Source organism: Meleagris gallopavo, chromosome 10, assembly GCF_905368555.1.
Source record: "Meleagris gallopavo chromosome 10, MGAL_WU_HG_1.1, whole genome shotgun sequence".
Classification (NCBI taxonomy): Eukaryota; Metazoa; Chordata; class Aves; order Galliformes; family Phasianidae; genus Meleagris; species Meleagris gallopavo.
Window position 1 is genome coordinate 5,528,859 of NC_139413.1, and position 60,948 is coordinate 5,589,806.

At 45.6% G+C, this 60,948-nt stretch overlaps 1 protein-coding gene across 1 annotated transcript; it reads left to right on the plus strand.

The window, feature by feature from the left end:
• Positions 1–37,200: 37,200 nt before the first annotated feature.
• GORAB (golgin, RAB6 interacting) lies at positions 37,201–46,042 on the plus strand. The gene is made up of 5 exons (XM_031554969.2): positions 37,201–37,276; positions 37,799–38,144; positions 40,219–40,320; positions 41,803–41,943; positions 44,313–46,042. Exons 1-5 carry the CDS (start codon positions 37,216–37,218, stop codon positions 44,779–44,781), a joined length of 1,119 nt encoding a protein of 372 aa, XP_031410829.2. The 5' UTR covers positions 37,201–37,215; the 3' UTR covers positions 44,782–46,042.
• Positions 46,043–60,948: the final 14,906 nt, after the last annotated feature.

Sequence of the window (60,948 nt, forward strand, 5' to 3'; positions counted from 1 at the left end):
AAAGTATTTTTCCCCGAACAACTTTGCAATAACCAGTGGATTTGCAAACTCCTCACTCTGACACATTGAAACAATTTGGGACTTTCATTCCATTTTGCTTTAATTGGACTTACGCTACATCTGAGTCTTCCTAAGTGAGTTGCTCTGCCTAAAATATGTGCAGGCATGTTTGCATTCTCTGAGGGAACGTGGAGGTTAAACTAGAAGGCGAGGTTATGTTAGCAAGGATATTTTCTTTTTATTCTGCTTCCAAAGGCAACCCTGTTCTGGGCTCGCCACTCTGGCTTGACCGCTCTGTGCCTCTCCATACCAAATCATGCTGGGATTTGATGATAAAGCACATCCTCTTTCCAGGAGCCAAGCCAACCCCTACATCCTAACTCACTGGTGTTCTGGTACCTTAGGCACTTTGTGGTCACAAGGCAGACTGCAAATGCGGGTATGAGCCGTGGTGATGCTGGAATGTCCAAACCCTTTGTAGGAAGTTTCTTACAGAGCCGCTGTTGCACATTTGATTGCCAGTTCCTTTGTTTTTATGTTTCTCCAATGGTGCCAGCTGAGACAGCTCTGAGCTGGATCCCAGTGCCTGCAGGGCTTGATTTGGTTCATGTCTTCCATAAAAGTTTTCCATCTCTGACCAAGGAATTTCAGATCAGGGTAAAAATATGAGTAAATCAGAGCTGGCATCTATCCCAGACATATCAATTCCCTTAAATTCCCTTTTTCCTGTGGCTTTGGGACAATCAAAATAGGGAATGTTTCCATTGCTATACCTTTATGAAAGTACAAGATGTGAATGCTATATCCTGAGTGCATCTAGTGTGTTTCCTTACCTTGGTTGTTACCAACTGCACAGCTTTCTCTGGCAATTATGTGAAATGGAGCACTGCAATAGAGTAAATCTTTTGACAGGGCTTGGCTCCAGGGAAGATCAAACCCTCCAACGTGACAGTTAATGAAACAAGAAAAAGAAGAGGGAAACTATCAGTCCCAGCCAGCCAACACTAACAGAGTCCTAAGGCAGCTGGAGGTGCCAAGGTATCTGCTTGCAAGACTGGGAGAGAGCTGTGGGGGTCGGATTGGGGGCTGCACCAATACTGGTTTCCCTCTGCATTGGGTGACCAGGGAGCAGTGGAGATAAGTCATCCTCTCCAAGACTTGTTATGACTGCTCTGTGCTAAAGGACATTGAATGCATGCTGTCTTTTTTAAGATACAGAGCAAGCTGGCATTATTCTCTTAGGAAGTGGTGCTTTGCCCTGGGACTGACCTGGGTGGAGAACATGGGATGGATCTGGGGGTACAAACTAAATGCACAGTAATTGCAAGGACAGGAGAGTGTGAAGTGAGTGATGTGGAGTACCTGGTCCCCAAGAAACACAGTCAGTGTCCTTCAGTGGGCATCATCAAGGAGTTAATGTGGCAGTCTGCTGTAACACAAGCCAGAAAGCAGAGTAGGGAGAAGAGCCTCCAGTACGGAGCCCATTTCTCACTAAAGCAGCATTTCCCAGAGTGTGATGCATGGCCCTTTGGTGATCTATAAAACATTCAGTGGTGGCTCATGGAACAATAGTAAACCCTCTCTCCTCCCCTCCAATGGCCACAGAAGCAAGCACACAAGTTAAATGGGAGAAAAGAAAAGCTACTATAGATCAACTTTCAAATTTTAGTCTTTTGTTTATTTGAATTAATATATGAAAAATATACAAGTTGGTCTTTGGATTTTTATTCTATTTTTTTTCTGAAAAAGGTTAATCCTTGGACTTGAGAAGATTAAGAAATGTGGCTCTGAGGGTGCTATTTTGGAGCCAATTACAACAGCATTGAAATGTTGAAAGATTCTTTTTGTTTGTTGAAAGATTAGGCTGAAGCCCTTCAGTCTATAAAAGAATAATAAACTGTAGTGGGATAAAATACTTCATTGCAGTGAAGATACAAAAGCCACCTCCGAGTGGTATGTGGCCGGGATGGAGGCATGATGCTGGCAATGAGAATTTCTGGAGTTATCTATGCCCAGAAAAGAAAGGCTGTGAGCTCTTGCTTTATTTGAGTTATAATATAACGTCACCTTCCATCTCCTGCCACGATCTAGAGCTGTGTAGGATGCGTGAGAAGCACTGCCATCTAATTTGGCAGCATATGCAAAACAATATGTGTGTGCGAAGCGTCCCCAGTTGCTCCTGGTTTCCTTCGATCTTTGTGTAATTTACTCTGAAAGGAGTCTTGTTAGAATTGAAGGATTGGCACATTCACATCTCGTGAAATCTTGGAGCGAAAATGAGCTCTGAGTGACCTTTTCTTCCATGCCAGTATTGTCATCTGGGACGACTCTGAGGGACCAGGCAGCGTGCATCTTGCAACTGTGCACTATTGGCTTTGCATTCTATTTTGCAGAGCAGAGTATCTGGGTTACTTGTGAACTGCCTTGCGGTTTGCTAGTAGTGAGGGTTACATAGCCATGTCCTGCCTCTGGTTTTGTGCTGTCTGCAGGTACAGCTCACTGGATGCATGACTGAGCTGAGGACTTTTCTCAAGGAAAGCTTTGAAGGGTTGCAGGCAGCCAAGGCACAGTGGTTACACAAGGAGATGGAGTTTTGCAGGGAAGCAAGCAGGCATGGTCTGCTTGAAGCAATGGGCTTTCAACAGTGGGAATGGTTTAAAGCACCTTGGGTGTGTGTGAGATAAAAGCAGCAGGTGCCGATGGTGTCTCGTGGTTAGGGACTGAGTGTCCCTACAACCACAGGGAACAAGAACCTCGCAGCTGCCACCCACTTTGGGTGCTGTTCTCTGGCACCACCCGGGCAAACGGGCAGCAGTGGGACTGTGCCCCACATCCCCACCCAGCCTGCTGCTTCTGGAGGTTCTGCCCAGCTCTTCCCCCTGCACTGAGCCCTGATTGCATCTCCCAGCCCCTTCTCATGGGGTACCTTCACACTGGGCTCTGAGCAGAGCCTGATGGAAATCACATGGCGCCTTTCCCCATTGTCTTTGCCAAGTTTCAGTGTGATTAATCACACCATTCCTGCCTAAACGTCCCCTTGTTCACCACGGTTTTAATTCCTTTCATTTCTTTCCTGGCCAGTGTGTTATGTTGAGCAACACTGTTCTCATCTGTTATAAGCTCTGCTCTACCCCAGAAAGTGCCCCCTCTCCATAGCAATTGAGGGGATTCCCCTGTGTCTCTTATTTTTTCCCAGGGCCATGATGAGGATTAATAAGCCAACTTCTGCAAAGCATTTTGTGACTCTCTGACTAAAGGGTTTACACAAGGGTGAAATGTTGCCCTTAATACACCTTGTGCAATGGACCAGAAGGTCAGACTACATCTCTGAGAACCTTTCAGGCTGCAAACGGGTACAGCATGTCACAAGCACAAAAGAGGAAGCTGTTCTCATTCCACAGCCTGACCCAAGCCCGAATTATCTCACATGTCCTTGGATGGAAAGCTAAGCCTGTGGCACATTCAGTTGTAGCAAACTTGTCTCATGTGGGATGCGGGGTGGAAGGAAATCTGCCCACCCTCGATGCCTTGAGTTGGACAGCAGAGCAGAGCTGGGCCTCTGGGAGTGGCTGAGGAAAGGAAAGAACTCTAAAAGACCGATTTCTACCCCATGCATCAATTCCAGCAGAAACAAAAAAGAGCCTAATCAGAAAGATCCCTGAAGCAGACAAGCCTCATACGTCTCATAGGCATAACGCTCCAGCTCACACGATGCTGTGCCTTCCCTTGGGTTTAGGTGAGTGTGACCCAGGCAGCTCTTGGCAGACTCTGAATCCTGTCTCGAGGAGCTTAGGACAGGAGTAAGAGTGGTACAGCAAGGCCTAATCCACACCTTTTGATTCGGTTGTGAAACTTGGCCTCCTCTCCACACTGAAACAGAGCTATAAAAGCAAGTGGGTCTGTGAAATCAATGAAACCAGCTTTGCTGCGTCTACCTCCTGGTGTCTAATAAAAGTGAGGTTATTTGTCTTCCCTTTGCTTGGGCCCCCGGGTTGGATCTGTCTCCCCTGCAAGGGTATTTTATTGTCATTAACTTACTGCTGCTGAGGTGCCTGCCTTTGTGACCAAATCAAAAGTGGGCAACTAGTTCAAAACCAGTAAGGGAGCAGATAGTTGTTTCCTTGGGTTGTTTCCTTGGCATTATTTCCTTGGGTTGTTCTTTGGTGTTGTCTCCTTAGGAAACTGGCTTGAAAACTGCCCCGTCCAGCCCTTCCCACTTTCCCTGTTTTGGCTTTGTTTTGGCTTCCTGGCACTGAAGCCCCTTCTCCACCATGCACAGCCACGGCAAGGTGGAAGGCGAAGGCTTCCAAATTAATTGCAGAAAGGCAGATTTCATGGAAGCAGGAGAGGGCAGTCACATTTGATAATGCTTTGGCTTCAGCTTTTCTAGGAAGCTGCAGCCCAAAAGACTTCTTTTCCCTGCCAAATGAGTGGCACCCTTCCCTCAGGCCTCTACCCTCTACAATTCAGTGATGAAGAACGATGGTACTGTTGTGTGTCACACACTAATGCTGCAGCTGCTGGAGCAGCCTTCCTGTGCTGAATCCCTGCCACCCAAACAGCAATGCTCCTGCAGCCACCACCCCAGGCATATGGAGTCAAGTGTTGAGCTCAGATCAAAGCTTGGCTCCCAAAATCCACGGCCATGCTCAAAGCAGCAGCAAAGAGAGGGACGTGCATCTCCACAGTTCATGTCTGTCCTCTAAGCTCATAGCTGCTGAGCTCTGAGCTTGCACAGAAAGGCCCCTGCCTTTCCCACCACTCTCTTTCTTTCCCCGTTGCCTGCCACGTCCTTTTTATCACTGCAGTGGGTCTGGGCTGTGCAGATCAAACTGGGAGTCTGCTCGGAATTAAAACCACCCCGTGGAGGTTGCAGCTCAGTCCCCGGCACACGCAGGCTTGCGTGGCAGTGGAGGTTGAATATATCTTATGGGGCTTCTATAGGCATGAGCAACCAGCCAGGTGTTCCTGCCAAAAGGTGGAAGATCCACCTGCCAGCATTGTTGTCCTCACAGCTCCTGCCCAGGGACTGTGAGGAGCTGGGGATGGAGGTGCCTCTCCGGCACCAGAGAAGCATCGCTTGATGCCACATGTCTTTCATTTCCTTACTCTGCCCCCTTAGGGAGCTGAAGAGTGGCCAGGGAGCTGTTATTCTGCTACCCCCAAAGGGCAGCTCTGCTTGCTGATCCTCCTGCTTCATTTTAAAAGAAGTCCCTCTCTGGGGCACTCTGGACATATGAGAATAATGTAGAGCCTACGGCGGTGGCTGAGCACTACATGACTACTGTGTGAGCCCGGTACAAACAAATTGGAGTCATTTGTGACCGCTGCCCCATGGAGAGCTACACAAAGCACCACTGCGAGCTGGCTGCCGCTGCTCACCCCGCACACTGCTCGGGAGGAGCCGGCTGACATTCATCGTGTGCCATCCATCACGCCGGAGGACAGGCAGCAATGTCATTGTGGGCATTCCTGGTGTGTCACCGCCACTGGGATTCATTCCGTGCGGCTTCTCGGGTATAGCTTGGAGCCTATTGCAAGGAGCAGTGAGGGTGGGAGCTGGCCCCAGCAATGCTTGTGACGAGTCAAGTAGGACTAGATGATCTTAGCAGTCTTTCCAACCTTAATGATTCTATGATTCTAAGTGCTGCATCCAAGCAGGGCCTCTGGCAGCTCTCCAGGCATGAGGGGGGATCAGCATCAGCTTAGAGCAGGAGCTTTGAGACCTTGTATCTCCATCAGACTCTCTTTGTGCCCTATGCCATGCTTGTCCAAGCTGTGTTGCTCTTCTTGCTTGCCTGCGGATGCCGCCAAGAAGTGAAACACAGGCTCCAAGCAGGAGCCTCCCGCAGCGCGAAAGGGTTAAGCCATGTTGTTCATTGTCACATGGTGCTGGGAATGCAGAGGCAGCGAGAGGCTGGGGAGCACATCTTGACTGCACATGTGGCCTCTACCACAAACACTTCAAAGTGCTTCCCTCAGACTGACGGAACAGCCTGACGCCGACTGTAAATGCCCTTGACACGCAGAGTGGAAAATATCAAACGCTTCGGCAGTCCCCCTGAAACACAGCCTGTTTTCACTGGGGAAGGCCTTAATGAACCTGTGCGGGAGAGGAGGAGGAGGAGGGCCAGGCGGACGGCGGTGGGACGGGTGGTTCTCATTTAGCTCGTGTACGAGTACATGCCAGCCTGGGCAACTGGACTTAATCGGGATATTTTGAGAGGGGCTGGGACGTCAACTGCAGGCGGTTCCGTGTCAGGACCCTGCTGTACTTACTCCTCCCTGCTCCGTCACCTGAACACCACTGCACAATTAGGAGCAAAGGGGCATCCAGGCTGGAGGATTTTCCCTTTCCTTCAGAAGTCTTCACCTCCTTCACCCTCAGCTGTGAAATGCCTGCCCCACCCAGGTGCTCTATGACCCCAGCATCACGTCCTGCCCCAAAGGAAGCCAGTCTGACAAGGGACGTTCCCACCTCAGGAAGGGAAGATCCATCCACCTTGGGCTCTGGAATGAGCAGGCCATGGTAGCATTGGACAGGGAAGATTTAGACTAGATAGAAGAAGGAAGTTTTTTGCAATAAGGATGGTGAGGCACTGGCACAGGTTGCCCAGGGAGGTGGTGGTGCCCAGTCTCTGCAGACAGCCAAGGTCAGGCAGGCAGGACAGGGCTCTGAACACCTGATGGAGCTTTAGGTGTCCCTGTTCACTGCAGGGAGGTTGGACCAGATGGCCTTTAATGTTTCCTTCCAACTCAAACAATTCAATAATTCTATGATTCCATGACTGGGGACACCCTTTTTGGAGAAGGTATCCCCGCTTAGTGACCCAAATCTTGTATCTCATGTGTCTGGCAGTTGGTTTTGAGTAGATTTTACCCTTGCTGCATGAAAACCTAAGTTATGGACAGAAGGCATGGGTCTGTGCTGGTGGAAGAGGTGTCAGACACCAACATGTGGCTCTTGACCACCTCTTAAGTATCAAGTATCAAGTAGTATCAAGACCACTGAAACCCTCCCCAGTGACCTATGTTGAGTTGGATTCCGATGAATGGTGGCTGACAGGGCCTCGCCTGTCACAGAGGAGGGGACAGCAAAGCAGCAGGCCTGCATGCGGTCTGCCTGGCTCTGGCAGAGCTCACATCGCCACACAGCTGAGCGGCGTTTGGCTGGCTGCAGGCAGGGATCCATCACTTATGACACATTTGGCATGAGTGAAATTGCCTCATAAAATGCTTCTCAGATCAGCAACAACTTGAGGGACCTCAGGAGGGAAGAGAAAGAGTGGAAAGTTCAGATGTTCAGCTGCGAGGTCCCGTACCTCTTGGAAGCAAAAGCAGACGGGGAGGGAGACCACCAAGGGGCAAAAGGTGTAATGAAGGGGTAAAGCAGAGGTGTTACAGCTCACAAAGCTTCATCAATGCTTTTGGAGGGAGCACAGAAGTTGGACCACCTCCATCTCCTTGGGAGAGCAATCAGTATTCCAGATAACAACGAGGTAGAGCAGTTAAGAGGGCTTTAATGGAGCATCTTTGGGGAACAATAATAAGAGGGTAAACAGAAGACGTAGGCGCCACCATAAACTGCTGACTGCTGGCAGCACGGATGTGAAAAATCAAACCTGGAAGCCTGGGCAGTAAACAACAGGAGGTAGGAATAGCCACCAGTGGAGAAAAAATAATAATAAAAACGAGTTGGTATTTCAGAAACTACGTGGGAAGGTTCAGCCTTGGCTGGATTTCCCAACACCGCTCTGTTTGGAGGAGATGCTGCTGCCTTCTTTAGGGTTACAGCTTTGGTGCTGGGGGCAGGGCTGGGGCATGGGGTCCTGGCCCGCTGACAGCTGAAGATGGATGGATGGTCGAGCTGCAGATGGATGGCTGGTGTCAGCTGGTGGCCAGCCACGCCAGCCCGGGAAGGGAAGCAGACTCCATGCCCAGTCCTTTTAAAGGCTTTTGCCTCGGGTTATGATTTATTGTTAGAAAACAAAGGATGTTTAAGAAAAAAAAAAAAAAAAAAAAAAAAAGGCAACACAAAATAAAACATCTCAATTGATGAAAGCTGTCTTCGGTCCCTAGTGGCTTTTCCCCCTCTTGTTGAGCCTGGGAGCTGAGGAGGGTTGCATCCCCCTACAAATCACAGCTTCTTCTGCCTTTTGGGCTTACATCTCTCCAGCCTGGTGATGGGCAGGGACTGCGTAACCTATCCCCAGGCTGTCAGCGTGCCAGCAAGCATGACACCATGCATGAGCTCTGACCACTACTATTTATATGCAGCAAGGGACCAGATTTTTAAAAGCACAGAGGTACCCAGCTCTAGACCCTAGCTCTGGAAAAAGAACAACTTCCCTAGGCTGGAAATAGTTAGAAGCAAAATTAGGAGTGGAAAAAATTGTTTAAACAAACAAAAAAATGTAGAACAGCTGATAATGGGGAAGCGTTTAAGGCTGTTTTGTGAGATGCTCTCAGATAACTGCTATTCTGGGAGCCTCAGCACTGCTTTACATAAACAAGTCCCAGCTAAGTGGAACAGAAGGTGGAACAGCATTACCGTAGGTTTAACATGCATATATGCTGAGATAAGTATGGGCATAAATACGTGGCACCAATGTGCATGCGTGTTCATGGTTTAATGTCAGTGGTTTAATGATAATGGCTAATAAATGTGAGAAATTTGCAGTGGGCAGAGATCAATGAGTGTATGCAGACACCTGGAAAGAGGACCCAAAGGCAGGAGTGGAAAATCTGTTGCCACTAGGGTTAATGATAATAAGAAATTATTACACTGTACTGAGAGAAGCCAAATCCTATAATGAGATCCCAGACAAGACGAGGAAAATATTCAGCCTGCGTATAGAAAAGTGATTTGTTCAACGTTTATTTTCTCTTTGGAAAGAAGTAGGATGACACACTCAAGCTTTACGGAGATAATGAAATATTCCGTAGTCTGTTGGTGACGACGCCATGTGTTAAACGGCAGTGATTAAAGTTAGATGTTCTGCAGGATCAGATATCTTGCATCAAAGGGTAAACAAATTGGCCCAAGAGCTCTCTGAACCATTAGTGTTGATTTTTAAACAAATCTGGGAACTCTGGGGATGTTCCAGGGAACTGGAAAAATATCTAACACTGAGCTAATACAGCAGTAAACAAGGTGACCCAGGGAAACAAGCTGTGTTTGGCAGGACGTGGGGTCCAGAAAGACTGATTGTAAAGGAAGTCCTTGTGGTACATATGGACTCACAGCATGGGAGTCAATCAGCTGCAGTTTGCAGAAAATACATGCTTTCACAGTTTGTGATGGGACAGCCACCTTAAGGGACAAGGTGGCACAGCCCACATAAGTTTTTGCGCAGTGCTTGGCTTACATTTGCAGGGTATTTCAATTGAGGAAAAAAAAGGGGAGGGGGAAAGTTGTCCCAGTACAAAACCAGTGCAGTTGGGATGGAATTTAATGGGTCCATTGTAAAGTTGAAAATGCTTTATGGTGGGGTTGTTCTTCAGGGGAACTTGCAGAAGGCTATAAAATGTGGGTTGGTCATTGCTGAGAAAAAGGGGAACTGGGAGAGGAATGGAACACCTCTAGGTGTCTAGCTCCTTTGAGCTGTGTGCCAGACTTTGTGTTCTGGTCCCTGAGGAGCAGAGGGAGCCATTGCAGTGCGCCAGCACACCCATCTGGGTTCCCTTTGTATGCAAACTGAGGCTCTGGGGTTGCTGGTACGTACCCAATGCAGAGCTGGGACACAGCCAAAGCATGCCTCCAGACCTAAGATTTGGGAAGCGTTCTGGGATAATCTCATCAAGACGCAGCTTGGGTCTCTTGGCCAGGATGACTCCCTTCAACAGGAACATGCTTTGACCCAGCTGCATGCAAGGTCTTCTACAGTTCGAATGTTTGGCCCCCATACACTGCTGGAAGCCTCAGAGCAGTGCAGCTCTGCAATCCTCCTGGGCTTGTGAGAAATGGGATTTCTCAGCCAGCAGAAAGGTACCTGTGATGTCGAGCATTGTGCTTGTGTCCTTCCCAGAGCTGCCCCACATACATATCAATTCATATGCAGCTGTTCCCAATCATACCCATTTACTCTTTCGTGATAATGATCATCTCAGCTTTGGGTGTGTGACATTCTGTCTGTTCCCTCCAGCCAAGTTTCCACAACAGCGGTATTTACAATCAGATGCTTGCATGGGCTGAAATGACAGGAGGAACACTCATGGAAGCTGAGACCCCAACTATCCTATGTATGCTGTTTTCTACCTACTATGCTTTCTGGAGTCCAAAATATTTTCCTTGAGTATTAGAGACCCTCCCTTTTAGAAAACCTTAATCTGTTGATAAATGCTGAGCATGTATGAACATCCTGTCCTTATTCATGGCAGGAGTACCTTGAGGCATCTTGACAAGCTGGTGGGACACAGACTACAGTTCCCTGGTTTAGAAAAGAGAATTCCTGATCCTGCAGAGCATGGAGGAGTTAAAAGAAGGCAGTAGCTCAGGCTGTGCATGATGCATCTTAGCCTGGGAGATTTCAGATGTTTGACTTTGCAGGAGATCTGCTCCAGACACGTGGAAAGTTGGGTAGGCAGATGGTGACCAATGCAGCTCTGCAGCATCTCCCCAGGAACAGCCCCTTCCCCTGAGCAATGGTTTGACCCTTAGTGGTTTCATTAGTGAGGGGGGGTAGGATGGCCATGAACGTATGGGTGTATGGTGCATCGATGGGGTCAGCAGGACGTGGCACAAAATTCCCTTTCCCTTGCAAGCTGTGTGCTCTGTCACTCAGGAATGCGAACGGCCACATGTTTGACTGAAAAATGATCGTCTTCAGGAAGGGAACAGGACTATCAGGCTAAAGGAAGGGAAAAACTCAAAGCAGGAATGACATGCAGGAATGACACCTCAGGGCTTCAAATTTGTTCCCCATCAATGAGGAGGAAGAAAATTGACCTCGACTCCATTGGGGTTGATGGATCTTAAATTTAATCTCCTCTAAAGGCAAGACATGACCCTGCTGCTGGGTGTTGTACAGCTGCAGCTGTTTTACCCATTGGCTTTTCCTACTCTCCGGCCACCTCACAACGTCTCCAGCAGAGCAGAGGCGTTTTCCTGCCTGCACACTGGCTGTCAAACACCAACTTCAGTGGGATTTCCTTTGTACAGTTGCAGCTAGGACAGTTCAGATCAACATTGGCACTAGGGAGGTGAGCACAGCCCCCAGCCCCTTTTCCTCAAAGCAGGTATTTTTCTTCCTCTTTCAGTTTTCCTGGAGTCCCAAACCAAGGTTTGTTTCTTTTTTTTTTTTTTTGGTTGCTTTCTCTGCCATTGCTGTTTTTGCCTGTTTCTTCCTCTTTGTTTGGCATCATCAGGCAATTCCAATTTGGGGCCCTGGGAATACTGGCAACCCAAACTGGTCGGAGCCTGGGCGGTCTGTAGGATGCAGGGCCTGGCTGGGGCTCCCACCCCAATTGCTTCAGGAGCTGAGGCTACCTGGATCGCACGTCTGAATAACTGTGGGGTTTTTTGTTCTACCAGTGGAGCCAAAGCACTGAAAGAAGAAAAGGTCCTGCCAAGTCAGCAGAACCCATCCATCTTCCCAGTGAGACAAACAAAAAAGGATTTCAGATTAATTGATCTACCCTAAACAAAGTGTTTTGGTTTGGCCTTCTCACTTCCCCGTCTCCTCCTCTGTTCTCCTGTTGCGACTGTTTGGATTTAGGATCTGCTGAATTCAACCCAAAGCCACAGATGGGTCCAGTCCAGTTGAGTTAGTGCTTCCCAGCACACAAAATCCATATCTGAGAACTCATGTGCAGTTTTTAGGCTCAATAATATTCCTGATCACAGATTCCCTCTGTTGACCTTGGTCCAAATGCTCGAGCTCTGTGGGACCCTTGTTTATTTGTGTAAGATGCTCTTCTCTTTCAGCACTGGTTGTTCCTCAAGGCCAGCACTATATTTAAGCTGCACTCTCTGTTTACGCAGTTGGCTGGTGCGGTGTTGTGAAACCATTGCCTGAAGCCTACTCAAAGATGGAGGGCACTCAGTGCAGATGGGCTTTTTGCTCCATCAATCTGCCAAACTCCAGCCAACCCCTGCTATTTCGGAGGCTCGTGATCTGACCGACTTTGGCTGCTGTCACAAGGATGGAGAAAGGCCCATCTCTTCACTCAGGGGACACTTCTTGCCAAGCCTCCAAGCAGCGCTGCTTCTCAGTAAAATGGTTGTAATAATGTTTTAACATGGGCATAAGAAAAAAAAAAAGACCTCCCTAAACCTTGTTCAAAGGGCTGGTGGAAATGGAGTCATGGAAATTTTTGACAAATACAAAACAAAACATGGCCAGAGGCAGAAAACCAGCGTGGAAAATTGGAGCCCGGTTAAAGTCTGGCAAAATTGTAAGTGGAGAAACATCTAGTCTATTCTCTTCTGTTCTGATCCTAAAAAGCTGCCTGATGTTTCTTCTCCTCTGGAAGAAGAGCTCTGAAGTGGATATTCACCTCAGTGCACAACTGGGAGATGTTTGCATTAGTTATGGGGATGGTGGTGCGAGAGCCAAGGTGGACAGTAGAGCATGACATGGTTATGGGGGGTCGAAGGCCTCATAGGAAAGGGAACTGAGGAAATGGTGTCCAGGCTCTGATTCAGCCTCTGATTCCATGGTGGCGAGGGAAATGTCAGACTTGACATCCTCAGTGCTTCAGGAAGGGAACATGGGGACAGAGTACCGAGTAAGGGTGGTGGCAGAGGAGCAGTGCTTAGTAAAGCAGGGGGAAATGTGTTCATGGGAGATGGAGAGACCAAGAGCCTTTTGCTGCCAGGATCTCCATTCTTGCACCCTGTCTGACATCTCAGCATGGAGCCAGATGGAAGGGACATTAGCTACAATGCTTGCCCAAGGCCAGCCTGGCCACATCCAGCTTTCTCCATTTGGGACATCCCCAGCTGATGACTCAGAGAGCCTGAGGAATGTGTGTTGGAGCCACTTCCCCTAAGCCATCTACAGAGCAGCCTCTCCCATGAATCGTCCTGCCGCAGCTTCCAGCGAGACCATGCACATGGCATCTGCCTGGGTTCTGTCCTTGCACCTGGACCTGGGCTGCTCCTCCATCCTTCTGCAAAGACACTTCACTCTCTGTCCCAAAGCTGGGCATAGGGGTCAGTCACAGATGTGTGTGTCACTTATGTGACAAGGCAATGCCATGTTCCAGACCTCAGTGCTTGAAGATAAGAAGTACTGGGATTCCAAGAAGTGTCCAGACACCATGCTGTGCTAGGGAAGGTGGGGCAGCAGGGAGGGAGTTGCTTTTTCTGATGGACACTCAGATGGGTCAGCAGGATATGCTATTGCTATAAGGGGTCAAAATGAACCCACTTAGGGTTCAGATAAAATCTAATGGGTACCTTTTCATGTACCACTTGTGTTCAGGTTTCATAGAATGGTTGGGTTGGAAGGGACCTCTAAGACCATCTAGTCCAAACCCCATGCCATGGGTTGGTTGCCACCCACCAGATCAAGCACCAGATGCTCATGTTCACATAACCTTGTGCTGGAGCCAGCACATTACCAGTTGAGCTCTGGTGTATGAAGATGGAAATGAACTCCATCTCCTGATTGTTCAAGCCTTTGCTACAACAGAAATGAAATTAGGAGCTCCTACCTGCAGCCTTGCACTGTTTTAAGGTACCAAGGCTCAGATCCAGAAAATTTTGTTGGAATCCCATCATCCATGGGAGCCTTCAAAGACTCCCTTGGTCCAGGAATAACCTGCTTGTTCATTTGCTGGTTTGAGACATCTATTTAGTGTCAAACCGGTCTCATTCTTGGTCCTTTCATGACAAAAACCAGGATTTAGGCTGAGTTCCTTGCTGGATGCTGCCTGCCTGCAGACATACCACAAAATGCTGTACCTGGGCTGGGTGGAAAGGGGACAGACCGCCAGCTCCAGCGCCGGGACGGCCGCGCCGTGCTGTGTGCGGTTAGAGCCGGCCCGATGCTTAGACAGCAATGGTATTGAATGTGCGTACAGCAGACAGACTGGTGCTAAAGCACTTACTGGGAACATTAATAAACTGTGGACCACCCTTCCTCATCATGTGATGTGGTTCTGTCTATAGGCAAGATATGTAAAAACAATTTAAAATTAATTTAGCTTTTAAACCTTCTAAAAACATATAAAAAACTCAACCTTTTCATATAGGATTGGGCTGTTTTTCCAAGTGGGAAAATGTTCACATCAGGATTGATTTAATTTTTTTTTCCCCTTTTAAATCATAAACAGTCCCGGTACAAGAAACAGTAGCTGTTATTGATTAAAAGTTCATTTGCCTTGTCTTTGCCGATGATTGATATTTGGGAAGGAGGGATAGAAGAAGAGAAGGGTGTTGTACTTTGGAGAGAAAAAGAAAACGTGTCACATGTTACCTGCATCTTAGAATAATGTTAGTTTTGGAAAGAGCGCGGCTTGCGAAAAAAAATAATTGTTTTAAGGTTCAGCAGATCCCGGTCCTTTCTGCACGTGCTTTAATGCGCTAGACGGGCCCCCTTGAAAGAGCAGAGTGGTGCAGGAGGGGAGCAAGGCAATTGCATTTCCAAATGGGATTTTTATGGCCCGTTGAAGGAAAGCAGCTACCCACTGGATAGCACCGCGCGGTTCCCAGCAGCGGTTTTTTAAATGCTTCCTTTTACCAGCACGTGTGCTGCGCTGCCGAGCCGGAGCTGCTTGCAAGTTGTGCTACATTGCCCAAGGCTTCTGGAATTATCTGGGGTCCTCAAACCCCTGCAACAAGCTGGGGGTGCAGGATACAGCCAGGGATGAGATGGGAAGTGGTGGCATTTTGTCTTTGGTGGGACATGGGCATGGTCACCCATTGCTTACTCTGCCTTTACGTTGGCAGCCTTCAGGCTTTGCAAAATGTCTGACCTCCTGGAGGGCTGTTTTCAGCTGATTGATGTGGAAACCACACTGGCATGCTGGAAGTGGGGGTTCCATAGGCTCCACAGCGTTCAAAGGAGCCAGGCTCAATGGGGCACGAAGGGCGTTTCTCAGCCAGAACGTGTTAGTGGGCATGGTAGGGATGGGTTGCTGGTTGGACTGGATGATCTTAGTGGTCTTTTCCAACCATACTGAGTTTATGATTCTGTGATTTTCTGGCTGAACAGGACGGATTCGGGGAAGGTGAAATTCTGTGAATTTTTTCCCGTTCCCCAAATTGTTGAAATGAGAACATGGTGAATAGGGAAACATTTTGCTTAGATGTTTTCAAAGTTTTTGTCTTGGCCCAGTCTTTGGCTTCAAGACCTCCTTTATTTTCAATAAGAAATAAAAATCTTTTAAAAAAATACTTAAAACATCTGTCAAAACAGAAACTTCTCAGTAGAACTGAAATCTGCTTTTTTCAAGCCTTCATAATTTGCTGAAAATATTTGTGGCAAAATTTCTTCCCAGCTCATTCCTAGTGCAAAACTCTCCTGAAATTCTGGTGAGGGAGCACGCCGGGATCTGCAGAGCTTGTGCGTGCTTCATCTCAGCTCTGCTACAGAGGTCCCTCAGCACAAGGGGAAACTGTGGCAAAAAAATCCAACAAATTTCCCAAGGAGAGAAGTTAGGATTGCTTTGCATGCATCTTTAGACTGCTTTAATAAAAGTGCATGGAACTGGTTTACATATTGGCATGATGGAAACTAACCTTATGCTGGCCCAGAGGGAGGCACCAGGTTCCCACCTAAAAGGGCGGAGTTAAGGGTATCTCAGCCTTGGGCTGGTAACCTTGACTTCAGCTGATTCATTACACGTTATCCAAAAATGATTATGTTCATAAGGCAGAGGCATCTGGCATTTTATTGCGTTTTCTGGTGTTTCAAAATGATCTGAAAAGAGGATAGAGGAAGGGAAAGGCACCAGTGTCTGACACGTGTAGCTGTTCTGTTCTGCTACCTGTGTAAGGGCAGGTGTCTTTATATCCTCCTGACTTTACTGCTGGCTTTCACATAAACAACATGCCCTGCCTACCATTCCCTTACATGAGGAACACATCTTGCTCCTCTGAAGCACTTTATCCTTGGGAGAAGCAGAATCTATAAAAGCCCCAGATCCTGAGCAGGGTCCCCCTGCCCTGTTCAGATGGTCTGAACTCACAGGGAACGGTCTCAACCCATAACCTCTCTAGCTCATTAATGTACTGTGTTTGTTATCATTAACCTTTTGCTTGACCCTTGCCTGATCCTCACTGTCTCCCACATCATAGCACCAGGGTTGCATCCACATTGCAACAACCCACCACAAGGTATAGAGGTGAGATCCCAGCAAGCAGTAGGTCTGGGTCCTGTATGGAGACGGGGGACAAAAGGACCACCTCCCTGCCAGGTGTCACCCCAGGGAGCTGGCACCAGCCCTGACCCTACAGGACTTCCCCTGTTCCAGAGGAGATGGAGTTTCAGGGCTTTGCAGCACACGCACCCATGCCAAATCCCCTCTCCAATGCAGGCGTTCCTAATCATGCATAAATATGGCAGTGGATATAGCCGTCTGTGTTGCTCCAGAGAGAGCCTTTGATCCTGGATTGAGAGCTCATGTTTCAGGTGTTTGGGCAAATCGAAAGTACAAAATAGAAACTCCAAATTGCCTTGTAATTTTTAAGAGGCAGATCAGGAAGACACTGCTGGCTGGATGGGGAACAGATGTCTCCCCATCGGCTGCACTGCTGTCCAGAGCTGAGAGGCAGCGTGGATGCTGATGGTTCGAAGAACATGTCTCGGACCTTATGGGTTCTATATGGGGAGGACAGCAACCCCTGTCCTCTGTCTATTCAAACAGCAGCTCAGAGCTAGCCCTGTCCCTCCTGCTCCTTGTCACTTGTGGACACTACCTCCATGTGGGGAGTGAAGGAAGCCCTGGCCACAGGTGGGCCAGCAACAGAACCTACCTGAGCTGATGGAGCCACCTGAGGGATATTAGGCCCCATAGAAGGGAAGGCAACAGGGTTTACCCTCTCCTCAGTACCTCCAGCAGCATGATATAGAGGAGGATAAGGAGAGGAGGAAGGGGAGCTTCCAGCTTGGGGAGCATGGAGGTTATTTCATGTTGACTTGCTTGGAGAAGTTTTGGGACACCCTTGCTGGGAAGTAGGTATGTGAAGGGGCATGACACTTGGGGTGTATATGAGGGGAGCCTGATGAGGACAGTTTGTGCTGGCTTGGTGCGTGTGATGTTCAACTCCCCTTGGGTGGATGCTTTGGCTGAAGCTCCAAACCACTTGAAAGAGGCTGGGGCTTGTTCCTGCCTCTGAGTCAGTGGAGCCTTGAGGTTAGGGTGGGGCTGTGAGTCATGGATGCTGGAGCTGCTGGATGCCAAGATGGTTTCTGATGGAACAGAGTAAAAGCTGCCCTTGGCATTGAGAGAGAACCTGAGCAGGGACAGGCCAAGAGTCTGATTCAGGGATGGAGTGGGCAGCTAGTTCTCAATCCTGAAGCTGGTGGCTCAGAGAGTTCTTGATGCCTGAATAGTCCTCAGTGCCTTGATGCTGCCATAAGGAAGGGCTCATCCTCTTCCTCACTGAGCTGCTGCCTTGGGCAGGTGCGTGAAATGGGTGTGACCGGTTGTTCCCATGCCTATGCATGTCTCCTCTGGGCAGAGAGGAGTTCTCAAGCTTGACCTGCCTGGGGAGGAGCTGCCAGGCATAGGGTGCTTCTGCCTGAGAGCCTGGACCAGCTGCCACAGAGCAGTGTGGAGGAATAGCTTTGGCACAGCCGTTGCTCCTCAGTTGGAGACCCTGGATAGGGCATAATGTGCTACTGGAAAGTCTGTTGTGAAGTCTTGATTCCAAAATATGCCTACTTAGAGGATTCCAGATAGAGGCTCCTGGGCTGGGCTAGAGGAGCTCCTTGTCCTTTGCATGATGTTCTCTGCTAGATGTTGCATCCATCTTACCAGGCCATAGCACAGCTCCTCCTCACCCTGTGCCTACCCACAACCCCCAGCCTGAACAGTGTGTTATCTCCATGGCCACACAGCAGGAGATGGAGCTGCTCATGCCTTGGCCTGCACCACCAGTGATTGATGCTGCAGCAGGAGGCTGTCAATGAGCATGGTTGGCCACCAGCCCTGGGCTGGGAGCAGAGCCTCAGCATGCAGGGCACAGCGGGTGCCAGCTTCAGCACCTCTGGTCTTCAGTGCTGTATTTCCCTAAATCTCCCCAAGCCCAGGGAGGGGTGTGGGGTGTGATAGGACAGCTGCTGTGAATTAGTCCTCACTGCTAAATTGCCTCTGTACCCTCCCCCCTCCCTGAAAAGCAAGCTGCAAACCCCTCTGAGTTTATGATCTGCGAGTTCATGCAGCCTCCATTAATTTTATGAGTAGATTTTCCTATATCTGATCTCATATATCAGCTGCAGGAGCAGGAGGTGGGGGGTGAGGGGTAGAGAGAGGTGATGTAAGCCTGGGCAAACATGCAGTGCTGCTGGCAGGGCAGGCATGTGAGTGGTTGGCCTTGGGGCCATTGCTTCCTTTGCTTATGGGGTTGCTTTGAGTCTCCTCAGGCAGCAGGGACTTGTGAAATGCCCAGGTTTGGAGCTCTGTGGTGTGGGATAATAATTGGAGAATCACAGTGATTCAGGTTGGAGAAGGGCTTAAGATCATTGGGTGAACCATCAGCTTAACACTACAAGTCTGTCACTGAGCAGTGTGTCAGTTCCACATCCACATCTCTCTAAATACCTCCAGGGACTCCATTGCTGCCTTGGGAAGCCCATTCCAATGCTTAGTCTCACTTTGCATGGAGATCTTCATGACATCTGAATGAAATAGAATCATTTTGGTTGGAAAAGACTCTTAAGATGATCAAGTAATTGTCCCATACCACCCCACCAAGAATCATCCCATTCTTCAGGATTGAAGACCAGGGAAATGTGGTCAAATTGGGATAAGAACTGGGGAAGAGGTCAAAATCACCCAAAAAGCAAAAGATGTGGTAACTCAACAAGGCTTTGAGTCCTTGGTTGTGTGCATGGAGTTGAGAGGGACCTGCTGCAGATCTGGGGATCCTTTCTCCAAGGAGGAAGGGAGCCTGGAAGTGGGGAAAGCTTTGTTAGCAGGGTGCAGGGCACCAGGCTGGAAATGCTGGCACCATCTCATGCTCATTTAATGAATGATGGCCTCAAGTTGGGCCAGAGAATGTTCAGGTTGAGTATTAGGAACATTTCTTCTCAGAAAGAGTGGTTGGGCACTTGCAGAGGCTGCCAAGGGAGGTGGTGAGGTCACTGTTCCCAGAGATGTTCAAGAAACATAGAGATGTGGCACTGAGGGATATGGGCAGTGGGCACGGTGGAGATGGGCTGGGTTGGACCTGATATTCCTAGAGGTCTTTCCAACCTCTGTGATTCTGTTCCATTTCTCCTTTCTGTTATGTGGGCTCCAGCCCAGGTGTGACTTGTCACCAAGGGATGTGGGCAGCATTGCAGAGATCCTGCCTGGAGTAAGTCCTGCTCCTTGCCCTAAAATTTGTCTGAAGCTCTCTCCTAGGGTTTATTTATTTTTCCAGCAGTGCTTTGTTTCCACTGATTACCAGGGTCGTTTTTTGATGATCTGGTCATTCCTTTTGAATTAAACCTGATGATTTTTATTTGCCTTGCCAGTGCTTTGTATTTGTTTCCCAACTGGCAGCGCTTAGGAATTTTTAAGCAGCTTTATGTTGAAATACTTTGGGGAATTTTTTTTTTTTCCCCAGGATCAATTTTGCAGTGGAAAAATCCCATTTTTCAGCTATCTCTGTGCATTGATTCCGACAGAGCACCCTGTCCCAAACCAACAGTAACCAAACCACAGAAATTGTTCTCAAAGAAGCAATCAAAAAGGAGAGAAAAAGGAACCAACAAGAATTTTTTTCTTTCTATATTCTGAGAAAGCATGTGAATTGTCCTGCTTTCAATTCTTCCCAGAACATCGTAGTGATGTTACAAATTTAGTCATAAAGCTGCGGTTGAATTATAGTTATCATTGTAAAACAATAATAACTATGCAGATACTTATTATGGTGAATTAAGTTACAATGATAGTAAATCTGTCATAATAACCATGGCAACTCTCTTAGCCACTCAGTAGGAATCCTGCGATGTTATTGATAAAATCTGCTGAACTCTGCTGTCTTACCCTCCGCAGAGCCGCTGCAGCGTTTTATTGTAAATGGTGATTAAATGATGCAAACCATATCTCCCTCAGCAGTCATTTGTTCTCTTCCTTTGCATGAAGGCCTGAGTCAGACCCATTAAATGCTCTGTGATTTAGCAGGCGGGACTGGGGACTGCAGGTGGGATGTCCTAGGGGAAGTGGGCTCAGCTAAAGGAAGGGCTTGGTTGGTGTATTGAGATGGTTGGTGTTGGGTTGGTCTAGAAATGGGGAGTCCTGGGTTTTGTTGGTGTACTGGGATGGCTGGCGTTGGGTTGGACTGCACATGGAGAGTACCCCCAAAATGTTTGGTACTGGGGATGCTGAACCCTCTTTAGGGCTGAAGATGGTTGGGGGGATTGAGGCTGGAGCTGGTTGGTGACCACAGTGTGGTGATACTCTGTCCTTTATGGCCCCACATCACTCACCTCTGGCCCCACTAATGGCAGGATAACCCACAAAAAAAAGCCATTCCCGTGAATTTCCCAAACCTGTTCTCAGGGTGAGGGAAGATTATACTTCTCCAGATGCCTCAAGGAGCCAAACCACAGCAGCTCCTTCCTAGTTTCCACTAACCTCATGGATGTGCGACCTTACATGTGGATGGAGCAATGCTGGGGAAGGTGTCATATTGCCCAGGCAGGGACGCACTTAGAAGCATCCTGTCCCACCTCCATGAGCTGTGATAGCTTGGGGACCTCCACTTATGGCCTCCATCCCATTACAGAGTAGGGCAATCTTGTCATCTCAGGCAGGTTTCAGCCTTAGCCTGGGGGATGCTAAGCAGTGATAGCAGCCAGCTGAGAAGCCCCGGGGCTTTGTGGCTGAGGCAGGCTCCGGCTCCATCATACCCGTCCTCCTCCCTGCCAGAGTTGCCAAAAATGGGTATGTTTCTCCTTTTGTCATTTTTCCATTGTAATGCTTTCACGCTGCTTCAGGAAAAAAGGCTAATAATTTATCACCATAATGAGGATTTTCTGGCTGAAGAAAAGCCCATTAATGTCTCGCTGAGTATAGGAACCAAAGTTCTGTTGTGAGTGTTTATATTTTCTAATTAATCACAGATGACTTCAATTGTGTCAGTGTGCAGCTGGATATTAAACTGTGAGCACTCACTGTTTTATGCCCCATTTGTTTACTGGCTACTCCACTCCAGCCTACCAAGCTCAGGAAGGAAGTCCAAGTTTTTGGAAAGTAGAGGTGCTGAGAAATGCCAGGCTGCCCAGGTGCCTCCTGCAGGATGCTTTGGTGTTGCTCCATCCACAGCCCAGCAAGGGGCTTTGAAGGTCAGCTGCTGCCCCAAAGCATGCTTGGTGTAGGCTGGGAAGGTTGCAGTGGAGCCAGAGGGGAACCTCATCTCTCACCATGTGGCTTCACCCATTTGAGTGCTGCTTTTTAAATAATGCAATGTTTTAATGAGTGAAGAATCTGTATATTTCTCACATTCGAGGGCATTTTGGAATCTAATGAGGTTCAACAAGGCCAAATGCAAGGAACTAAGCTTGTGTCAGGGCAATCGTAGGTATACATATAGACTGGGAGATGGGCTTGGAGGTCCTGGTGGATGAAAAGCTGGACATGAGCCAGTAGTGTGCTCTTGCAGCCTGGAAGGCCAGCAGTATCCTGGGTTGCATCAACAGAGGGTGGCAGCAGGGAGGGGGCTGGGGAAGGATGGAGCCTCTTTGTTCTACCCGTCAGTGCCATGCTGCTCTTCCTGCTCACGAAGACGCTCTGCAAATTGTTCTCTAAATAGATGACTTTTTAAGTTTTGTGTAAGGCTTTGTGGACAGACATTATTCACTGCTGATTGGAAACTTATCAGTGTAATTACACAAACATGTTTTATAGGTTATGTATTAGCACTATTAAATGGCAATCTGGTATTTACTTTAAGTTATATTAACTGTTACTGATTACTGTTACAACAAATGCAGACAATTATTGAATGAAGCCCATTTTTAACTGCAATCTCCCTGTATAAGCTACTGTGCAGTGCTTTTCTCTCTGACTTAACTGAGCAAAGGGTCTCCAAGTACCAGACTCTTTGATGCACTGATATGGCTAAAAGCACCGTGGGTTTCATATGGAGTCACTGTCCTTGGGGGTGTTCAAGAACAGTGGAGATGCGGCACTGAGGGACGTGGTCAGTGAGGATAGATTAGAAATGATCCAACCTTAATGACTCCATGGTTCTATATTGCAAAATGTGACCTCTTATTTAATAACTGGATTCCTCCTGATTTCTGCTCCTGCTCAGTGCCTTTCTTCTTACTTATCTTGGGCACCAAGAAACCCCAATATCCAGCAAACCACCCGAACTTACCCAATACTGTATGGTTTGGGAGTGGTTTTTTTTTTTGTTTGTTTGTTTTTCCCAAGGCTGCAGATACTGAAAGCCTATGGGCAGGGAGATGTCCTCATTCTGCTGTCCCTGTGGCATTGTCCAAAAAGTGGCACTTGGATTGCCCCTAAGGGGCTGCTAGGTTCAGTGTCACTTCTGCTGTTCTGCGTGGGGGTTGGTGGAGGATTGCACCCTGAGAGCACTCTCATTTGGGAGCTTGTTGAATCAGGGAAGAATGTTGGCTTCATGAAAAGGAGCTCGAAAGGACTCAGGATGCAATATAAGTTCTGTTTCCAATTGAGTAGATTGAGTTACACTTCAGGTTGTGGAGGGAGTAAAATCTTGTGCCACTGGTCTAGATGTATGTCCACGCAGGGGATGGGCCTGCCTTCTGCCTATGGATAAGCTGTGGTGCTGGAGCTCTTTGGTCTCTGTTCCACTCTCTCATGGGATGGCAGTGGTGCAGTCCTCAGGGAGCAATGTGCTTTGGATATAGAGCACCTGGGAACACTAAAGGATGACTTACATTGGGCTCTATAAAAGTAAAGACTCATTTTGTCTTGGATATGGTTCAACAAATGGAAGCGATCATCTCCTAGTTCTCTGGGGGGATGAGAAACAGGGGCTTCACCCCAACATGTGATTTCAGATCTGACTTATGTGCATCGGGATCAGCAGAGGGGCTTGAGGCAGCCCAAACCTTCCCTGTGCTTGTTTCAGTGGGGATGCAAATCCAGGATCAGGGGAAGAACCAGGAGGGCCAGCAGGGTTGGAGCTCACCTGGCATGTGGTGACACTAGGAAGGAGATGGCCCCCAAGCAAGGCACAACTCATGGCCTGGAGGGTGGCAAGATGCTGAGCTCTGTTTCTGGCTTCCCTCTGGGTGGATTTATTTTTAGTGTAGGGCAGTGCTTGGTGACAGTGTGGCACGGGGCCATCCCATATACCTGTTTGATCTCCTGGCGCAAAGACGCGTGTGCTGTGAGCGTGCGATCAAGTTGCTGTGATAACATGGTGACAATGCAACAGCTCCCAGCCCTGCTCTGGGATGCAGATGTTGACTGTACAAGGGATGCTCCCGGCAGTGCCTGTGGGAATATTGGGGGAGTTGGTTTCTTTCCAATGGGAAATGGCATTGGTGAGACTCTCTCTGAAGGGAATTGGAGCATGGGAGCTGGGTTGTTGCAGCACAGCATCCATGGTCCTGCACAGCATCCCATCCATAGGAGCTGAGATGACAACAGGCAGGTTCCTGCTGCTGGAGGAGCAGAACCTTTGCAGGCTGAGGGCTTTCCTTCAAGCACTATCTCTGTTACACTGCAGAGGATGGGGACACCACTGCGCTGGGCAGTGCTGCCAGGCAGCCAGAGCTGTCCTCGCTCATCACCAGCCTGATGGCATTTCCACTCCTAATAAGTTAATCTGATGGGCTTTGTCATGAGCGAAACAAGAAATCACATTTTTAATAATAATAATAAAAAGGGTCCTGCATCTTGTTAACATCTGGAGTTCAATCATTTCTGTGCTCAAAACTGTGGAATGCTTCAGCACGACATAAATCTTGCCACTTGCTGTACATGTGCTCCAGATGGGGAGGCAGCGGCCGTGCTCGCCTGCAGCCTGCATGGTGCTGCTGGGCAGGGCAGCTGGCACCCCCAGGGCTGCTGCTTTCACCCAAATAATGGGGAACTACCTTAAACCCTGGAGGCGAGCTGGGGATGCCTGGCTATTGGGTTCCAGTCACTGCTGGTCCTGCCTGTCCTCACATCTGCTGCTCGATTCCCTTCGTGGTCCCTGGAGCTCGGCTTGATGGAAATCGGAGTGTGGTTGTTGTTAGCAAAAGCAAGAGTTGGTTCTCTGAGTTTTCGTTAATCTTTGTCTTAAACCTGAAAATCATTTATTTATTATCATTTATTTGAACCCAAGATTTTGCAGCTGGAGACTGAAATTTGAGCATTTTTTTCATTTTTGACGGTCAACACAAGCCAGGCAGATTTTCATAAATAGGTTTTCTGATTTTATTTTTGTTATTTATTATTGGAAGTTGCTTTGGACTGAGAAATCATTGGGTCTGAACTGCTATTTCCACCTCCTGAAGGCAGGGCATTGCTGTGAGACACTCCATAGCTGATGTGTGGAGATGGGAGATTTTGATTGGGAGCAGTTTGTTGGCATGATAGGTTTGACTTCCATGGATTTTAGGCACTGTTGGTTAAATATCTCTGGCTGATCCTAGGTGGGAGACTGGGGGTGTGCTCAAGGAATATCTTTCCCATTCAAACTCTTGTGAGCACAAGTATAAGCTCTGGTATCAGCTGGCGGCTAGGGCTTATCTCCAGGCATTCAGATGGCTTTAAACCAAGGAGCAAATATTCTCTTCCCAATGCATTCAAAGAGAGCTATGGATGGGCCTGTCCATGTTCCTCGATAGTGATGCTGGAGTGATGCTTCGGTATGCCTGTGACTGACGATGGGCTGCCCCAGTGCCCCATCTCCAACTTCCAGAGCTGCCGTGTTTATGGGGAAATGTGGGTTCGAGGAATAAGAAAATCACTTTTCACCACTATGGATTTGGCTAGAGAAGTCAGCCTGCTGCTACAGGAGCTCAGTACTGCTCACAGCAGTGCATGGGCAGCAGCAGCGGCACCAAGCGAGGACTTGCAAATTCCTTTTTCCTCCCCAAAATGCTTGGCTTGTGCTGAATAAATTTCCATATAGAGTGTCTCTCATCTTCTTGGAGAACTGTTTTTAACTGGAAAGCAAAAAGGAGCCATACTGGAAGTTAAAAGATTTGGGCTGCAAAGCGTTAGATTGCCAAAAATTAAACAAAATCAGTAAAAACAGTTTTGTTTTCTATTCCCATCTTTTTTTCCTCTGGAATCCCATCTATCTGTGGCTCTACAGAGGAAGGGAGAGACAGACAAAATAAACACAATGTAAACTGATCTGAGGGGAGTATTCCTTCCTGGCCCTAAAACCTGATATTTGTGGTTGGGCACACCTCAGTGGGTGCTGGAGCTCTCCTAGGATGCAGCAGGGAGAGGATGGTTGGACGTCTTCCTGTGTTTGAGTACCCACTGGGGCTAAGCAGGCACTAGGGTTTGCCCTTGGCTCTCCCAGCCTGGGTTTGCCGTCACTGACCAGCAATGGGGAGGAGAGTTCATGTCTTCTTCCTTGCGTCTTGCAGATGAGGTGCTGGATGCTCGGTGCATTCCCCTTGCCTATGGCTGAATGTCGGCCGATGCTGTTTGCTAAACAAGAGTGCCGGTGGCAGAGGAATTAGAAGAAATCCCTTCTTAATTGGAAACAGTGAGTTTGTGTATTTTTTCAGTTGTCTATTTTGGGCCTTGTAAAATTAAAGTTATTAACTGTAATGCAGCGGTTTCCAGATTCCCACAGCCCTTTACAATAGCGGGGAAATTCATCCCAGGTCATTGGGAGCCTTTAATGAATACATTAAGACTTATTATTAAAATAAAGTACTTGCAGCTTTATGAGAGACATCTGGCAAGGATGCGCGTCTCCTGCAGGCAGCACAGCTCTGGGTGTCTCCTCCCGGCGTGCCCTGCGGTGCCATGGGCTCACTGCCTCTGTGCACATGTGGGCTGGGGACAATGAGGAGATGTCAGGAGGTGATGGAAAGCATCAGGGCTGGGTCATGGAATCGTTAAGGTTGGAAAAAGACCGCTGAGATCATCTAGTCCAGTTATCAACCCATCGCCATCATGTCCTCTAGCTGTGTCCCTTAGGTCCTGTGCCTGTAGGATGCTTGGCACAGAGGATGCTGTTGACCAACATGTTTGTGGGGTAGGCTTGGGCTGAGTGCAGGAGCTGCCCTGGTTGCAGGCAGGTAGGTGTTCAGCCAGATGTTGGCCCAGTGGTGCTGAGGTTTTGTGGAGCTCGGGGCAATAGGGACCCTGCAGTCCCAGCATGCCCATAGGACAGGCTCAGCTTGCATCTCCCACGGGCAGCGTGGTCGGCAGCAGCAGGCAGTCTTATCACTGCTTTATCTCTATCCAGGCTTGATCTGTGCAGAAAGCAGAGCCACGTGGCGGTAATTGCATTAGGAAAACAAACTAATCTCTGAAGGGACAGAGAACAGCTGTTGGGCTATCGGGGGACATGGAAGTGGCCTGCCAGCCTGCAGAGCTGGGGGAATAAAGTGGATTTTGGGCACAGGGTTGATAGAATCGGGGAGAGCCAGGCTTGACTCACTGGTCTGAATTTCTTTGGTTGCATTGATTTGGGGCACAAAGCACCAGGAGGTGGACACCCTGAAATGGGGACCACCAAGCCCTGGCTGTGAGCACCTTCGGCCAATGGAAATAAGAAGGTCAGGATTGCACCAGCCAGGAAGACTGAATCCAGAGCTGAGTGCCTGGCCAGATCCCAAAGCAAACATTGCTGTTGTTTCTGGATTATGTAGTTTAACAGAAAAGAAAATCCTATCGCTAATACCACGAGATACACGCTTGTGTCTTGTATTCACTCTGTCCTATGAACTTTATTAAGGCTCATGTAGAGAGGGATTATAAAAAAGAAATAAGGCCAGAATTATGCAGCTCCCAAAAGTTTTCCTAAAAATAAATTTTTGCCGTGTTCTTCCACAGCAGTTAATTATGGCTTCTATTAAATGCTGACAGGCACTTGATAATGTTATATATTGCAGCAGGCTCTGTTCAGAGCGTTAAAATGATGGCAGTAAAACAGTTTCCATTAGAGCTGTTTTCATAAGCTAATAACTTTTGCAAACATTCACGTCTCAGGTTGAAAGTTCTGCATGCCTGGTCCTTGCCTGGTGGCAAACTTCTTGGAAGCATTCAGAAAAATCCATCTCATCCTTTGAGTTATGGAAGTGAGGGGGAGAAAGAAATGAACGGTTTCTTTTCAGTGGTAGATGGATGACAGAGGCGTGTGATGGCAGAAACTGGCTTCAGAAACCGGTGAGGCAGTTGTAGAATCATAGCATCATCAAGGCTGGAAAAGATCTCCAAGATCATCCCATCCAACCGTCCACCTATCACCAATATTCCTCACTAAACCTTGTCCATCAGTACAACATCTAAATGTGTCCTGAACACAAACTTCAGAGATGCTCTCAGCTCTTACCTGTCTGTAACAACTGCTGTTCTGACTCTGTTATTATAGAGCTAGGGAATGTCCCACCCGCTAAAATCCTCTCTGGCTTCAAAGTGTTGATAAACTCAATGGCAGAGCCTCAAGGGAGTCCAGCTACCATCTATGAGACATGACTGGTGATCTCAGGTTAAAAATAGATGTTGGTAATTAACTTTTTCCTTCTGTCGGCATGTTTGAGATACTGACAGTATTTCTCTCACGGAGATGAAGAGTCCCGAAAAATGTACAAACCAAAAAACCTAAGGGTAAGAAATTTCTAGGTCAATGGAAATATTTTTCTTTGATAATTTCAAGCTTCCTGTTTTTTTTTTTTCTTTTTGTTTTTTTTTCTTTTTCCTTACAAGCAGCCTAACCATGCAGAGAAAAGACCTTTTCAATTAGAAACTTTGAGATGTGTCAGTGATGGAAATACAGAAGCCAAATGTTTGGACAATTTGGATCCATGTGCCAACTTTTTCCAAGATGAAACAAGTGTTTGAGCTCCCCTTGCCTGCAAGAAGCATTTTCCCACCAGCCCACTGCACTGGCAGCTATTCAGCTGGATCCCATTGGCAAGCTGTGGCCAAGAGGCAAATGAACCATGCTGATCTCTCACTGTGCTCTTCTATGTTGTTCCAGGGACAAATCCAGTCAAGCAGGTGCTGAGCCAGTAATAGCATGGGACAAGCTCCCCTTCCTTGGGCACTGTCAAAATTCAGCATCCTTCACAGCCTCCAACAATGAGGTCCTACAGGTATGACTTTGCTTTGTGTGGGTCTCTGAAGTTAAAGATGCTAATGAATCTCTACTGCAAAGTCCAACATCATCCAGAATGACAGCAGATCTTTCCCAAAGGCTTCCCAGGCCAGGAAGATGGTAATTGAAGAGGCAAAGCAGGAGGAAGCAAGAAGGATGCTTGCCCTGTGCCCTACTCAACTAACTTCTCTGGAGTGGCTTCGAGGGGCCCCAGAGGTGGAAGGGATGGACATCCAGCTCCAGGTGGCAGTCCTGATGTGCATGTCCACTCTTTGGAGCTCCCAAGCACCTCCTCAGGCAGTTGACTTGATCACAGGTAGTGGGGTACCGAGCCACATTGGAGCCTTACTTGTTATTGTAGCTGCAGCATGCTCTGGAGAGAAAAATAAGAAAGGGAGAGGCTCATATCTTCTTGGAAAAAACTGGGGTGTGCATTTGGCTCTGCGTATTCTTGTTTTGTCTCTGAACCGCCCCCTCCTCAAGCATTCCTGCACAAACCCCCTTTGTTTGCTGCCCTCAGCCAGCATCCAGGCAGTAACAGCAGCCCAGATGTTCCCTATCAAACTCAGAGCCATGCCAACAAACTTTGGCACACATGAAAGTGTGCTGAGGAATGGGCCTCTGCAAATACCTTTTTTTTCTTTTTCTTTTTTTTTTTTTCCCCATTCCTGCAAGTATTTTTAAATGTTAATGGCTTTCATGCTGCAACAGCCCATGGGGGAGGCTGTGAATTAGTGGTGAGGGACAAATCTGTCCTGACTTTGAAACTCTGCCCCTCGTTCTCTGGTGTGGTTTTCCCATGGGTGATGGTGCTTGGAGGAAGCTCAGGTTGCAGAGGGGAAATCTCAGTAAAACTGGATGACTGCATGAGTCCAATGGATAGTCTCTGCCCTTCTGTGCTGATGTTCCTTTCCCACCTCCCCAAAGAGACAGGCTAAGGAGGAGATGAATGAGGGTGATGAACCCCTCTCCCTTGATCAGAGATGATCTCCTTGAGGAATGCATCCAGGAACAGGACCCTTCTCTTTTTGCATATGAAGGGATGGTACAAGTCATAGGTCCATGTCTCAGACATGGGCTTGGAGATAAATGGAATCTTAGAGAAAACATGAAGGTAAAGAGGCAAGAAAAAAAAAAAATGGCTTGAGCTGATGAAAGCTGCTTTCTTGCTCTGGGGAGGTGAGGTTATGGTTATTCACAATACGTTTGCAGGGACTGCTTCTAGAAAGCAGAAGCTGAGCACCAGCCCTTGGTTCCTTTCATTAAGGAGGGAAGGCAGCACACTAAATTTGCCAATAAAATCGTAATAATAATAATAAAAACATAGTCCTTAAACTATTCCTGTTTAAAAATAATAAAAATTAAGAGGTACTTGCCATTTCACATGTCGTCTGGTTTAGCTGCAGGAGCAACGTGGCCCCTGAGAGCTAACCTGCTGGAGCAGATCCCCACTGTGTTCAAAGGCAGTGGGGAGACCTGAGTTTGCTTTCAGGCTGGGGCTGCTGAGGGTTTTGAAGCCTTGAGCAAGTTTTCAGATCTTTTTTTCTTTTTTTCTTTTTTTTTTTTTTCTGTGGCTGAGCAGTCTGGGGGAAAATATATTGCTGAATTGGCATGAAGGGAGGATCCAGATGCTCCCTGGGTTACATTGCAGCTTCTGCAGAAATGCTGCAATCTTGGGGGCTTTCTATAAAACCTGGAGGACGAAGGTCCTGTCTGTGAGCACAGACAGTCTACTTCTCTAAATGAGGCTGATTCCAACAGTTGATCTTCATTTAATGCTCCCTAGCCAGATGAAAAAATGCAGACTGAATCTCAACATGTGTATGTAAGGGGGTTTCTAGTTGCTGGTGCACAGGTGTTGCTACAGATATGATGTGGAAGTACCCTGATGCATGCTGGCTAAATAATCCTGCTTTTCTAAGCTAATCATGCTGGATTAAAAGGTAATGCTGGCTTGGTCTCAGCTGCAAAGCTCAGGGTATCAGTTTGTCCTCTTCAACTCATCTTCAGTCTGTTTGGGAGTGCATTGCTACACTGAGCACGCAGACAGGAATTGCGGAGCCTTTCCTCCTGCTAGGAGAGGAATCTGGAAACTATTACAAGCTGCTCATGCTTAATCATTGGGTGAATCTTAAATGCCTGGCTTAATATTTTGCAGGACTGAAGATGGCATCTGAATTTTTGTGGTGTGCAGGTTACATGGCAGAGCATGTGGGCTTGGATGGTTTTGCTGTGTGTGTTTGAGGGGGGGGGGGAGGAAATTGAACTGTTTTGCCTGGTATTTGTGCAAACTGGCAGCTCAACCATGTTCTCATAGCCTTACTGAGTCTGGCCATTCGTACTTCAAACTGAATTAGAAGAGAGCGCTACACGAGTTTAAAAAACGAAGTCTCCTGGGAAAAGGAAGGCAACCAAAATAACCCCCAACTCTGGACTGGAGTCAGTCAATGAGGAGGCAAAACAATAGGCGTCCTTTCCTCCCTTAAATATCAAAAATGCTTCACATCAGCATTCTCAGACTGAAGATGTTTGCTTTACTGAAGATCGCTGAGTTTAAAGACAGGCTTTCTTCATTTTTTCAGATGGACCTTAATTTAAAAGAAGTTGTTGTGGGTTTTAGTTTGACTTTTTTAAAAGATTAAATAGTCTCCAAGCAAACCAGAGTATTTTGTTACTGGTCAGGCAGAATATTTCTCCTTGATCCAAAATGAAAAGAGATTTTCTGATTGTATTAAAAATACTTCATCTTCACCTTGGCTCCAAAACTAGGATTTTCCACCAATGCTTTTACTTTGGTGACCAGAAGAAACCCATCATCCTTGTTTTCACCTTACAGCTGCAGTAGTAAAGGGTCTAATTTTGGTTGCCCCTATTTTTAATTGGAGCATTCCTTACTGAACCAATAATTTATTGCTAGCTGAGATCTGTGACATCCATGTTCACAGCCAGGGCGTGGTACAGATCTCCCTCCAGAGATCTTGGATTCCTCATGAAAGAGCTGCTAAGCTTCCCTGGCCTTCAGCCTGCTTATTTACATTCTTTATAGCTGAGGCTCAGAACTTGCAGTTGATGCTAGCTAATGAAGATTTGGAAATCTTCCTTCATTAACATATGTGGCCCTGGTAAGCCTTCAGGGTGTCAGTCAGGCCTGCAGTTGTGCCAGAACTTAACTAAAGAAAACACTTCCTTTGGAGAAACTGCTATAAAGCAGCTTCTATCAGAACATTTTGGAAGGTCCTCCTACTTGGAGGGATGATTTTCCAAAGTCATAAAAGGAAGTTACCTGCTAGAGCCTTGGTAAGAACCAAGCTCTCTGCAGTTCTTCAGTCCTTTAAAGACCTCCTCCAAACTCCCATCTCAGTAAATGGCAGTTCCTCACTGAAGATCATGAGCTCCTTTTTTCTGTTGTTTTTTGCTTTTGTTGTTGTTGTTGTTGTTGTTGTTGTTTTGGTGGTGGTTTTTTTGTTGTTGTTTTGGTGGTGGTTTTTTTGTTGTTGTTTTGGTGGTGGTTTTTTTGTTGTTGTTTTGGTGGTGGTTTTTTTGTTGTTGTTGTTTGTTTTTTTAGCTTGCTGTGGAGAAACCATCAAGGTTTGGCATTGGGCATGTAATCTTAGCTGGCATCCTCAATCCTTTTGGTAGCTGGCTACCCAAACCATGGATGGAGCTGTTCATTTGAGTGTTTTTTTCAGCCCCACAGGCCAAAAATGAGCCAAAGCAGTGCAAGCTGATTAATTGCTACATCTATGTACACCAGTATCTTGGGGGGGGGTACAGCAGGATGGGAGCAGCATCCCACATTGCTCCCTGAGGGCTACCACCACATTACCTGCAAGTGGGAGTTGTGTAACCCCAGGTTGCTGAGTTGTGATGGTGTCAAGTTAGGAGAGGTGAGGAGACAGCATCTCCAGCACATGTAACTGGAAGGAGATATGTGAAGTGGCCCTACCTCATTTTGGACTTGTTGGTCATGAGTGGGCATTCTGCAAGTAGTCAGAGGGCACTGAGTTCTATTTGGAGTGGTTTTCACATCATATAAGGCTGGCTCTGGGTTTGGCAAACATCCATCCTTCTGTCTTCCTCACTAGAAGAGGATGATTTCCCATGCTGACTGTTGCAAAGCTGGCTGCCACAAGGGATGGCACAGCCGTGTCTGTGAGTGGAGTGATGACATTGTGACAGCTGAAGGAGGAGGTGGGAATGGTGTGGGAAGCATCCTGGTCATGGGAACAAGACAAATTTCCAACGGGCTGGCAACAGTCATTCAACATAGAGAGGTCAAAATTCTTGTACAGCACCCTGGATGCCTGGACCCATGGGGCATCTATGGATCTGCATCTTTAGAGCTTGTGTGGGGATCCACACATCTGAAACCACTGAAAACCACATCTCGTTATCCCAGGACTGCACTGACCTCTGCTCTGTCTTGTTCGACAGATGTTTATTCTTAAAAATATCTGGTGGTGGAGACCCTGTGCTTTTCTGAAGCTGATTCTCAACATTTTGCTGCCCTAAGTGCTGGGAAGAGCTTCCTCACATCCAGCTTTCTTCTCCACTTATCCACCCCAGGCTTCTTTACAGCTGCATTTTATGTATTTAAAAGCTGCTATCGTGTCTTCTTCCCTGTAACTGTCTCCCATTAAGACTAAACAACCGCAATTTGTTCACTTGGGCATGTAACAACAATCAGTTTGTTTGATGGAATTCAATTTTCTTAGTGTAGCGGTTCTAATAACTCATTCTAGGCCAAAACTAACAAACATTTCACAATTTTCTCTTCAAATCTCTAGTTTTATCAATTGTCTTGACAATTAAGATTACAATTTTTAACACAAGTGGTTAAAATTAAAGCAATTGCTTTCTAATTTTTCTATACAAGTGTTTGAATTATGACATCCATTGAACAATACAGTTAGGAAAATTAAAGAAACATCATGAAATATTTAACATGGTTTTTAAAAAGTATTCACTTAGAGACATTAAGAGATAATTAGATACTTTAAAAAAGTTATTAGCTGCAAAAATATTTCTTCAGCAGTATGAAAATATGTAGCAATAATTGCTATAGTGTTCCACTTGTTTCACTACTCAGCTTTGGCTTTGCAATCCAAAGTGGTACATTTATAATCTTTGGTAAATCTATGTTCAGGATGAATTTTAATTTACCAAGAAGTATATGTAGGAATTTGTAAAACATATTGCATACTATGCTTTCTTTCAGTTCAGATTTTATTTTTTGAAAATAGGACTTTTCTTAAGGAGAAAAACAAAGGCTAAAACTAAAATGCATTGGGGACTTCTACATCCCCATGCCATCTTCATGTCCCATGCCCCTGGCTGCTCCAGTACTTTCTTTTGGTCTAGAGCTGCTCTCCCCATAGCCGTGCAGCGTCCTGCAAGGAGAGGAGAAACCTGAGAGTACCTGCCCCCTCTTTGCTGAGATTTGAGAAGTAAAACTTGGCCCTCATAAAGTAAAATAGCTGTGGTTTCAAGCAGTAGGGGTCACAGGATTGCCCCCAAGGGCTCTGTGAATGGTGGTTCAGAGGAGACAAGGTCACAGCCTTAAATTTCCTATGTAAAAGCGTACTTCTTCACAACAAAATGCATATAGATCTACAAATCAAATAATGTTGAAAACCACTGGTTTCTATGGTTTAAGAAGCAGTCTTCCAGTGTAGTTTTTTCACCTGTTAGCTCTTTAGATAAGTGGGTTTCTGTTTCCCTCTAAGAAATTCCAAAAAACCAAGACTGCTGTAGTGCCAGAAATGATGGTGCTCATTTGATTCCAGTGTAGGAGAACAGATGCTGGAAAGATGAGGCCAAGGCAGAACAGGGCGCACAGCACCTCTGTTAGCCTATCCCAGAGCTGAGATCCTATAATATAATGATTATCCTGCCAGGTGCTGAGCTCCAAGTTCCCAATGCTGGATTAGGGTACGTTGGTGCTGAGCCAGGCGTCTTGGCACTGCCCTGGTGAGGCTTGGTTAAAGGCTGTGGCTCAAGCACATGGCTGAGGTTAAGCACAGGCTTGCGTGCTGGTTTGGATCAGGGCCTCGGGCTCAGCGAGACTGATTTCCACCTTGGTTTCTGAGTCTGGTGTTCCTTAATGGAGAGTCCTTGGGGGTATTTAGCCAGGAAAAAAAAAAAAAAGCTGAATGTAGAGATCAGCGTTGATGCTATGCTCTCAGCGATCTAATCCACAGTCTGTTGGAGCATGGGAAAATCCTAGCTGCCTTCCCCAGGCTGCAGAGGAGGAGGGCCTCAATTGCACTCTTGTTTTCAGTGCCTGCTGAGAAGTTAATTACTTGAATTAATTATTTATCTCCGGTTCAGAACCTTCCTGGATAGTATGGCTGAAATCAGCAAAAGAAATTTCCATAGCATGAATGTGAAAAGCATCCTTTAAAGGAGAAATTAATTCTCAAAAGGCTGGGCTTGCTCCTTGCTCACACATTAATCTGGTTTGGCTGGACATGGTGATTTGGCTCTGAAAAATAAAAATGCAGTTTTAGTAAGATCCTGGTACAAATTGTGACCATCCTGAGCTGAAGTGTCAGCTGAGGACTGACCCTGAGGTCTGACCCTGAGGTCTGCCCTAGAGAGTCAAAGTTGCTGGTCTGTGATGACAAGTCCATCATGATCTGGGAATCTCAGAAGAAAAAAAAATGTGATCTCACGTTACTTGCTGCTTCAGGAGACAGCAGGCTAAATAGGCAATAGAAAACAGACACAGAAGGCACGAACATAACCAGATCTGCCTATGAGGTAGCAGCTCTTGAATCACAAAATGATACAAAAGTCTAATCTGGCCCCAGATGTAAAAGGAAGTTTTAGGTTATTGCTTTTTTCAGTATGGTTTGGGTTGTCCATCATCTCTATCCCAAAGTGGGAATGGAAAATAAGGTTTCTATTTTCTCTTCATTCAGCCTTGTCCAACCTGTGTTTGCTTAGAAAATACTCTTTCATAGGTGTCAAACATTAGTTTCATGTTAAGCTCACAGGCCTTTAATCAGCCACGGAACACGAACAGCCTCCATTTTCTGAATCTGCTGCTGGTAAATGCCGTGTGAAGTGACTTCACTAGGTTATAATTGTTCCTGGAGAAGGCTGGCCCAACTGCTGGTAATTAAACCTTTGGCTGATGGAAACTGTTAAAGCGGATTGCTGCTTTGCCTATAGCATTGTAGTTAACAACTCAAAAGTCTTTATACTTTTTCTATAAAACACATGGGAGTTTTATGCCTGGAATATCTGCTGCAATAAAGAGAATATGGTGCTTCATTTTTGTTTGCAGCATTAAAACTTGGAAGAGAAGAAAGAACTAAGGTTCAGGAATGAGGTCTGGAGTTAGTGCTTCACGAGGCTCGTTCAGTTGGTACCTGTGGTTTCGGCACAGCCTATGGCAGGGATTTAGGTATCAAGACAGATTTAGATTCCTGATTCCAGTACAGGCATCTACAAGGGAATTAAGTGTCCTACGAGACTGGCCAACTCTGATGCATCGTAAAATTCCAGTTGACACCTGGTTCTGCTATCTGGGCTTCCTGGATTTTGAGAGCATATGAGTCAAGGCAAGATTACGGTTCTCATTCGATCTCTTCTGTGCTTGGTAAAGTTTCCCAGAGCAAGCTGTAATCCAGCCCAAGGGGCCATCCTGCAACCTCAAGCCCCTGGTTGGTGATGACCGTGAACAGACCCCGTGATGTCTATGACAGAATGGAGATAAACGTGCTCTGCATCTTCTCCACTGGATGTCTGCCATGTCTCTGTTTCACCCTGGCCCAAAACCAAGCTGCTGGTGAAAAATAGTGATGTGTCTGCTCCCCAAAGGCCAAATTCCAGCAGAAATGTTTGAAACCTGCCTGCAAGTGACAGCCCAGGACTCCATCTCCTCTGAGTAGGATTGGTATTTATGGGATGTGTTAGTCATGCAGGAGCAGTTAGAAGTGCTGCCGCAATAAATTGTGAACTCATGCGTGGCCATCAGATAATGAATTTGTTCTAGGAGACAGCAATTCTTCAGAGCTTGACTAATCCCTCGCAGATTGGAAACCACAAGGGATGTTGTTAGGCACTGAAAAACATCCCCCTTTTATTGCCGATGATGTATTTAAGCCTCCAGCCCACTGGACTGCTTCAGCTAAACCTGAGGCGTGTGTGTTCTACCTGATGTTTTCCCAAAGGCAGGTAGGTTCATCTGCAAGACCTATGGTAGGCTTCAAGCAGCAGCCAGAGTTTGGGCTGGCTGGAAAACATGCACACTTCCAGGGCTAGAGAGAGAATGTTGCTACATCAGGAGCCCATCCCTCCCAGAAAGGGATGCCTGACTTTGTTAGCACTGACATAATCATTTGTCACGTTTAATCTCACATTTCTTTATTACTTTGTGTAGGTTGGGTCTCCGCAACTATTTGGCAGAGAACACATGCCCTGGGCTCACATCTCCCTTACTGCACAGGGCCCAGGGATGTGCTTTCTGTGCCCCTTAAAACACAATTCTGAGATGCTGCAGAGAAAAATACCTCACTAAAACTGCCAAACTACGATCTATAAATGGCCGGGGCGTCGTGGCGTTGCTGCTTTAACGCTGCTTTATTAAGGAGTCCCGCAGATGAGGCCCTGGCCCTGCCCTCCGCGGCCTGCTTCTCGCATCCTTTCAGGCCGCCATCTTGCCCCACCGCGTCGCCATGGAAACGCGAAGCCCCCACCGCGTCGCCATGGAAGCCCCGAGCTGTCTGTCGGGGTTGTCCGCGGCGTTCGCCTGCTCCGAGCGGTGCGGCGGCGGCGGGGCAGCCTCGGGGCTTGCGTGGCGCGGTGCCCCGTGAGCGGAAGGAGGAAGCGCCATGGCCGGTGCCGAGGGCTGGGCTGGTTTCACGCAGGAGGAGCTGCGGCGCCTGCAGCGAGGTACGGAGTGCGGCCGGGGAGCGGCGGGGCCGGGCGCGGTGCGGTGCAGCCAGCAGGCCCTTGGCGCTCCTAGCTGTCCCTCAGCCCGATCTCTTGTGCCTACGCCAGCCTGTCCTCTGGCCCGCTCGTGCATCTCTCTGCCCGTCTTCGCCGTGTTCTTCACTATCCCTCACTTTATAAAGCCCGAGTTGCCGGACCTCCCGTGGCCTTACGTCTGGCTCTCCCCTGGGCTCACCTCTGCTCCTCCCCGAAGTTCTTCCTTCAGTCCCCCACTGCAAATCCCGTTTTCCTCCCTCCCCTCGTTTCGGATGCTCTCATCCCCTAAAACCCCCGATTCCTAGACCAACAGAACATTTCCAGGCTCTTGGATTTTCCTCGGGATGCTTTCCCTTGACACTCAGACATGTCTTATCCTTAGGTTGGTTTTGCCCCAGTTTGTTTACTCAGTGTAACCAATTTACAGTCTGTGTTTGTTTTTAAGGCCTGCTTTTAATTCTCTTTTTCCCCCTCATCCATTGATAGATTTATCTGAGCCCCCAGAGCAGCCGCGTCGTCCCCACCCTGTGAATAAGAATTGGAAGCAACTGCAGCGAGAAAAAGCTCTCCAGCAGCAATGCCAGAAGCTGGGACTGCAGGGTGGAGCCGCCTCTGTTCCTCCTGAGCAGTTGCTGTCTGCACCAAAACATAAACCTTGTAATCCTCAGCAGCCCGTGCCAGCACCACATCGTTCTTCAGCAGATCAAAGGCAACATGACGGCAAAGATCAGCAGAAGGAGGCGAGGCCAGCAGGTCCTTGTGATGGCAGTGACAGTGCCCGGAACCTCACTCCAAAGACGAGCAGCAAAGTGGAGAAAAAGAAAGTGGAATTGTTAGTAAGTTGGTAAAATTGGGGATTGGTTTTATTCTGTATGGATTTATTGTTTTGTTTTACCGTAAAGTGAAATTGAATGTTGAACCTTCCTTTATTCTAATAGGGAAGTTTGAGTGAGAATGTTTTCTTCCTCTGCTTTGAGCCTTTGCTTTTCATCTCTAGGCATTTGGGTTAGACCTGATTCAGTACCAAATTCTGTCACGTAATCCATGCAGAAAAGCACCATGACTGTCTGAATAATTTCCTATAGCAGTGGGACTGTGAATCAAGGAGGTCTGGCTCAATGATTTGTAAAGATCTAATCTCAGACGAATCGTTGCATAGACAAGCCAGCATCTACAACAGAAAATAGCTGTACCTTTTGAAAGTAGATATATTGTGAATGGGAGCACACAGTTACAGAAATTACAATATTACTGTAGATTTATTAATATCTCTTGGTAAGGAGATAAAAATTTCCATTTTAAAGAATTCTCTATCTTTCACAATTTGAGTTCTCACTGTTTAACCCATAGTGGGATGTCTGTCTCTCCCCAAAGCATCAGACTGGTACCTATGAGAGAGAAAGGAAAAAGTATGGAACGCAGCTGGGAGTCTGACTGCATGAGGCAGTTACTTTGTTCATCATCCAGAATACATACAGTAGCCTATAGATGGAAGCTGTTGTCTAAATGTAACAGAGGCCAGGCATTTTTAATGAGATGACTTGTTTTTACCTCTTTTGTGCTTTTCTTCCTGCCTGTATCCAAGTGTGAGGGTTGTTTTTTTTCATGAGTGCACACAGTTCTAGTGTGAGAACCAGTTATACAGGTTCTCTTGCCTGTATAAAACTGCCTGTAGGATATTAGAGGGGACCAAAGGTGCTTTCCATTGGAGAAGATTATGTCCAGTTCCAAGAGCAGTGGCAGGATGCCCTATTTCTCACAGATGCATTATGAGGGGCAGCAGCTGCTGGCTGTGCAGTAACCTGGCTGGGATCACCCAGCTGCAGAGAGCAGTCTCTTCATTAGAATAGCTGCACTTGACTCAGCTATTCCTGTGCTCACCGGGTGTACTGACTGTTCAGCTCCTTCCCACTGGTGGTGAAAAATACATTTTCTGTGAGGGGAAGGTAGTTGAAGCATAGCAGAGAAGGTGTAGGGAGCAAATGACATCTCAATGCCACAACCACCCACGAGTCTGCTGAAGTTATTCAAGCCTGTGCAGTCCAATTTAAATCTTGTCCAACATTTTTTTCAGTATGTGGTTTTAGGAATAGAATGGTGAGAAGTCTGAAGAGATGTTCTTGTGCAGAAATGGTTTTTAAAATAAACATAGCTGAATTACTTTGGCATTGTTAAACTGAGCAAGACCTTGGAACAGAGACTTCTCAGAAGGCATGAAGGATGGAAAAGCAACAAAGCAGGTTTTGTTTCCCTTTAATCCTACCCAATTGTGTTCACACAGGTTGTCCCCTCTCACCAAGAACCTTGCCTTCCATTCTCTAGGATCAGTTATATCTCTCAGTAGTTGTGGTGGCCTAGGAAATGGAAGCCATGTAACTCTTTCCACTGTGATAAAAGGAAAATCTTGTTTTCCTCATTAATCAATTTCATTATAATTCTTATCAGCTCTTCTTTCTATCAGTTTAATTGTCTGAGTGCTCTGTTATAAAGCAGACAGATTGTCTGTCTGATAAGAAAAAGCACTTTCAAAAAAAGAGGCTGCATTGGCAAACTGAACAGATAACTCATAGCAGTTAGTAAGAAGATTGGAACTGCTTCTACCCAGTGGTAAAGCACAACCTTTATAGGAAAAATCTTATCCAATTCTGAGGAAATGTTGAATGCTCTTTCTTCCAGCAATCGTGGAGCCAGCAGCGTGTTTGCATGTGATGATTTGTGTTCTGATCAGCATATTTCATCTGAAAGTGTTTATTGGTCTCAGTGACTTCTTGCAGAAAATTGCTTATTGTTCCTTCAGACTGTTTGGAGTTTGCTCCAGGAAACATGGTGTTTAATATCAGTATTGTGTGGAGGACAGGGAGCAAATTGAACTTGCTATCAATTTTGATCTGCTTGTCAATGAGCAGGCAGGAAAAATCACGGTGGGAGATCCTCCAGCAAGAGCAGCGGCTGATAGAAGAGAAGAATAAACGCAAGAAGGCACTTCTGGCCAAGGCTATTGCTGAGAGGTAAGGCCCTATGCTGAAGTGTAGGCTGAGGCTGAGAAAGAGGTTACTTTCAATCTGCAACCAATTACATATCTTCTTTTAGAATCTCCTTCTTTCCCTCTCTCTTTGCTCTCCATGTACTGCTCCACAAATTAGCAGCTGTGAAAGACAGTTCCTTGTGCTTGCCACGAGTGATTAAGCATTTTGAGTTTGACTTACTAGCATGTGAAAAGTGTTGAAAGGAAAAAACCATCGAGTTTTAAGAAGTTTTTTACACTTGGCTGATTAAAATACATAGAAATTCATGTGTTCTTAGAGTTGTTAGCTCTTGTTTTTCCAGTGACCGGACTATAAATAGTGTTGTCCAGCAAGATAGGTAAAACTGCAAATCAGGCAAGGTTTGTGAGGAAGAATATTGGAGCAGTTGATAGCACTGAATCAAGGAAAGTGATGCACAGCTTTCTGGCTCACAGTCCTCTCTCAGGAAAGTGTCATGTTTGCCCATTGAAGCTCATGAGTAGTAAAGATGAATTAATATCAGTACTGTGCAGAAGATTCTCTTTGACATTCTGAAGATTTAGTTTTCTTTTCCCTTTTCTAAGCAACGAGTAAGTGTGGTCAAAGTCTGTGGGACAATGCCACCAGGCTGGCATAAGGAGAGGGAGGAGTAGTGGAAGGTAGTGGACAAGGAGTTACAGCTGAGATTTAAAGGTCTTCAGGCTTTAAGTAGTACTGAAAGATGTCTGCTTCTGTTCACCTGCATCAGCTGATCAACTGAGAGGTGGTGTCACTTCCTACCTTTGCTTTGGAGTAAAGCAGTGGCTGAAAAGCACAATTTTGCTGTTGAAGAAGAATGACAGTTGCAAAGTGACCTGGTGTAAAATCTTGTTGCAAACTGCTTAGTTTGCCTGAGAGTGAAGTCCACTGAAGCTTGCTGCTCTTAGCAATATTCAGTTTTCAGAACTTGGGAATGAACAGGCTGAGCTGAGAAAGGTTGCATAAGACTTGGTTGCAGTCCTTTGTGTTTGAGGTAAAACTTTCCATTGACTTCACTGGGATTTGGCCAGGACTTTTGGGAACGATTTTACAGCAGGGAAATCAAGCTTAGGTTAGGTGGCTTTTTGGCCCCTTCTAGCTGGACTTCTTTGAAAGGGGATATTTGTAGGACCGAATACCTTCTCCCTCTTACTCACCCCCCAGGTTTTTTCCTGTTTCCTTATGCTGAGAGCTGCTTAGATACAACAACTTCTTGTGTGTTTCCTTAGTGAAGGAACACAATCCATTTTAGGTACTTCCGTTATAGTCATTGCATCACTTTGATGAAGTCCATTAATAGCAGACATTTTAGATCCTTGTGGATATTAAGATCAGAAGTCTTTAACCATAAAGGAGTAGCCTTTAGAGTACCTCTTAAAGAGAGTAGTTGCTTTGCAAATGTAATGAAGCCCATTATGTCAATAAAAGAGGCTTGCAATGAAAATGAAAGCATCTTCCGGTTTGCAGATCCATTAGAAATCAAGCTGAAACAGTGAAGCTAAAAAGGATTCAGAAGGAGTTACAAGCTTTAGATGACATGGTGTCTGCTGACATCGGCATCCTGCGGAACCGCATTGATCAAGCCAGCTTGGACTACTCCTATGCCCGGTAAGTGCCAGGCAGGGAGGAGGAGGGAACAGCCTTTCCTGAGCAGAGGGAGCAAATGTTGTTTCTACTCACTGAAGCAGTAATGGAGTTAGGTCGCTGTAATAATGTGTATGTAAAGCCCCTCAGACTGTCTGCTTAGAAACCTTGAGGTAAAAGTGTGCTTTTTATTTCCTCGTTTTTTCCCTTGAAATCTGGAAACTGAAGTTTGTTTTCTGACTGCAGACTGTGCTTTCCAGCTTCGTGCTGTCATGAGGCGTACTTACTGCTTTAACTGTGCCTTTGTCCTTAAGCCCTGCTTTATTGTTTCAAGGTTGTTTATTTCTTCTTAGGGAAAAGAGATCTTTTTAAAAAATCCTAAGTGAAAGTCCATTTCAGGGAAACTTGCCTTTTGATGACAGGTCTGGTCCTGCTAGAATCTATGGGACCAATTAAGCTTAAAACAGAATCCTGCTGAAGTGTTATTGGAACTGGGATGAAAAATGGAAGGAAAAAGAAAGCTTTCCCCCTCCGCAATGTGCCTTTAATCACTCTGGTTCTGATGAGTTCCTTAAGTGCAAGAAATTAATCGGAACACCCTTATAGCTGTGGGTAAACCACAACATCAGTAGATAAACATCAGCATGTTTATGTAGTCGTTGAATAAAATGGAAATGTTTGGTTGAGGTTTTGGTTCGAGATTCAGTGTGTGAAACGTCTATTTCTACTTAAGAATTCTGCTGTATGACGACCACAGGCTAATAAGTGTGGTAATTAGTCTTCAAAAAATAGCAGTAGTAGCTTAAAAAATAGAGATTGGGGTTGCATGATTATCATTTGAAATTTCTAAGGTTAACTGCAGTTTCAGTAGCTGAGTGTATGGATGCTGAATTTCTTGTCCTCGAGAGGGAAATGTTTCATTGTATTTTTGGCTTAACTCTGCTTTCTGAAACTGCTAAACACTCTTGCAAATGTCCTTATCCAAATTTTCTAATAACGTGTCTCTTTGAAATGCTTAATAGCAAAAGAGAATGTAACAACCAGCTCCAGCTTTTGGAAAGCAGTTTATAGTGAGGGTAACAAGGGGGATATTGGTTGGACAAAGGAGATGAAATTCTGAAACAGTGATTTTGATGGACTTAGTAAATCTTGTTGTGAGGGAGAGATTTGGAAGCTTATTTTTTTTATTTATTGTAATTATGTGAGTTACATAATTACAGTGCCGTAGTTTTTGTACATTATGAGCCAAAGCTAATTTACTTTTAAGTGGTAGTTTTGAAAGCAATTTTTTCAGGCCTTGGCTTCTATTTTTGGGCTAAAACCCAATCTTTTTCACTGGGTCAAGAAGTGCAGTGTTAAATAATTCTGAGCACGTGGTTGATGGCATCTGACAGTTACTGGAATGGAATGGAATTTTAATAATTATGATGTGGAGAAGATATGTGATTTTTGGCCCAAAATTCTGCACAGAATTTTGTGCAGAAGCTTCCAGCATAGTGTTGGCTCTTCCATTTTGGATACCTGACCCAGGGAAATCTTGACTTTCTTGTTTTGTTCTCATTCCTGGTGAGCAAGATTGCATCTCTCTCTCTAATAATAAAGCAGAATTAATATACAGTTTCAGTGAATGTAGTTGAAGATACATCACTAACATGGACACCAACCATTAAAGTGCTGCATATCCGGGATACGTTGACCTCAATAAATATTTGGAATATTTCCTTCTTGGCTATATTAGCCATGAGAGGAAACACAGATTGGCAGGAGGTATGTGCTGGGGGAATGCTTACAATGAAATTCTACATCTGTTGCCACACAAAAGTTGTGTTCACTATTGATGTCAGATGCTATGTTGATCTGTGGCGTTCGTGACTTTCAGAATGTGTATCTGGGTGGCCAGAAGAGTGTGCATCTAGATCAGATCCAAGTGCAAGTATGTATAGCACCATCATAGCAGCTGTGTCCCTTGTGCTGATGAATGGACTAGAAAAACTCAAAACTGTTTTACAATGTTGCAGTTTGCTGGATAGTTGTTCATTTGAAGTGTGAAAACACTACAACTTCTGCTGGTTTCTTTCTCCTGCTAGTGTTGCATCTCTTAAAACTGGCGGTAAAAATGCTTGCTTGCAATTCAATCTCTGTATTTCAGACAAGCGAATTAACTCTTGCAGTGTAGCAGCAATGGAGGCCAATGTGTTAAAAGAAGATGGCTTAAAGTATTTGTACTTGTTTCCTCCCCGCCGTTTAAACTAAGGTAGCAGCACATCGTGAAACAGCTGGCATAATGCATTCAGAGCACGTTGCATTTCAGGGATGCTTAAAGTGTCTGTCCGTGTGGCAGATTGCAAAGTGCTTTGAGAACTAACCCACGAGAAATGATGCTGGTTTTGCAGGAAGCGGTATGATAAGGCTGAGTCGGAGTACGTGGCAGCCAAGCTGGACCTCCAACACAAGACAGAGATCAAGGAGCACCTCACAGAGCACCTGTGCACGATCATACAGCAGAACGAGCTCCGCAAGGCCAGGAAGCTGGAGGAGTTAATGCAGCAGCTGGAAGTGGAGGCAGATGAGGAAAATCTGGAACTTGAGATAGAGGTGGAGCGGATGCTGCAGCAGCAGGAGGCAGAAGCAGGGAGACAAGCCAGCCAGTCACACAATCGTGCTGGGACAGCTAAAGAAAACTCAGCTCCCACTGTTACAACAAAGGAGAGTGAGCATGCTAACCACGCTGCTGCTTCTCCTGCTCTCTCTGAACAGTTGGTGTCTGAAAACTCCGGTACCAAATCCCTCTCTGATATGGACAACCAGACTCAGGCAGTAAATGTGACTCCTGGAGACTCCCCAGCTTGCTCTGCTACATGACTACTACTTTCAGCCAGCTGGTTATGGATGTGATACTCTCTGCAGGCTTGTGGGCTGTATGTTATCTCTGGGCTTCTGCGGTGCCAGTAATATGCACTTCATTTTAGAGGATTTTTTTTTAATTCTTTTTCAGGAAGACCTCTTTTGGGGTTCACCATCTGTCCTTATCATTTTGTTCTCTTACGTTCACATTCTAATGCCCAGCTCTTCATGGAATTTTATACCTTCCACATATGACACTTGGAGGCAACAGAATTTTTTTCCAAGGGCTTTTCTGCATATCAGTATCACAGATACCTGTTCCAAACAGTGTGCAAGAGATATGTATCTACAGGAGAAAGCTTTGCCAATTATTCAGTCTGTAGACACATTCTGTCCCCTGACAGATGCAATAGGATTTTTATCTTCCTTTGTATCCATAAGGGATAAGTTTTCAACGGTTTTAATCCAGTGAAACCCAAGTGTATATTTTAATTATCTTCATAGCTTATACTGTTTCCTGTACCTGATTTAAGGGATAATTATATATTGGGGGGAATTGCAAAGTTAATTGTAATATTTCCTATTTATTGCTTCCTGTTTCTTTCGGATAGTGCTAGATCACACAAAGCTCTATATTGATAGTGAATTGTCTATGAACTCACAGCAGCTATGATTTAACAAAAATAGTGGGTGACAATTTAAGACGTGGCAGAATGTATGATGCAGAAGTAGAAACGAAGAAAACAGAATTATGATTAAAACTATTCCATTGCAAACATTTTCCTCTATCATTGTTGCCTCAAAATGCTAATAATCAGCAGGGACCTTGTAATGAATAATTCCCACAGCATATTGGAATGGAGCCCGTTTTCCTGTAATGATCAATGCATTCTGTTGCCTGGGGAGTGGGTTTGTACCCCACAAGAAGTTGAGCTATTTCTCTCTGTTGCTGTTGAAAGGCTTTAGAAAACTCTTCCAGGTGGAGAAAGTCTCAGGAATTAGAACAGAGGACATATGAAAGCCTCCAGTAGAGACTGATGCAGCTGCAAACCTTGGGGACACTGTAGCTATCCACTTTGTAATAGAGGAAAGCTGCTTTCACTGTGGCAATGTTTTCTGTAATACCTGACCTGAACATGTCAGAGTTTATGAATGAGTTATTGAATGATGCCATCAAGTGTATAAATGGGACACTAATTGTCTCTGTGGCTTTAATAGTGGAAACAAATATGTCACTACATTTCATTTTTATTCTATTAATAAATTGGTGCATCTTCTACATGGTGTATTTGCTTTCAGTTTTGATATCTGATACTAATACCCATATCCAAGACTGTTTTTCCACAGGAGGTGATAAATGACAGAATCAGATACGTCCCTTGGCAAGTTTCCTCTGTGTGAAAGTAAAACCTTGAAGAAGGCTGTTCCAGTGTATGAAAATGTATGGGGCAAAGACATGGCAGGATACGACTTGGCAGGAGTTTTGTCTTCTGTCTGTGGTCTGAGACAGCAGTGAAAAATCGCTACTGGTGCCTCCCATACACAAGGGAAAGGAGGATAAATATTTCTAGAGAAAACTCTCATGATTTGAACTGATTAAAGTTGGAAAAGTCTATAACAACCTTTGAGATGCACAGGAAACACTGCTGTGTTGCTGATAGGTTTCTTTCCCTGATATTTTGCTGAAAAAAAGTTGGCCTAACAACCAAGTATTTGATTGCATTTTGAAAAAAAAATGGTGACAGGCTTCCTTTGCCCTGTCTGCAGTTGCAGAGCAGCTTGTAGCAACCTGATTATGGTTTTCAAAGCTGGTTACTGGTAAGTGCAATAGTAATTTAATTGTACTGTTCTTGTTTCCATCCTTTGCAGCTGTCCCTAGTTGCTTCTCGAGAGAATCCTAAGTCTTACTGGGTAAGTCTGTTCCTCATTACGAGTTATATTCAGCTCATCGAGTGGCATAAAGAAGAGCATCTGACAAGATTTGAATTGTAATGGTGTTTACAAGGTACAAATGCAGACACTTAGGCTTATAATTTGTGGGTCTCTGCTAGGTTAATGTATTGAAATAGGCCTACTGATTGCACCTTGATGTTATTACCAATATGGTTATTGTCTGAATACCTCCAAACAAAAGAAGGTGGAAAGCTGGAAATCCAAAGATCTTTCTGATAACTACTCAATAATATGAGTTTTCTGAAACAGAGTAAGCTTATATCCATTAGAAAGGCTTAAAAGATGGGAAATTCTCATGTACCATGCTGATAGTGCTGGTGCTGTTTCTGCCTCTTGGGAAGATGTTATTGTTAGAATCAGCAGTTTCTGTTCTCTCACTAGTCTCTCATCGAAGTTCTGGCCAGTTCTCTCTGTATTTAACTTCTGAGCTTGCAAAATGAAGTGAACTGGCTGCACGCCATATGAAACGGCCACATGAAATAACAATAGGCAGCCTAGCATTTGGTTGCTCATTCTAGGCAGGAAGCCGAAGAGTTAAATTGTTTGATCTGAGTTATGAAGCCTTTCTCTGACGTGTGATATAAACCACTACCATGGTGTCAGTTCCACTTTGGAAATTTGCAAATGTTTTGATGGGTGCCAGTGTGCCGGTTTAACATTCCCCCTATGCCGGAGCCAAGCAGTCCAGTCATAATTGTAACAACATGTGTGCTGGTCAGAAATGCCAGGAGATGATTTTGGTGCAACAGAGGAGTTGGGGTTTTTTTTCTTGTTTTTTTTCCTTGAAGGAAACAGAACAGTTGGAATTGAAGCTCTTCAAACAAAAGCCTTTTCTACCTTAGTAGCGGTCAACGTGTTTTATTATATTTGGCTCTGCTGCTGTGAGAATGCATCAAAGGCAGGTGCACCATCCACTCAGCGTGTTGCACCTCTTCAGAAAAGCAGGGAACTGCAAAATTCAGATGAAGCCAAAAGCAGGTAGGCAGATTTTTAAGTGAGGGCCTGTTGCTTGTACAGGTAGAAGCCTGAATATGAAATGTGCTGGGGTTGAACACCATGGCAGGGAAAATGGAGTGATATCTGACAGTACCACTGTAGGGCTCAGCACAGGGGATTTGGTTTCTCCTGTGGCAGTGCAGCCATTTCCACTATGGGAAGGAGTGGAAAACACCAATGTATGCCACTGTGAGAGTGTTAAAGGAGTACAATATAATTGCCCATGTTGCAGTTTGGCCAGGATGTTGGGATTAATGCTCCTTCCTCTGTCAAGAAATGTTTAAGTGAGCACAGATGGTCACGGCTCAGACAAAATAGCATTAACTCCGGCAGTCTAGGGTTCCCATGGATATCTAGTGCGTGGTGTAAAACACTTGGACAGTCCCCAGTTTGATTGTATATCCGACCAGCTAAGTTGAGCTCTTGAGAGGCTTCATCTTAGGGTAGCTGTCTGGTAGAGATTTAAGTTCTCAGTCAGCCATGTTTCTCCCTAATACCTTCTGCAACATTCTGAAGTCTTTGCTTTGAGCCCATGTCCCACCTAAAGAGAATGAGGACAGGCTGGGATAGACTAGCAAGAGTAATTGGTGTACTGCCTCTCCTGACTAGCAGTATCAAAACATGCTATATGGGATTGCTGATAGGAAAGTCACCCTATTCAGAAGTTCTAGATCCAGTGATAGGGGTAGAGCACTTCCAAATTGCCCTCTGTGCTGGCACCCACTGTTTTGCATTTTTTGCTTAGGACTGTAGGATCTTTAGAGTTTCCATTCTCTGTAAAGGTTCAAACTTGAATGAAAACCCTGACAATATGGATTGTCCCAGCCTGAGTCCTGTTACTTTATCAGACTCGCCTTATGTGGGATCTGTGAGTAGCTCTTGATCTTAGTTTAGTACAATTGTGATTCTGTGTAGACGTGGAGGCTTGGGATAATACTAGCTAAGACATCTCTGTGCTCTGCTCTAATGCATGCCATTGCTGTGTGTAAAGGTTTGAACTATGGTTGAGAGCTAGATAAATTTTTTCTGCAGGCCTGATTCAGCCCAGAAATTTTATGTTTGACACTTTGGTATTGTATCACAGTCCCTTTTCTAACTCTGTGCATATAGGCAGGTGTGGGTACAAGGGACAAAGGGTTTTGCCAGTGGCAATGCAGGCAGGGCTTAGAGATGTGGGCTGGTATAATGGAAACCACATGCTTGTTAAGTGCCCTATTTAGGCCTGTCTGCATGGTCCTATTAAAGCGAGTGTTGGCTCCTTTGATGGGGCACGAGACTGGTTTCCTTCATCATTTACCCTGATTTATGTGCCAGCAGCGAACCTGTACGTCAGTGGGGAAAGACCAAGTAACGAGAGAGGTTAGGCAAGCCTCACCCCCTCGGCATGACAGAACATCAGATCCTTCAAATCCTTGCCTTTGGCAGCCTGTTAGTTGCAGGGTTTAAATCATGCCTTTTAAGATGCAGGTAGAGACACTAAAAAGCTTGGGCCTTTCTGAATTAGGGCCTGGATTGTGTAGTTAGAGTCATTTTCTCAATTAGCTAAACATAAATCAATATAACGAGGCGCTTGGGAGCATTGGGCAGGTTTAGTACCTTGTCTCTCCTGCCTCTGTCCTTACTGCTCCCACCTGGTTATTTGGCTGATCTGCTGGTGATTTTATTTTTCCACGCTGCCAGAGCCAAGCAGTGGGTTTTAGTGTCTGTGCTGGTTCTTATACCTGGCACGTGTGTGTGTGAGAAGTGATAATTAGGATAAATTGGTCTTAGTAAGATCTATGTGGCATCATCCTTCAGAGAGGGGAGGCACTGTCCTGTTGAGTAGGAAACAATGATTGGAGACACAAACACAGAAAATGTAACAGCAGTAGGGATGCCTTTCAGAGTGATACCCAGAACTGGAAAGCACCGTTTGTGCTCTCCAAGCCATAACTCCCTTTTCAGGCCTACAGCATGGAAGGACTGTGCTGCTTTCCAGAGATTGATGGGTAATGGAAAGGGGATGGGTGGTTTGCTGGCACATTTCAGCCCTGCTTGGGTGGAGTGCTGGAATCCCTCTGAGCAGGCATCCATGGAAAAACTTGGAATTTCCTCACAAGAAACAATTAAACCCTAGGAGCTGGGAGGACCTGTTTTGTGCCTTGAAGTCCCATTGCAGTGGATATAAAAAATTCAGTGTGAGAGTTGCAGTGCTAGGGATAGCTCTTCAGTCTCTTGCATCTTGCAGAGTGGGGGAGATGATGTGCAAAGATAGCTGAATAAAGGAGCAGAATGCTGTTCACCCAGCCCAAGCATGGCCTGAAGCAATGGCCTTCCCTGAGAGGTGGAGCTGAAAAACACCCAAACCAACCTTGATTGCTTTGTGTAATAGAGGTGAAATTGAGGACTGACTTTCCCTAGGCAGAAATCTTGCTCTTTGCTGAAGCAGTTAGCAGTGCTGGTGATGCACTTGAACAGGTGATCGTCTGGTGCAATCCTCTCACATTATCAGTGCTGAATCTGATCCTTTGAGTGTCTCTCTAGCATTTCTTTTCTCAGTGAGCAGCAATGGGTCTTTGCTCTGATTTGTGGGTGTTTTGGAGAGCCTAGGCAGTGGGTAACAGCAGCTTCCTGTCGATATGATTCCTCCTCCAAGAGATGGAGGTAGGTATCCTGCAGATACCTGAGCAAGCCATGCTATCTTGCCTCTTTTTTTTTTTTTTGTTTCACTGTGTAGAAGTGTAACCCCTTGGGCTATCCATCCCCAGGAGGTGATGAGCCATCAGCCCAGCAAGGGGTACCCAACTAGAAATGTTTGGCTGCATATGGTATGACTGAAGAGTCACAAGCTGGCTGTCCCCCAGATCGTCAGTTTGGGCAACAAGCTCTGTAAGCTCTCTGCAGAACCGTGCTGTGAGCCTGTGCTCAGTATTCTCACTGTGTTTGCAACATGAGCTAGAGTAAAACAGTCATGTCTTTGTAGGCTCGAGTGACTTTTCCAGACAGACAGCTCTTCTCTCCCAAAGATGGGTTAATAGAATTCAGACATCATCTTTTTTTTAAAAAGTTTTCCAATTTGGATCTGGATTAGGTTTCTCAGTAATACCCGAATCCTCGCATCACGTTTCGGTGAGTTCTGTAGCTGCTTAAGTGTTGACTCTTATTGCTGATTGTGCATGTTCCATGCTGGTGGTGTCCTAGAGGTTGTGTCTCTGTCTTCACTATCACATGAGCTGCAGCTGGTCCCACATCTTGGTGGTTAGTTTCATGGCAAGGAAGATAATACTATTTGGCATAAGGATGTGCTCATAAAGAACTAGGTCCATTCCAACATTTTTCTAGCACGCTTCTCTGATTCTCCAAGAAGAACATCTTGCAGCTATTTAAAAAGTCAGGCCTGGTTCTCTGCAGGATTTTCTTCTTGCATCCAGATCTTTTTTTTCTATAATGTCTGCTAAAATACCACGTGTTTTCTTTTCTGCACTCCTCAAATCAAAATATTTAGCCATGTACTTTTCTTCGTGACATCCTACTGCATCCCCCCCTAACTACTGTGGAGTGTCCATCAGCCTCACTGATGCTAACCAGGTCTGCAGTAAGCCAGCACTTCCAAGCAGGCAGGCTCCTACTCCTGGCCTTGCTCAGCAATCTGGTATTGTCGATGACACAGGCCCTCTGTGAGCCTTTTGGGGGTGATGTTCTCCCTTTCAGAACCTGAGAAGCTATAGGAGGATGATTTCTTTGACTTGGAATTTGCAGGATGTCATGCTTGGATACTCATGATGCTGCCTTCTGGCCTTGGCATCCGCAAAGCTAAATCTACTTTTCGTACAGGGGAATCACGTTTTGCTTTTCATGCCTAGTCTGTCTCCTTTGTCCATATTCCTCACAACGCTGGAGTTCTTTATTACTCAAACCTTCCCAAGCTACCAGGTTTTCTCCTTCAACCTGCTTTGCTTTCTCTTTCCAGCAACTGCTGAGAAACTTTCTGGATCCGTCTGTCCTGCAGGCTAGGCATCTAACCAGGGCTCAGATCTGAGCAGAAGGTGGATGAGCGCATGGTGGTACTGCAAGTACTTTGATTCACAGAATTAATACTCAATAGAATTAAACTCAGAGGCAGCTTCAGCAGCCCAGATTCCCACTGTTCTTCCCAATCCTAGGCTTTCAGGCTATCTGTTTTTCACTGTTACACCTTTGCTCTCAGAAATCTTTCCTCTCGCTTACCATATCTGTGACTCCAGAGGAAGTTGTTTTGAGTTGGTTACCTCTGGAGGTGACAGATGATAACCCATCTGGGCAACCCCGGAGAGAGCCAAGAGGAGACTTCCTGATGGGGGTGAGGCCTGGAGAAGGCATTCGGGATGGCTGCCATCCACAAAAACATCAAAGGTGCAAATGGCTTTTATCAAGAGGCAGTAAAACTTTAATCCAAAGCCCACTTTAATATATTTGCCACATATTTAAAAGGGAAGTGATTTCACAAATGCTTTCGAGAGTTTTATAAATTCTCTAGACCTGTGTCTTACAAGTGTCTCTACTCTGGAAACCTGATGCTTTTGTTTTGGGGATCCCAGATATTCAGGACTGGAACTAAGGAGAGAATGAGAACTAAAACCACTTCAAAACCTCTTTGAAACTTGGGTACAAATAGTGTTGTTTTTTGCGTTTGTTGTTTTTTTTAGCTCTGAATCTCTGTTATCTTTGTTGTTTATTTGGTTTTAGCAGATAACATCTCCTTAGACAAGAGAGTGAGACATTCTCCATTCAGTTGTCAGAAGTCCCCCAGTTCCAGCTCAGTAAGGCTACGAGGCACTGGCTTTTTAACCTGCTGGAATGCTTACTTCTACTCTGGATCTTTAGGCCAGTCCTATTTTACTGGAAGAAATCTCTTGCTGTTCCCACCAAAGGTAGAAATTCCCTTACAAGATTAGAAGAATTGTAGGCTTTTCCTCTCTTTCTTTCTTTTTTTTTTTTTTTTTTCCCCTCTCCTTTTTCTTCTTCAGTGGGAGAGTGTAAAGATCGCTGCTTTCATTTGGAAAGGGCAAGTGACTTTCCCATGCTGTAATACCCAGCAAGTGTTGAGAGAATGTGGTTACATAAAACCATATTTTTAATACAACCGACAGACTGTCTTGAGAGCTAAGTGTTTTTTGACAGTTTTTATGCACCTGTTAATTCAAAGCTCTTAACATGTGCCAGTTAAAAAGAGCTAGGCACTAAAACATCCAGCCTGTGGACTGCAGGGGCTCAGCTGCACACCAGAGCACCAGGAATCCATGCAAGGTAGAAACTTGGCCTCTCTTACAGGACAGATTGGTAGATGACTAATTCAACTCAGAGTTTTTGTTTCCCTTGGCCTTGAAGATTCTTGCTTCTCCTTTGGACCTGAAGAACAGCTGATGGGGTTTCTTCACTTTCCTTTTCCCACCTATTGTAGTTAGAAATCTATGAAGATAGAAGAAAAACTCTGGCAATAGCTGCCCAGGCTCCTCTGCTAAGTTTGTGCCTCCTTGTTTTCTAAGGAGGTTGCTTCTTATCATCAGTGCCGAAGCAGTCATTGGCAAAGCCCAGATGGAAGCCTTTTACTCAATCCTCTGTAGTCACTCCAACCGGAAGAGACAAGTAGGTGTAGCCTTGCTATCAGCAACATAAGGTAAGGCTGAGAAGACCTCTAATTTTTTCTTTCCTCTTCATTCTTTCAATGTCATCTAGCCTCAAGTTGAGAGATTTTATCATAGAACCCTTGGAGTTGGAATGGACCTCTGAAGGCCATCTAGTGCAACTCTCCTGCAATGAACAGAGACATCACAGCTAGATCAGGTTGCCCAGGGCATTATCCAGCCTCACCTTGAATATCTCTAGGGAAATTTTCTCAGGATCTCTTGCACCCTTGTTTCCCTCCATCCACTTAGGGCTCTTTCCCGCTCTGGAGAATGAGGGCGCAGCAGAGAGGTGAAATCCAGGGACAAACATCCCACAGAACTGGGGACATGGGTTGGAGAGGGAGGAGAATTGGGCTTGGCTTCTTATGCATGCCAGAACTATTGAAGTGTTTCAGGTAAGGTGCAGCATCCATTCTGAAGGACAGGGGAATTCAACACTGCTCTCCTAGCTGGGTTACAAGCATGCAACAACTTTGCCTTTGTGTGAGACCAAGAGCACGGGCTCATCTGGTGCTCAGTGCTGTTGGCTGGGACTCTTCTATTACATAGTTCTATATAATGGTGCTGAGCATCAACGTTGTTCTGTGCGTCTCCGCCAAAAGGCATAAATCCCTTTCCCTGCAAGGTTTGAACATACAGTTTGATTGCTTGAGAATGGGAAAATTCATCAGGAATAACTTCTTGGAACTTCATTAGTGTCTGTGAAGGGTGCATGTGAGCTTCAAATGGCATGAATTTTGTTGTTCTTTTTTTTTTTTTAATCAGGAAATACTGGATGGGGGCTTGTCAGCCAAGCATCTGAGAGGGCGATAGATGGGGTTAGGATTCCCACATCATTAACATTCATTCCGTGTCTTGCAAAATTACCTGACAGGACAAATATGATCCAGATCAGGTGTGTGCACACTATTGCTTTGTGTTGAATTAGCTAGAACACGCTACATGGTATTTATATTGGCTTCATCTTGTACATTGACTGCTGGAAGACATATGATATCCCATCTGGCATAAATTCTGTTAGACTGAAGTTACCCCCTAACAAGTCAGAGGATAAATTTGGCGAGGCAGAGGGGTATATACTACATCAGTGTTTGCTGCGTGAATTCACAGCAGTTTAATCCTGTCCTGGGTGCCATCAAATAGAACTTTCCTGTGTCTTGTGTAGTTGTTATTTGTGACACTTATAGGGGTGCTTCCATGAAGAAATGTGAATTCTGATTGCATTAGTGTTACAGTGATTTCTTAGATTGCTCCTTCAGTAACGCTGTGTGTGTACTTGACTGGTAGACTGTTTTCTCAGGGTGCACCTTCAGTGCCAAGCAAGATTGAGGTGCCAAGTAGGGTGACCTCCTGTTGTAGAATCACAAAGTCAAGAAAAGATCTCTAGGTGTCCTCTAGCTGATAACCACATGTACATCCATCCATTCTTCCTGTCAGATGATTGTCCAACTGTGGTGATGGAAAATGTGTCTTTGAGCAGTTTACCTCAGAGTCTAACTTGAATCTGCATTGCTGCAGTTTAAACCTAAGTTTTCTTGCCCCATTAACTGAGTTCGAAGAGAACAGTTCTTTCTCTTCTCCAAAGCACAGCCATTTCTCCATGTTAACCTTTAGAGCATTTGCACAGCAGGCTCTGCAGTGAGGCAGAAAGCGAAGCATGCATGGTGAGAAGCATCCAAAACCCATCCAGATCTGCACTGAGTTTCCAGCACTAATCGAGCCATCTGTGACTCATCTTCATGCTTGTGCGTCAACTCATGCAGATAGCTTCAGAGCAAGTAGAGCTCTGAATCACTGCACACACGCATGGACAACAGCACCAGGTTTCCTCATCGTTGTGCTCACGAGTGCACAGAGCTGCAATGCACCAAACGTTCATAACGAAAGTATGCTGGTTGTTCATTGCTATGTTCAAACCATTAAGCATGCTTGATTTGCAATTACAAAAAAATGAGAAGACTCATCATCCTTGCAGAGAGCCCAGCTACTTTTGAAAACAAGTTCTCTCCCTTTCCATCTGATTTAAATTTGAGAGAACCGCTCCATGTCCCAAAGCTGTGATTTTATCACTTCTTTGCCAGCCAGAGTACGTGATGACAGATTTCTCCATCAAATTGAAGGGTAACTTTTCTGAAAGATCTCCTGGTTTCCACCCATCTGAGATGCCCTGATGTTTGCTTAGCAGCCACTTGTTCTTTACTGCAGAAGTGCCTTGCTCCAAGTGCAGAAAAGCTCTCTAGAGCTGCAAGACAGCCTCCAGATCAAGCTTGGAGATTCTTTTGAGATTTTCCCTGTGTGGGTGATCCTACAGCCAGAAAGCAGGTGGCAGAAAGGTAATCTGAATGTGACCTTAAACATCAGAAAGCAGCAAAATACTTGAAGGACAAAAGCATTTCTCCCAGCTGCTGCTGACAACATCATTCCCAGGGCAGATGCTGTAGTCGATCTCTTGGACAAAGTTTTTCCTTCAAACAGCCACGTGCAGTGATGACAACAGCAATGTGCAGTCATTCCCTCTGCCCATGAGTATGTTCTGTTGCAGATTTTGTTCTCCTCACTTCAGCTCTCTGTGAGTGGAAGTTGGAATGCACAGAGTATGGCTTGATCTTGGGCTGGAAGTTCTCACCATCGCTATTGAGGAATGATTAACTCAGATCTGGAACAGACTTCTGCACAATAGCAATTGCCCACTTTAGAAGGAAACTGAATAGCCAGAGCTGCAGGGAGAGATGTTTTGATCTACTCCTTAAGGTTTCTGGCCAGCCATGTCCTGGGGTGAATGATTGCAACTTCAGTGGATGAAAGATGCTTCGTACCACGGTCACGTTCAGATACTTGGGGGGAAGGACAAGGGAAAGAAGCAATTCACTTTGTTTCAAATCAACACAGCCATAAAGGAAAGAAAAAAAAAAAAAAAAAAGATAGGAAAAAAAAAAGCAGAAATACTGAGTCAATCTAGGACATGGTGTTTGATCTGAAACGCAATGTTCCGTTTTTTTTTCTAGAGTCAGGTTTTTCAATAAAGCCTCCAAAAGGCTCATTTCAGAAACACCTACGTGAAGTCAACCTCTTTCCTTTGAAAACACTTTGGAATGAAATGTTTTGAAGTTTAAAAAAGAGCCTCCTGTATTAGGGTTGTTGGTTTTGTTTGTTTTTTTGGCAAAAGATGCTTGTCCGATTCAACCCAACTTTGGGAATGGTTTATGTCCCTCCAAAGTGAAGCTCTGGTCAAAGTTACTGCACAAATTCACCCGCTGTATCTGTGAATCTGTCGAGGGCAGAACAGAGCCTGTGACTGAGCCCGAAGCTGTTCCACCTCCTTGGAACCAGGGAGGAGAACCCAGGCCATCCTTATGAAGGAAGCAATTCAGCTCTGGGTAATCAAAGTCCCAGCCCTGCTTCCTTTCCAAGGGGATCCTGAGTCCCCTTGCTGCGCGTAGCCAAAATTCCCATTGTCTCCATCAGGAGTTAATGAACATCCTGACACCAAACAAAGAAAATACAAGAGCAAGGGTTGAAATAGTCCCGTCCCCTTCTATCGAGCCGCTTCCAAGGACAAAAAGGAACACAAGACGTGAGGTTTCCTTTCAGGCACTCCATAATGATGGCCGTGATGATCCAACCAAACAACCGCGCAGCCAGCAGGGCGCTCTGCTCTGGAAGGGCAGAGGAGGATCTGCCAATGCAGCAGCTCTGCAAACGTGTGAGGCTGCTAAGCTCCTAATCCCACGTCTTATTTTTATGAATTTTCACACTAGTGGGATATAACGAACGTTGAGCCCGAAGACGTTAATTACTCGGGTCCTTTTTTTTTTATTATTTTTTTGGAGAGGCATTTCGATGGAGTGTAACGTTTTAAATTACAAGGTGTGAAATAAACTCTACAAAACTTACAGCTTTAGTGGAGGAACTCCAAAATCAAATAAAAATGCAAAACCGCTGATGAAGTCCAATTTACTGTAAAATGCTCTGGATCGTGGTGTTCCAGTAATTTTTTTTTTTCCCCTACATACTTTGGTTAAAATAATTTATATCCGCTGCAGTGTTTATGTACCTTAAGCTTTATTTATTAAAGGATATGTATATTTCAAGCCCGGTTTTAATGAGACATGCTGAAATCTGTAAGGTACAGTGCGACTTTTGTTCTAATCAGCACTAAATCTCTTCTCTTTACTTCTTCTGTGTTGAAAACATTCATGTTGGGAGGAAAGAGCTGTGTGCATGTGCGTGTGTATATATTTCAGATACATATAAATATATATGTAAAGTAGCAAGCAAAATTTATTTCTCGTTCTCTATCATTGGGGCAAATACTCAATCATCATTCAGTCTGAGCCCTTATAATCACAGATGGATTTTTTTCCTCATTCTTAAAACAAGACAATTGCTTTCTTTCTTTTTTTTTTTTTTAGGCAGATTATTTATCTGCTGGAGATTGTGCTTGAGGTCAGCTGGAAAAAGATTGTGAATTCGTATCAGCTTCAAGGAAAGGAAGAAGAAATCCAAGTGTTTGAGATTTCATATTGAAACAACACTCTTAAACTTAAGCTAAATTGATAAAAAAAAATACTCTGAAAATTTAAAAGCTCCTTAAAGTTGTGAATTAAATGGTGCCTTAGGGATGGGATGTTCCTTGGAGGAGCTGCTTTGAAACTGTCTTCCTGGATTTTCATTCTTGCAAGGCCATAGAAATTATTTTAACTTGTTAGATGATTTTGAAGACTGTGATTGTTTTGGCTGTTTCCATATAGTATTAGGAGAAAGTTCTGAAAATTCTGTTAGGTTTTAGGAATTCAATTGATCTTAAGCCCTGTTTTCAGTACACTGTAGAAAGCCTGGCTTTCCTTGAATTCTCAGGGTAAGATAAAGGGTATCTAGGTGCTCAGCCTTTACTGATGTTACTGGGATACAGATAGGAAACTGGCTGTGCCTGTGCCCCATTTAGTGCCTAGACTGCTTTTGAAAATGGTACATAGGCTCCCAAATCTCTGTAAGAATAGCACATAGTACAGATGTTATGGGAAGTGACTGTCTTTCCTTACAAAACTGATTTTGATGAAAGGTGCACTCCAGCCAATGTTTTGTTTCTATTTGATGAAAGAAGAAAATAGAAAAGCCATTAAAGGTGCCAGTCACAAAGAGGGCAAAATAAAATTTCATCTCTTTTTGGAGAAGGGGAAAATGGAAAATGCTGGGGACAGGGAGGGACACTTGTCTCTGTTTCATGGAAAATGTTTGCTGCAGATGTTGATATCTTTCTCAAAAGTGAACCCCAGCAATGGCCAACCAAGGAATGTAAAGGGAGAAATGCTCAGAGTCGGGGAGCAGAGTAATAAAGCACAGGTTTGTTCTGTAACAAATTCCAGTGCTTGTGGGACTTTTTAGGCATATGGAAGTCCATTTAGGAGGCAAATTGGTTGCAGCCGCCAATTCAGAACCTATTGGAATCAGTGGAAACGTTTCCATTGTCTTCTGTCCTGGAGAAATGCTGTTTCTGTCCTTCCTTCCATCCCTAGCCCATGCTCTCTCTGCGAGCCATATGGAATTCATCTCCCTCTGAGACATGTAAGGGAAGAGGCTTTGGCTGTTTAACGGCATGATGTAGCTATGTGGACAGGAATGGTTCATTTCTACTTGATTGGCCACAAATCAGGTAACCACTGCCTCGGGTTGAAGCTGCTGGCTTTGCAGGAGCTAGCTGGGTGCTCTTCCTCTTCCTATGGCAGGGCTGAGCATGGCTTTAATCACCTCAGCATGCTAATGGTGCTGCTCAAGAAGAGCAGCAGAGGAATGAGGGTCTGTGTATCAACAACCATCAGATTTCTTTATTGAGCAAGGAAGGAGAGGGATGCTCACAAGCACTCTCATTTCTCATAGAATATTCATTGCCCATCCGCATGATGAAGACAGGAGTGCAGACATCAGGCTGAGGACAGAGGGCTCGGGCTAGTTTCCTCATCCATTACAGAATCGTGGAATGTCTTGGGTTGGAAGGGACCACAAAGATCATCAAGCTCCCTGTTCTCTTTTTTTGCTCTTCTTCACGTTTGCCTTGCCCCTCCGATGCTCCAGTTCCCTTGAGCTGTGACCCCCTGTCTCCTCCTGCAGTTGGTAGTGGCAGTCCCAGGGCCACCATCACCTCCAGAAGAAGCACAAGTGCCAACAGGAAAACCTCTCCTGACAGTGCTGTGCTATCAGTGGCTCTGTCCTCCTCTTTGCTGAGCAGCAAGTTTTGCAGCAATCTTCTCCAAGCATTCTGGACAATGAATGTGTTTCTTGCCATGTAATTAAATTATCCACTTTAGAAAGAAAAAGATGTGGTTTTGTTCCCATTGCAAAAACAAACAAACAGGGACTGATATTTATTACAGGCCAAGGCTACTCAACAAGTGTTTTCTGGAGCTCTAATAAATTGCTGGAGAAAGTTTACAGCTGAGCCCTAAAGATGGTTTAGTTTTCCAAGTGGCTGGGGTGTATTTATTTCCCATTTTGTTAACCCACAGCATGGAGAAGAGCTCAACGTGCTCTTGCCCGGGTTCAGACAGTGTCAAACTCACGCTCTTCACCCCGATACAGTTAATGGCTTTTTAATTAAAACCACACCAATTATTCATTTTCAAGTTTTGCTTTTATTTTCCCCTCCTTTGCGCCATCTGCTCTTTGGTTTTGCTTCTGTTTCATTAGAATGGCTTCCAAGAAAATATTAATAATAATAATTAAAAAGCAACTGAAAGACCTCAGCCACGCACCCAAAAAGCAAACAAGGCTCAAGGGCACGTGTGAGAAGCGAAGGGCAGGGCAGGCTGGTGGTGATCCTGTTTGGTGGCATCTGGAGAGGAGTGGGCACAAAGAAGAGGTGCAGGAAACCCTGAGGACGTCCATCTCAAGGCTCTCAAGGCTGCAGGAGGGAGGAGGTTGGCCACTATCAGGGAATGCACGTACAGCAATTTTGGAGTTCCCATTGCATTTTGATCACGTTGCTCAAGCAATAAGAAATTCAACAGCTCAGCAATCGGTTCTAGGAAACCTCATCCTCCGAGAGATTGAGCGCAGCCTTCATTTTAAACACGGCATCTGTATGTGAAGATGAGTGTGGACAGATGTCCCCAAGGGACTTAAATGCAAGTTGTTGTTAAGCACATGCTGAAGTATTTGGCTGGATTACCAGGCTGGTATTGAAACATTTGCTTTTGGAGAGAGACCCCCAAACAAGAGAAAGCTGACTGTTTTCAGCTCATTACTGAATGCCAGTGACATCATTCGTTTGCAAGATGAGAAAAAGTGTTTAAACGAGATTAAAAAAAAAAAAAATTAACCAAGATGCAATTTTAATGACCACTTACAAAGGAGATTTATGGGTATGCATAAAGCTGCTTTCCACGGGAGAGGGACTAAGCTTTTAACAGTTACCTTCCTTTGCATTTTTTCCCCCCTCTTGCAATATAATACCCACAAATATTTGTGAGTTGTGACTGTGCTCCGAAGGGTTAGTCCTCTGCCAGGAGGGAGAAAAGCAGAAAAGAGTGGTGCCAATTTGTCTGCCCAGACTCTGATTGTAGGAGGCTTTTTTTTTTTTTTTTCCTGCAGGGGA

Excerpts from the sequence above, each read along its gene's own strand:
- GORAB (XM_031554969.2), top strand. The coding sequence starts at position 37,216 with ATGGCCGGTGCCGAGGGCTGGGCTGGTTTCACGCAGGAGGAGCTGCGG. Across the intron at positions 38,145-40,218 it reads GAGAAAAAGAAAGTGGAATT|GCAGGAAAAATCACGGTGGG; the intron begins GTTAGTAAGTTG and ends GTCAATGAGCAG. Across the intron at positions 40,321-41,802 it reads GCCAAGGCTATTGCTGAGAG|ATCCATTAGAAATCAAGCTG; the intron begins GTAAGGCCCTAT and ends TCCGGTTTGCAG.